At 40.9% G+C, this 60,948-nt stretch overlaps 2 protein-coding genes and 1 non-coding gene across 7 annotated transcripts; 2 read left to right on the forward strand and 1 right to left on the reverse strand.

Annotated features, from left to right (window-relative positions):
• Positions 1 to 22,043: 22,043 nt before the first annotated feature.
• On the forward strand, positions 22,044 to 22,117 carry trnaa-ugc. The gene has a single exon. It is a non-coding gene; the product is annotated as a tRNA-Ala (tRNA).
• A 5,390-nt stretch (positions 22,118 to 27,507) lies between these two features.
• LOC110499311 (polycomb group RING finger protein 5-B) lies at positions 27,508 to 36,309 on the reverse strand. 5 transcript variants are annotated; one of them, XM_036956133.1, is made up of 9 exons: positions 35,997 to 36,309; positions 34,175 to 34,303; positions 33,730 to 33,826; positions 33,253 to 33,308; positions 33,031 to 33,090; positions 32,707 to 32,852; positions 31,873 to 31,971; positions 31,619 to 31,708; positions 27,508 to 29,653 (listed from the first exon to the last, which is right to left on the reverse strand). In XM_036956133.1, the coding sequence occupies exons 1-9, from the start codon at positions 36,100 to 36,102 to the stop codon at positions 29,606 to 29,608; spliced, it is 831 nt and encodes a 276-aa protein (XP_036812028.1). In that variant the 5' UTR covers positions 36,103 to 36,309; the 3' UTR covers positions 27,508 to 29,605. The 5 variants fall into 5 exon arrangements, with proteins under 5 accessions (XP_036812028.1, XP_021432055.1, XP_036812030.1 ...); XM_021576380.2 differs by having other exon boundaries at positions 35,312 to 36,309; XM_036956135.1 differs by having other exon boundaries at positions 34,175 to 34,454; positions 35,997 to 36,305.
• A 19,108-nt stretch (positions 36,310 to 55,417) lies between these two features.
• Positions 55,418 to 60,583, forward strand: ankrd1a (ankyrin repeat domain 1a (cardiac muscle)). Its single transcript, XM_021576384.2, has 9 exons — positions 55,418 to 55,597; positions 56,812 to 56,994; positions 57,102 to 57,224; positions 57,392 to 57,499; positions 57,714 to 57,812; positions 58,008 to 58,106; positions 58,288 to 58,386; positions 59,798 to 59,896; positions 60,121 to 60,583. Exons 1-9 carry the CDS (start codon positions 55,571 to 55,573, stop codon positions 60,211 to 60,213), a joined length of 930 nt encoding a protein of 309 aa, XP_021432059.2. The 5' UTR covers positions 55,418 to 55,570; the 3' UTR covers positions 60,214 to 60,583.
• Positions 60,584 to 60,948: the final 365 nt, after the last annotated feature.

The following is a 60,948-nucleotide window of genomic DNA, read 5'->3' on the forward strand; positions in this document are numbered from 1 at the left end:
CAAATCAGACTGCAACTCTTTGTTAATGGTTTCATTAGCTGTGGTTGCTGATGTGTATATGGATGAATCATCAGCATACATGGACACACATGCTTTGTTTAATGCCAGTGGCAGGTCATTGGTAAAAATAGAAAAGAGTAGGGGGCCTAGAGATCTGCCCTGCGGTACACCACGCTTTACATGTTTGACATTAGAGAAACTTCCATTAAAGAAAACCCTTCGAGTTCTATTAGATAGCTCTGAATCCACGATATGGCAGAGGTTGAAAAGCCATAACACATATGTTTTTTGAACAACAGGTTATGGTCAATAATATCAAAGGCTGCACTGAAATCTAACAGTACAGCTCTCACAATCTAATTATTTATTTCAACCGTCAGTGCAGTGCATGTTGAGTGCCCTTCTCTATGAGCATGCTGAAAGTCTGTTGTTAATTTGTTTACAGAGAAATAGTATTGTATATGGTCAAACACAATTTGTTCCAATAGTTTGCTAAGAGCTGGCAGCAAGCTTATAGGTCTGCTGTTAGAACCAGTAAAGGCCGCTTTACCACTCTTGGGTAACGGAATTACTTTGGCTTCCCTCCAGGCCTGAGGACAAAGACTTACCTCTAGGCTCAGATAAAAAAATATGACAGATAGGAGCTCATTAGAATAATACACAGCATGCTTTGCAAGAGATATTATTTACATTTACATTTTGGTCATTTAGCTGACTCAAATATCCAAAACAACTACTGCTACGACTAAGGTAAATAAGCAACTACCTATCACAGTCTAAGCAAGAAAATGTTATATGTAACCATTACTTAGAATGTTATTGTAGTTGAAGCTTCTATTGGTCTTCCTGTTGTCAGAAAACAGTGAACATGATCACTGACAGTTTAAAGCTTCTGTAAAAGCTAACATAAGTGCATGTGACAGATGAGAACTATAATAAATGTTCAACACTGCAATCTTCAGTTGGTATCATTTTTCTATTTTGATTGGAATTTAAAAATAATTAAGTGGAATAGTGTTTCCTTCAATGACATGTATATATATATATATATAAGTTCATTAATATGTGATTGAAATTCATCTGTAGAAACAATGACAAAAAACTACGTACAGTATTTTCAGCATCCGGAAAAAACACATTTTCAGCTTCGTTCAGAACCGGAAATAAAACTTCTGGAAAAGACAACTTTGGGTTGTGTAGAGTAATTCAGGATGACATAGCCAGGCATACAATTTAGGAAATGGGCCAAAACAGTTTGATGAGAACAAGCCACTTCATAGTTTGTATTTATCCTGGAACCAAACACAGGCAGGAAAGGAAAACATTGGAGGGGTAATTATCTAAAAAAAATGATATAAAACAAACCAAAACAGTTTAGCGATGAAAAGCCTATTCTTCCTTCCCAGTTTCCCCCTGGGGTATTATTGTAGCTGTCCTACACATTGATGCCACTGTTGCAAGCTCTTACAGCAAGCCCAAGCTGGTCCTTCTGGAGCACCTCAACCCAAACACAGCCCAACTCTTTGTGTGCCTCTTCCTTCCCTTATGAAACAGATTGGAAACAAAACTTTGTCCAGACTTCCATTCTTCTCCAGCTACAACAATTTATCCTTTGTTTCAGTAGACTCAAACAGTTCTTGTCCTTTCTTTTAAGGAAAAAGAAAACAGAGGGAGGTAAAATGGGAGGAACCGACGATTCAAGCTCATCAACTTCCTCCGGATTCGTGTTTCCAGAGGAGTATTTAGGCAGGAGTGGTATCAAACAATTCATGTGGGCAGAAACCCTTTCAAAGGACTCCCAAAGTCTATGTTGCTTTATTTTTTACTCTCAGAACCAATCTTCCACAAAGGCTGACACTTCCAGTACAATATCTGTAAAAAAAACAAACATGCTTGAACACCTTTGTTAAGTATCCTTTAAAAAAGGTGTACCCAACAACCTTTCAACTAAAAGGCTGTAAAACATTAACAAAAGCATGGTGCCCCTAATTCAGTCATCTGAGCACGGTGACCTATAATTAAGTGTGTGTACATAGTGCAGTCATTAGTCAGTCAGATTTCCTTTCTCCTGGCTTTCTCTGGATAGTTGTAATAATCAGTAGTAGCCAGACTGCACCAGGCCTCTGTGTTCATTTGTCATTCATTATAATGAGTTTGGATTTCTTTGCTTCAGAAAAAAATATATTTATTGCCGGCCCCTCATCATTACCATCGGCTGTATCTTAACTCACATTGAAAACACTGTGTTAGATCAGTCTGTGTGCCATTTAGGGGAAAACAGGGCTCCAATCATAGACACTGCCTCATGGATAATTACTTTAATAGTCCCTGCACAAGACTGAGATTGTCTGAGTAGAGCTCCCCGCCTTCCTCTGCCAAAATGTTTACGATTATATATTTTTTAAAATGGCACTGGCATGCTTTTTCTGGGCTAGGGTGGTCTGTTCCCACCGAGGGTAAGGACAGTTCATAAGGACAATTCAACAGAGGCTGTGTCAGCAATTGCACAGACAGCTATGAGTTACGATCCCCAAAAATAGTCTTGTCAGCTAAATGAAGGGCAACTTTTGTCTCAGTTGTATCTATTGAAGCTTGTGGTTGACCGTTCTGCAGCTGAACAATGATGATCATGATGATGATATCTGTTGTAACGTCGTGGAAAGATACTCCATGCTAAGAAGGGAGAACACATTTTAGTGTGGTGCTAAAATACTACCTCAATTGAAATAGTACCTGAATATATCCAATAAGAACACAGATTTTTGGTTTCTGTTGCAAAACATTTCGCTGCAACGTAGCCTCCTGAACATGACCCAGGAAGCACTAATGTGGGTGGTCCCATTAATTAGACTAAACAAACTGATATCTGGATTCTACAGCATGCTGAGTTAAACTCCCGAGTGGCGCAGCGGTTTAAGGCACTGCTTCTCAGTGCTAGAGATGTCACTACAGACCCTGGTTCAGCGCTGTATCACAACCAGGCCGTGATCAGGTGTCCCATAGGGCGGTGCAAAATTGTCTGAGTTAGGGGAGAGTTTGGCCGGGGTAGGCTGTCATTTTAAAATAAGAATTTGTTCTTATCTGACTTGCCTAGTTAAATAAAGGTTAAATAATTTTAAAAAATAAGCTCTGACCATTCCACTGTTCTCTCTCTACTTCCCAGACAACTATTAACATCCCTGAATGAAGGCATCTGGTTCTGGATGATGCTGCACGCTACCCCATCCTGAGCCTGTCTCAAATTGAGTTGAGCTATCAGAGAACCCATTGTGTAGGGGAGAGAGGAATGCTAGGTGTGAGAAGGAACCTGCTGACTAAGGATAAGAGGCTGAGGCATAGAGGAATAAAGCAGGCTAGGTAACCCTTTATTTTAAAGCCTGGTATTAACAAAGTACTTACTTAGAAATTACCACCTTAAACTGGGCTGTAAAATAAAAGCACTACCGCAGGCGATATAGACACAAAGACTGGATAAAGATGTCTATCAAATACTGGAGCCCCCGCCCTAAAAAAAACATCAATCTGCGATTTCTGCATATATTTAAGGACTGATATTATGTATACCCATTGATTATTGAAGAATATAATGTATAAATGCCTCAGTTGAGCTTAGTTCGACTGTCATACCCAATCAGAACCCAAAATATGAGTTGTTTTTACTCCATTGTTTGTAAACAATGTAAGTGTAAACAACCTTGTTGAAACTATAATTTTTATATCATGGATGGTAAGTCCTTGCATCCATAGCTATGTCTATGAATTTGAGAGTTGTAAAATGTATCCAGCCCCATCGCACAGCTGTTTATCAAATCAGTGGCAGGGTTCCCGCTTTTTTGTTTGAACTACAGATTGTCCCTTTAACTATGAACCTGTAATGTACTTTCAGTCATATCCAAGTCTGTAGCCTACCTACACAACATGACATTTGAATAAACAGTGACATGAGCATGGCTATACATACTACATGACCAAAAGTATGTGGGCACCTGCTATAACAGTCTCCACTCTTCTGGGAAGGCTTTCCACTAGATGTTGGAACATTGCTGCGGGAACTTAATTCCATTCTGCCAAAAAAGCTTTAGTGAGGTTGGGCACTGATGTTGGGCGATTAGGCCCGGCTCAGTCGGCGTTCCAAATCCTCCCAAAGATGTTCGATGGGGTTGAAGTTAGGGCTCTGTGCAGGCCAGTCAAGTTTTTCCACACCGATCTTGACAAACCATTTCTGTATGGACCTTGCTTTGTGCAAGGGGGCATTGTCATGCTGAAACAGGAAAGGGCCTTCCCCAAACTGTTGCCACAGAGTTGGAAGCACAGAATTGTCTAGAATGCTGTAGAGCAGGTATTCCAAAACTGGGTACCCCCAGGGGTAGGCCCAAAACCGTCGGGGGTGCGCTAAATAAAAATGTGATTGACATTTGAAATAGGTATTCCAAAATATTTTGTTCACATTTTCAAACAGTCCATTTAGATTTTAAAACAGGACTATACATTTGGGTGTGTTTTTTTATTGCCTGAGTAGCCTTGTTTCACTGCCAAAAAATGTAATTAAACCATCTAGTGTTCAGCAAAATAACAACCCAATGTCAAATACAGGTAGCCTAGTCAAATATTTAATGTCCAATCACATTAACCGTTGCTCTCTTGTGGGAATTCCACTAACAGTCCGTATGTAGCCAAACGTAGCTTCTGCTCATTCCGTTTGCTCGAAAATGGATTAATGGTTACTACCAGCAGTACTACACCTGCACCTGTTGACGACACAAGTTTTTCTGCTTCCACGAGCACATCCAATGCTAGCATTAGTAATTCTACATTTGTTGTTAGCCCTGCTAGCAAAAACACTGACAGTTTTAAGTTTGATGCAGCCGAAGAGCTACTGCCCCCTCACCCGGGAAAGCACCGAACAACAGACAGGGATGTTGGACCATCGAAGAGGTGCAAATATGATGAGAACTACATTGATTTGGGGTTCACTTATATTGGGAGTAGTGCCTTTCCTCAGCCACAGTGTGTTATACAGTATGTGCAAAAGTACTATCTCACAACTCAATGAAACCTTCACTCTGACCCAGACATTTAGAAACAAAACATGCCAATTTGAAAAATAAGCTATGAGTTTTTAGAGTGAGAATTAAGACAACTTTCGAGTAGTAAGACATGTATAGAAGCAACAGATACCATTAATAAGAAGGGGCTAGAGGCGTCTTATGTGGTGAGCTACCAAGTGGCTAGGACAGGCAAGCCCCATACTATTGTGGAGGACCTAATTCTTCCTGCTGACGTTGAAATGGCTGGGACAATGCTGGGGTAAAAGGCCCCAAAAAACTATACAGACAATTCCATCATCAAACAACACCATTTCACAATGCATCAGTGACAATACAACCCAACATTGCAGAGTTATGTGCATCCTTTCAAGCACACCCTTCTCATTAACCTGTGGGGAGTTATTCACAATTTTCGATGAACAAATAAGGTATAATATGTAAGATGGCTAAATCAAGAGCAAAAATATTATTATTACATTATTATTTGTGCCCTGGTCCTATAAGAGCTCTTTGTCACTTCCCGAGAGCCAGGTTGTGAAAAAAACTCACTCATTCTTATGTTTAATAAATGTGTCGTATAGTGTATGTGTGGCAGGCTTACAATAACAGCAAAAAACAACATTTGAGAGTGCGCTGACCCTGGTGCTAGAGGGAGTACGCAGCTGGAGGATGAATGTTTAAAAGGGTACGGGACTATAAAAAGTTAGCATGTCCTTGTATCATTGATTTCCCTTCACTGGAACTAAGGGGTCTAGTCCGAACCATGAAAAACAGCCCCAAACCATCATTGCTCCCCCACCAAACTTTACAGTTGGCATTATGTGTTCTCCTGGCATCCTTCAAACCCAGATTTGTCTGTCGGACTGCCAGATGGTGAAGCAAGATTCATCACTCCAGATAAAGTGTTTCCACTGCTCCAGAGTCCAATGGTGGCTAGCTTTACGCCTCTCCAGCCGACGCTTGGCATTGTGCATGGTGATCTTAGCCTTGTGTACTGCTGCTCAGCAATGGAAACCTATTTCATGAAGCTCCCGACGAACCGTCCTTGTGCTGATGTTGCTTCCAGTGGTAGTTTGGAACTTGGTAGTGAGTGTTGCGACTGAGGACAGACGATTTTTAAGGGCTACGCACTAAAGCACTCATTCTGTGAGCTTGTGTGGCCTACTACTTCGTGGCTGAGCCGTTGTTGCTCCTAGACGTTTCCACTTCACAATAACGGCACTCACAGTTGACCGGAGCAGCTCTAGCAGGGCAGAAATTTGACAAACTGACTTGTTGGAAAGGTGGTATCCTATAACGGTGCCACATTGAAAGTTAATGAGCTCTTTAGTAAGGCCATTCTACTGCCAATGTTTGTCTATTGAGATTGCATGGCTGTGTGCTCGATTTTATACATCTGTCAGCAATGGGTGTGGCTTAAATAGCCGGTTCCACTAATTTGAAGGGGTGTCCACATACTTTTGTATTAATAGTGCATCTCCACTAGACACTCCTGAACCCTGTCAAATTAACCAGGAGATTAACTCTTGACGGTGTGAGTTCCACTATGGTGCTAGCCCAACAGGGTGCCATGTCGCTGCCCAGCCACTGACTCTGTTGGGGAGGGCAGTGGAGCGGCAGGCATAATGATTCCTCCCAACCCATCAGAGGGCACACTGTCCTGGGAAAGAGTGTTCAATGTCCCAGCTAATGTGGCCAACCCAATGCCAGTCGGGTCTCTAATGGGGGGGGGGGGGGGGGGGGTAATGTTCCATCACTGCAGTTGATTCTATGCAAGCCTAGCGGCAGTAATCCAATATGAATTGAACAATGTCGTTAAGGGGCATGGATGACATGGTGGGAGCAAAGACATGAAGGTTGTTAACCCCTGTGATGTCACAAGTCCCTCAGCACTGCTAGAACACAGGGAAGGCACAAGGCTGAGGAGAATCTACCTGCTCCTCATATTCCAATGCTCCTCTCTATTTCCTATCACTCCTCTCCTCTTCTATTCTGGACTATTTGTTCACTAATATAATATATGCCATTTAGCAGACACTTTTATGCAAAGCAATTTACAGTCACGTGTACAAACATTTCACATATGGGTCCATGCGGAATTGAACCCATAACCCTGACATTGCAAGCAACATGCGCTCCCAATTGAGCCACACAGTACCACTGAAAGTGAAGTGGACAAAATAGCTGAATTATGACTGTGACTGAACAGCCAGCTTGTACTGTATGTTCAGTATTATTCAGAACACTGGCTAAATCAAAAAGAGGACTGTAAAGGATCTGTTTTCAATCTTATGTGTTGACCCCTGACTTTCCTGTGGGACTCTGCCTAATCCCAGGGCAGTTGCCTGATGGTCTGACGGTCTGATCCAAAGGCAGTTTGTTTGTGTTAGACTCTAATCCCAGGGCAGAATGGTATTCTGATAGCCAGATCCCAGGGCAGCTTCTATCTCACTGTAAACAAAACCCCTCTTTCTCATGATAGCTGCAGTGGATTATTGCCAATAATTAATATGTAGCCATTCAGATCCTTCAAATTCTTTTCCTTCTTTCCACATTTATGTATGCCATGATATAAACTCCTCGTTAGTTACACACAACTAACAATAAAAGATAAGACTAACCCGTGTGGAAAACAGAAAGGTCTGAAAAATCCCCCAGAAAAGGGTCCTGCAAAGAGCGTTTAGGCCTCTGTTTGTCAGAGAGTAGCAAACAAAATGTCAAAGGATATAAGAGCGAGAGAAAGCAGTTTTATTCAAAGAAGAAAAATATTTCATGGTCCTGAAGAGAAGTACCCATCCAATCGATTCGAATTTCACAAAGAAACAAAAAATAGACAGCAAGTGATTTTATATTCTGTCAATATAGAAACATAAATACAACTCAAGGAGACAGGATATCCTTTACAGTACAAATGAAAAACAAACTAATTCATTCAAATAATGTGTCAGGCAGGAATCATTTTCAGGATGTGTTAATAGATAGATAAAAAGGTTGCCTCTCCTGGGTTTTCTCTCTAACTTTTGTGTTACAATGTTAGGAGTGAAGAGTGTGGGATAGAGCAGATATCACTCGTAAAATCTTCTATTTCAGACACATGTTAAACTGTCTGCAGTTTCCATCCATAAACAATTGCAGTCTCTACCCAAGATGTATCTTTACTCCTAGAGTAAAGGATTTGTAGTTTGTTCTGGGGTTGTTGATGTTAGTTTTTTTTAGGGGGAGCTGCAGAGGTTGCTTCTTTGTATCATTATTTTTCAAGAAAGAAAATCACATAGAAGAAGTCCCTTAGATAGGGATATACAGCACCTTGGGCAGGACATATCATCTCGCTGAGCTGCTTTCTCTCTCTATATATATTTTCATGTCAATAAAGTTTTTTTATTCATTCATCAACATGATATTACATAACACTAATAACAACAAAAACACAACACTCAACAAGACAGCAAACAAGACAGCACCTTTCAACCATATATCAGTGGTTGGAATATTAAACAGCAAATAAAAATAAAATTAAAATAATTACGCAAAAAACCCCACCCATTACATATATATTTGTATATTTATATATATTAATTTATGCCCTAGCTTCTCACCTGCACGTCCCTTATATAATTCAAAAAGTGTTCCCATATCTTGGGCATACATTTAAAAAAAGTGTTCCCGTAATTTTGCTATTATTGATTCATAAGATGCCATCTCTACCATGAGTTTGAAAATCATAAAATAAACCTTCCCCCCTCTGTAGGTTTGTCAACAACAAAAAAGCAACACTCTTCTTCAATAGTCTAGTCATAAACAGATTAAAGTGAAAACTTTCTTGCTGATTTGAGTCAGACATAGACTGTTCGTGAGAACAGATCACAACATTATGCAGAATTTGACATGCCGCCGATTTTAAAGGTGGAAGAAAATAGAGAGGCTGTCATTCTCATCAGTCTAATCTCATTATATATCTAATCTCCAGGCAATAACAGACATGCAGCTGAATTCAGACAGATCGATCAATCTCGCAAATCGATCTGACCATCACATCTGGTAGTCTGCAGTACAGTTGGTAGAGCATGGCTCTTGCAACGTCCGGATAGTGGGTCTGATTCCCAAGACCACTCAAATGTAAAACATTTAGGCACACAAGACTGTAAATTGGTTTAGATAAAAGCGTCTGCTAACTGGCATAGATTATTATATATATTACATCTCAAAATAATGCATTTTGGGACAATGTCTCAAACAATGGTTTCAGCTACATCTATGAGTTATTTGTCTTGAATATCTGTCTTTTGAGTAACCTTGTGACCCAGCCAGTTGGCTACCTAACCCTTTGACGACCTGTTCAACCCAGGGTTTGAAGGTTTCCTGTGGGGGCTGACAAGGCACTCAGAGCGCATACAAGAGAGCACCCAACTGCAGCGAAACCACAGCTTCCGGGTTGGTATCACAAGGACTGAGCTTTCTCATGAGAACCTTCTCAACTCCTTACCTCCTAACACTTAACTCACAGACAGACTGTACACACTTGTCTGTCTGCGTCTATAATTGTCTTTGTGTGTGTGTGTGTGTGTGTGATTAAGTATGTGTTTTATTCAGACAAATCTTACTATCTGAATGATTTTCTGGCATATTTTAACAAATGTTTGTTATTATCAAACTTTTTCCCTTACTATTCTGCAGAGGACTGAAGAAAGACAGAAACGTTAGTGTCTGAAACAATGTAATTTAGCAGGATGCGGTGTTGCATAGAGTGCTTGTTCACAGTGACAGTGTCTAGACTGTTTTCCACCATGATTCACTTCTTTGCACACAGACAGATCCTCTTCCGGTTGGGTGTGTATATAGAACCCACTGTGAACATTTAACCTGCCTTCATTAAGAATCACAAACTGACTACAGCGTCAGTGTCACAATCCCTCTCTTAGAGCAGCACCATTTTCTGATGTCTACTGTATCCCATCTGGTGGTATAAGTGAATCACTGCATGAGTTTATACTATTTAGCAGATACTTTTATCCAAAGTGACTTACAGTAATGCCTGCATACATTATATGTATGGGTGACCCCAGCGGGAATCCAACCCCCGACACTTTGCGTAGCAAGTGCCATGCTTTACCAACTGAGACACACAGGACCACATTCTGATGCCTTTTCCCCTTTAAGAATAATGGAAAGATAGACTAGTATTACAGAGATATTAGGTGGCCTATTATTAATTTGTTTTTGGCAAGTCCTAGGAAACCAGTACTAATAAAGTGTATTTTCTAAATCAATCAATGGCATATTTTGAGTTTAATTATGTTACTAGTCTGTAGGTTACAGCATGCACATGAAATCAATATTGGGTGATTTATGTGTCTTGTTTTGTCTAGGGGTTTTGTAGTCTATGGGGTTGTGTTCAGTTGAGTGTTCTAGGTAAGTCTATGGTTGCCTGGAGTGGTTCTCAATCAGAGGCAGGTGTTTATCGTTGTCTCTGATTGGGAACCATATTTAGGCAGCCATATGCTTTAGGTATCGTGTGGGTGATTGTTCCTGTCTCTGTGTTTTGCACCAGTTAGGACTGTTTTGTTTTTTCCCCACGTTTTCTTATTTTGTATAGTGTTCACGTTTTCATCTTTCATTAAAGATGTTTATAAATAACCACGCTGCATTTTGGTCCTCCTCTCCTTCCCAGGAAGAAAACCGTTACACAATGTCAACAGGGAAGAGGCGACTCCGGGATGCTGGCCTTCTATGCAGAGTTGCAAAGAAAAAGCCATATCTCAGACTGGCCAATAAAAAGAGAAGATTTAAGATGGGCAAAAGAACACAGACACCGGACAGAGGAACTCTGCCTAGAAGGCCAGCATCCCAGAGTATTCTCTTCACTGTTGACGTTGAGACTGGTGTTTTACGGTTACTATTTAATGAAGCTGCCAGTTGAGGACTTGAGGCGTCTGTTTCTCAAACTAGACACTCTAATGTACTTGTCCTCTTGCTCAGTTGTGCACCGGAGCCTCCCACTCTTTCTATTCTGGTTAGACCCCGTTTGTGCTGCTCTGTGAAGGGAGTAGTACACAGTGTTGTACGAGATCTTAAGTTTCTTGGCAATTTCTCACATGGAATAGCCTTCATTTCTCAGAACAAGAATAGACTGACGAGTTTCAGAAGAAAGTCCTTTGTTTCTGGCCCTTTTGAGCCTGTCATCGAACCCACAAATGCTGATGCTCCAGATACTCAACTAGTCTAAAGGACAGTTTTGTTGCTTCTCTAAACAGTTTTCAGCTGTGCTAACATAATTGCAAAAGGGTTTTCTAATGATCAATTAGCCATTTAAAATGATGAACTTGGATTAGCTAACATAACGTGCCATTGGAACACAGGAGTGATGGTTGCTGATAATGGGTCTCTGTACGCCTATGTAGATATTCCATAAAAAATCTGCCGTTTCCTGCTACAATTGTCATTTACAACATTAACAATGTCTACACTGTATTTCTGATCAATCTGATTGTCACGGCTGTTTGAAGGAAAGGACCAAGGTGCAGCGTGGTGAGCGTACATTTTCTATAATTAATCAAAATTATGCAGACAAAACAAACAATATAAAACAAACCGTGAAGCTTAAGGCTCTGTGCCATCAAACAAAGTTAACTTCCCACCAAGACAGGTGGGAAAAAAGGCACCTAAGTATGGTTCCCAATCAGAGACAACGATAGACAGCTGTCCCTGATTGAGAACGATACCTGGCCAAAACATAGAGATAGATAAATCATAGAAACACAACTCATAGAAATGCCCACCTCAACTCACGCCCTGACCAAACCAAAATAGAGAAATATTTGTGTGGACTCTGGCCGCAAAATCTAAACCTATAGGGGAGGGTCTGGGTGGGCATCTATCCGCGGTGGCGGTTCTGGTGCGGGACGTAGACCCCGCTCCACCTCTGGCTTGGGGACCCTCAAAACGGGCCCCGGACTGGAGACCCTCGTAGCGGGCCCCAGACGGAGGACCCTCGTTGTGGGCTCCGGACTGAAGGGCGCCTCTGAAAGCCTCGGACTGAAGGGCGCCTCTGGAAGCCCCGGACTGAAGGGCGCCTCTGGAAGCTCCGGACTGGACGCAGGCACAGGACTCACCAGGTTGGAGAGAAACACAGGAGACCTGGTTCTGGGAACAGGCACAGAACTCACCAGGCTGGGGAGACATACAGGAGGCCTCTTCCTTGGCCGAGGCACCGGATACACTGGGCCGTGGAGGCGCACTGGCGGTCTCAAGCGTAGAGCTGGCACCACCCGTTCCGGGTGGATGCCCACTTCCACCTGGCAAATGTGGGACGCTGACACAGAGTACACCGGCCTGTGAATGCTCCGCCTTGACACAGTGCGCATCACCCCATAGCACGGGGCCTGACCAGTCCCATGCTCGCCACGGTAAGCACGGGGAGTGGGCTCAGGTCTCCAACCTGACTCCGCCACACTCCCTGTGTGCCCCTCGGGCTTCCTTGCCAGCCGTGTTCCCTCATAACGATGCCTCTCTGCCTCTACCTGCTCCCATGGCAGGCGATCCTTTCCGGCCAGGATCTCCTCCCACGTGTAGGATTGCCGTCCAGGATGTCCTCCCATGCCCATTCCTCCTTACCACGCTGTTTGGTCCCTTGTTGGTGGTAATTTCTGTTTGGTGTTTTGCACCTTTCAGGACTGTTTCGGTTATTCCCTTTGCTATTTTGTTATAGTGTTCAGTTTTAATAAATGAGCACTTACCACGCTGCGCTTTGGTCCGATGATTCCTCTTCTTCAGACGACGAATACCTTTACACTGATGTTATTTTCATGGACAAAAAGTTGTTTTTCTTTCAAAAACAAGGACATTTCTAAGTGACCCCAAACGTTTGAATGGTAGCGTGTGTATATATATATATATATATATATATATATATATATATATATATATATATTATGGCAGAAAAAACAGTATACATACAAGAGGTATACAAAGAGACAATGATTTCATATGGTTGGGGGTACAACAAATTATAGATTATACAAATACCTTAAAAGATACACACGTATTGATTGTTTTATCAGCTTTCTTAGTAGAAGAATGTATAATGGTCTTAATGTACTGCTCAAATTCCTTCTAGAAAACACGGAACAGTGTTATTGTTATTAGTGAATTTACATTCATGAATATTACATTTTCCATTAGCACAATTAGATTTATGAGGTAAAAAACAATATTTAGCGTTATTATAGTTAAGGAAACCCAGTAGCACATTCTCCCATAACAAACTCAAGTCATCAAGCATATTAACAATTATAAAACTATAAATATCTTTACATCATTTCTTTACATGTAGACAATGCCAAAATAAATGCAAAACTGTTCCTGGATGGTCAACACAAAACGTACAGCTAATGGTAATGTCTTTTTTGAGTTTCTTCAGGTAATGAGTTACAGGGTAATACTCATGGATCATTCTGAAAGATACCTCTTTGATCTTGTTAACAAGGTATTTGTGTGGTAATAACCAGGCTTTTTTCCAACAGATATTATTGACAAATGTATTCCAGTAAGTTGTGACATAAGGAATGGATACAATGTCCCTTTGAAATAAAGCAGGGATGGATCTGTTGTTCTAAGGGAGCAAGGAGAAACACATTTTTCCTATTGGAGAGTCAACTGGATTAAGTAAGGGTAGGTCAAGAAGGTGAGGTCTGGTTACACACCTAAACAACATGAGAGTTCCAGATGTAATAGCATCAAAGACAATGGGCAACTCTCTAGGTGTAACAGGGATATTGTAAAGAGATTAAAACATATATCATAATTGAGTAACAATCCTTCTGCATTAAAAAGTTGACTCACCAGCAGGATATGATTATTATACCAGTTCTTAAAAAATAAATACTTTTTCTTTATTTTTACAAAACATCATTATTGTTCCAAATTACATACTTATGCGTGGAAAAATGATGTTTATATATTAATGACCATGCTAAGAATACTTGTCTATAAAAAGCAGATAATTCTGTAAGAATTTTATCAACGTTATAGTTACAAAGTAACATAATATTAAAGCCACCAAATTGGAGAAGATGTAATGAGGGATGAAATTCCAAATTGAAGTTGGATTCTTTAAGAAATGTTTTGCCCAATTTATCTTGAAAGTATCATTCAAAGTAGGAAAATCAAAAAAATTGAGACCACCATATTCATGTGTGTTCATAACGATTTCCTAATATAATGTGTACAATTTTTCCAGATGAAGTTGAAAAGCATCTGGTCAACACCTTTACCTATTTTGTTGTCAAGATGGAGGGACTGGGCTGCATAAGTAAGTCTGTCGATACCTTCAGTTTTAGAAAGCAATACTCGCCTTTCAAGGATAAATCCCTCTGCAACCAATGGTTCAACTTCTTTTTGTCTTTTTCAATAATAGATATGAAATTTAGTGAGCATCTTTCCTATTGATCCTTAGATATGATAATCTCAAGGTATGTTACTTTTTCCTTGACTGGAATATTGCATATAAAGGGTATTACACAGTCTTTAACAGCAAATAATTCACACTTATTAAGGTTTAGGCAAAGACCAGATGTTTTTGAAAAAATATTCATCACATCGACTGCTCTAGGAATCTGGTCAGCATCTTTCAAAAGGTGGGTGGTGTCATCTGCAAGCTGACTTATGATAATATCTCTGTCAGCAATAGAGATCCCTTTTATATCGCTGGATTTAACAAAACTTGTAAGAAGTTGGGTTGCAAGCAGGAAGTGGTAAGGTGAAATTGGGCAACCTTGCGTAATTCCTCTTTTCAAATCAAATTTAGGAGAAGTGCCATGCTTTAATTTAATGGAACTGTTCCCATTCATATAAAGAGTTTTAATATTACTACAAATTAATTCTCAAAAACCACATTTCTCAAGGGAGAGAAATAGACACTCATGTCACTGTATCGAAGGCTTTATAAAAGTCTAAGAAGACAATAAAACCATATTCGAAGATTAGATCAGAGTAGTCAATAAGGTCTAACACCAGTTGAATATAATTTGATATATGTCTATTCCTCATGAATCCAGATTAGGTCTCTTCTATAATTGAGTCCAATACTTTTTGCAAATATAGAGGTTATCATTTGGTTGTCATTATTGCGCAGACAGATTGGATGCCAATCATCAAGGAAAAGCAAGTATTTCTTGGGTTTAGGTATTCATGTAATCAGACCTTGAGTCAAACTGGGAGGTAGGGCATTATTTGCAAAGCTTTCAGAAAAGACCTCCAACAGAAATGGGGCTAACTGTTGAGAAAAAGTTTTCTAAAACTCAGCAGACTTATTATTTTTTCTTCAACTATAATAGGTTCAACACACTGTTCCCGCTCAGCCTCCCCAATTGATTTCACATCCACCAGAGAGTCAAAGAAAAGAGTTGAGGAAACCTCACAATACTTAGAACTATATATCAATTCCTGTAGAAGTTGCAACTAAAGATAGAGGTTCATTTGGGATCCTCTGTGAAGAGACCATTAATATTTAATTGTTGAATTGTATTATTTTTAAAGTGGTATTTTTCTAACTTGAAAAAATAAGATGAATTTAATTCACCCTCTTCTAGACACTGACAAAGGCTCCCTCTGCTTTCTGTTCATACATATCATCCAACTTGTGTTGTAGCTCAAATAGAACAGATTTGTTCTCTCTGAGAGACTTTGAACAGGCTTTTGAACAAGAGAGGTGATCTTTGAAATTACACTTTCTTCTTCAGCTCTCCTCGTCTTGGCAAGAATTCTCCCATTATTTCTTAAATATTTTCTAACCTCATATTTAAAAAGCTCTCAGTTATTACTGTATTAATTGTCATTTGTAGCTTTATCCAGAAGTGTGTAATTAAATTGTTTATCTCCATCTTGACCTACTCATATTTAAATATTGAGCTATTAAGATTCCAGTAGGATGCTCTGCCAAGGCCATTATCAGAGATAAAAAGTTTAAAGTCAATTTGAAAAGCTCTATGATCAGTAAGGGGAGTGGCTTGGATGTTAACAGAAATACCCTGTTTATCAAAACACTTAGACACCAGCCAAAAATCTATGCGTGATTGTCTGGAGCCTGCCTTATTACACCAAGCGAATATCAATATCAGACCTTTCCATAAACTGCCTTAAACTTGTATTCATAGAAGTGGACTGTCCCGGAGGCCATCTATCAATTGAATTATTCAGATAAATATTAATATCCCCACCTGTTATGAGTAAAGCATCAGGGAATAGAAAATGGAGAATATGCTTTTCCAAAGATTCAAGTAAACATTACGCCTGATTTTGGCACGTAAACCGACGCTATAGGCTCAGACCACCATTCACCCACACGAGCCTACTCACCCCTAGAGTGCATGCACCATTCACACCTATTCACGGCTGTTCCAGCGCAATTCACAAGTCTATTTACTAGCAACCAGTCAGTATCTGGTGTGCCAACCATTTGCCTTGTGCAGCATGACACATCTCCTTTGCATAGAGTTGATCAGGCTGTTGATTGTGGCCTGTGGAATGTTGTCCCACTCCCCACTCCTGTGTGAAGTTGCTGGTAATTGGCGGGAACTTGAACACGCCGTCGTAGACGTCAATCCAGAGCATCCCAAACATGCTCAGTGGGTGACATGTCTGGTGAGTATGCAGGCCATGGAAGAACTGGGACATTTTCAGCTTCCTGGAATTGTGTACAAATCCTTGCAACATGGGGCTGTGCATTATCATACTGAAACATGAGGTGATAGCGGCGAATGAATGGCACAACAATGGGCCTTAAGATCTCGTCATGGTATCTTTGGGCATTCAAATTTCCATCGATAAAATGCACTTGTGTTCGTTGTCTGTAGCTCATGCCTGCCCATACCATAACCCCACTGCCACCATGGGGCACATCGGCAAACTGCTCGCACAAACAACGTCATACACATGGTCTGCGGTTGTGAAGCTGGTTGGACGTACTGACAAATTCTCTAAAACTATGTTGGTAGAGAAATTAACATTCACTTCTCTGGCAACAGCTCAGGTGGACATTCCTGCAGTCAGCGTCCCAATTGCATGCTCCCTCAACACTTGAGACATCTGTGGCATTGTGTTGTGTGACAAAACTGCACATTTTAGAGTTATCTTTTTTTGTCCTCAGCACAAGGTGCACCTGTGTAATGATCATGCTGTTTAACCAGATTCTTAATATGCCACATCTGTCAGGTGGATGAATTATGTTGGCAAAGGAGAAATGGTCACTAACAGGGTTGTAAACAAATTTGTGCACAACATTTTTGAAATATAAACTTTTTATTCATCTGGAAAATTATGTGATCTTTTATTTCAGCTCATCAAACATAGGACCAACACTATAAATATTGCGTATATATTTGTGTTCAATATACATAGCCTTCCTGTATTTTGTTTAAATCAAAGCAGATTCTGTATAGTGGCGTGCGCTATTGAGTTTTGGCCGCTTTATATTGTTTTTTTTACTATTCAGTTACTAATCAGCTACCATCCGAATTCTAATTTTTGGCGTAACAGTAACGTTATACTATTATATTTGGTACTGTTATGTAGAATGCTAATGAATCATTATGTAAACTTCCAAGACATTGATTCAGCTTTTATCTAACTTTACCAAACAAGCACCATTGTGCGAAGTGGCGGAGCACGTCGCTTCTGCACCCCTGCAGCCCGCGCACCGAAGGAGCATTTGAAGCACACCTATCCTACTCTTTTGCCTGCGAAAAATGTAGTGACACAGAAACGAGAGACCACATCATCAGAGTTCTGGGAATGTTCGACTAATGAAACATTTCTGGTTGGTCTCAGTGAATGTTAAACAGTTAGGAAATGAGACGTTTAAAACGGGATTGAGTGACGTTTCAGAAAATATGTTGAATGAGAAACTAATGAGCATGGAGAGCCATCGGTGAAATACTTACTGTATTTGTAAGTAGTTAGGCCTAACCGGGCTCTCCAAGTGTATATGGAATCAAGGCCTTCAAGGATTTGAGAAATATGATTGGTTGATGATAGGCCTATGACATTGGCCTAAATTTCGTTGTGCGCTGCGCAGAAGAATATCAGTTCTCAACAATTATTGGAGGGTTTAACATCAGCAGTTGGCTTACGTTTTCATAAACCCAACGTGACTTTAACATGTCTGACAGCAATACTGGACAAGTTTACATTTAATTTCTAAATTCGCGGGCCTTACATTTGTTGATGAAATGCCGGGCTTGATTATTTGGTTGCGGGATAAAGGGACAAAATGTGGTACTCTCCTGCACTATCAGGGACATGTGGTCACCCTTGGCTCGACGTAGGCTTATTTCAACTTGGAATGTAATGCTGGGGCTAGAGGTTGTTACATTACAAACGTGTGAAATAAATAGCTAATCAATCATGAAACTTGTTTATCAATATTTTGTGTCAGAGGGAAAACCAATACGTAGAACTACTGTCACCTGGTGGCGAGAGAGATGATAGGAGATCTATGATGATGTGTTATGGTGTGAAGCGTTTCAGCTGACGTTAGTGGAGTGCAATGATTATTGAGATATTTAAGCGACATTACTATCTCCAAATTTCACATAATGTTAAATTCCCCCAAACACATGTATTTGATGGGTTATCTTTTTCCAACTTTGCTGTAAATCGGAATTGAAGTCACAAACGCTTTCTCTCGTTTCTGATTGGACAACGGATTACGACGCGACTATGGAACCTACTACTTTTGTACTTTATTACTGTTAAAGTGGTTCTTTCCGATGTTTATAAACATTAAAACTACGAAATCATTGTTTGTTAAAGGTTCCCATTGTAATTAGTTAGAACGCATACAGAGCATATTTTTATGTACCCGTTATCAGAACTGTCGTTCCTGAGAAGTAGAAGTAGAAGTCGTTCCTAAGTAGTAGGAGCTGGCTCTGAAGTAAATTATATCGCTAAATATGGTTTTATGTCTGATGCATGATGATTTTCCCGTCCAGATTCACGTCGAATCAGTTAGTGCTAAATTTACTTTATCACTACAATAGTAAACATGAACAGTGAACTGTTTGAACATAATACATTTTGTGATATAAGTAATTTATTATGTAATCCCCAATTTCACATGACTCAAATGGCCTATATTAGCATGGTCCCATATCTGCTGTGCTCTTGCTGTCATTCTCATTGTTCTAAATTTACATGCAGTGTCGTGAATGATGATGACTTGAAATATAATTGTATTCAGTATTACATTTTCTCATCTATGAAACTCAGTGTCATCCTGAAAAGTCTATACATTCCACACTCCCCATCATCTGTGAAGACCATTTCTTCATGGCAGATTTTATTTGTCAATGAAGGTATTACAGTAATGTGGGGAAAGCCACTAAATATATTTGTATGTTTGTCTCAATATGTAATGCGATCATGTTGTAACAGGTAGAGTTCTTGAAGTTCACAGCCCTCATGGCTGAGGCAAGAAGGATATGTTCGAGTACTCCACCTGTTACCAAATATTCCAAGCACTAATATACTACATGACCAAAAATATGTGGACACCTGCTCTTCAAACATCTCATTCCAAAATCATGGACATTAATATGGAGTTGGTCCCCAGTTTGCTACATTAACAGCCTCCCCTATTCTGGGAAGGTTTTCCAGTAGATGTTGGAACAATGCTGTGGGAACTTTTTTCCATTCAGCCACAAGAGCATTAGTGAGGTGGGGCACTGATGTTGGGCGATTAGGCCTGGCTTGCAGTCGGCGTTCCAATTCATCCCAAAGGTGTACGGTGGGGTTGAGGTCAGGGCTCTGTGCAGACCAGTTAAGATCTTCCACACCGATCTCGACAAACCATTTCTGTATGGACCTTGCTTTGTGCAAGGGGGCATTGTCATGTGGAAACAGGAAAGGGCCTTCCCCAAACTGTTGCCACAGAGTTGGAAGCACAGAATCGTCTAGAATGCTGTAGAGCAGGTATTCCAAAACTGGGGTACGCATGTTTTTTATCTTTAAAAAATATAGAATAATTATTCACATTTTCAAACAGTCTATTTACATTTTCCAACGGGGCTATACATTTGGGTGAGGTGTTTTTCTCGCCTGAGTTGCCTCGTTCCACTGCCAAAAATTAAATTAAATAATCTAGTGTTCAGCGAAATAACAACACAATGTCAAATACATGTGTCCTAGTCAAATAATTAACATCCAATCACATCAACCGTTACTCTCTCGTGGGAATTCCACTAACAGTCCATATGTAGCCAAACAGTAGCTGCTGCTCATATCGTTATCTGTACTGATGGCGCAAAAGCCATGACAGGGAGATATAGTGGAGTGGTAACGTGCGTGCAAGCAGTTGCTCCCGACACCACTTGGGTACACTGCAGCATCCACTGAGAGGCTCTTGCTGCCAAGGGAATGCCTGACCGCTTGAATGACGTTTTGAACACTAATGTGAAAATGGTTAAGGCCCCTGAACTCTCGTGTATTTTCTGCACGATGCAATGATATGGGCAGCGACCATGTAACGTTTTTACAACATACTTAGAAGTGCGCTGGTTATCAAGGAGCAAAGTATTGACACTTTTTGAATTGAGAGATGTCTGACCACTTGTACGATGACGAGTTTCTCACACGACTGGTCTATCTGGGTGAGTTTTTTTCTCACCGGAATGATCTGAATCTAGGATTACAGGGACTCTCCGCAACTATATTCAATGTGTGTGACAAAATTGAGGCTATGATTAAGAAGTTGGAGCTCTTCTCTGTCTGCGTAAACAAGGACAACACACAGGTCTTTCCATCATTGTATGATTGTTTTTGTGCAAATGAACTCAAGATTACAGACAATGTCAAATGTGATATAGCGAAGCACCTGAGTGAGTTGGATGCCCAGGTACTTTCCTGAAACGGATGACACAAACAACTTGATTTGTTATCCCTTTCATGCCCTGCCTCCAGTCCACTTACCGATATCTGAACAAGAGAGCCTCATCGAAATTGTAACAAGCGGTTCTGTGAAAATGTAATTCAATCAGAAGCCACTCCCAGATTTCTGGATTGGACTGCGTTCAGAGTGTCCTGCCTTGGCAAATCGTCTGTTAAGACACTGATGCCCTTTGCAACCATGTACCTATGTGATAGTGGATTCTCGGCCCTCACTAGCATGAAAACTAAATACAGGCACAGACTGTGTTGAAAATGATTTAAGACTGAGACTCTCTCCAATTCAACCCAACATTGTAGAGTTACATGTATGTGAATCCTTTCAAGCACACCCTTCTCATTAACCTGTGGTGAGTTACTCACATTTTTCGATTAACAAATAAGGTTTTATATGTAAGATGGTTAAATAAAGAGCAAAGTTATTTATTTATTATTATTATATTATTATTTGTGCCCTGGTGCTATAAGAGCCCTTTGTCACTTCCCACAACTCATTCTTATGTTAAATAAATGTATCGTATAGTGTGTGTGTGTGGCAGGCTTACAATGACGGCAAAAAACAATATTTGAGAGTGCACTGACCCTGGTGCTAGAGGGGTACGCAGCTGGAGGTTGAATGTTTAAAAGGGTACGGGACTATAAAAAGTTTGAGAACCACTGCTGTTGAGTTAAGATTTCCCTTCATTGGAACTAAAGGGCCCAGCTCGAACCATGAAAAACTGCGTCAGACCATTATTCCTCATCCACCAAACTTTAAAGCTGGCACTATGCATTGGGGCAGATAGCGTTCTCCTGGCATCCGCTAAACCCAGATTTGTCCATCGGACTGCCAGAGAACGCGTTTCCACTGCTCCAGAGTCCTTTACACCACTCCAGCTGACGCTTGGCATTGTGAATGGCGATCTTAGGCTTGTCTGCGGCTGCTCAGCCAAAGAAACCCTTTTAATTTTGCTCCAGACGAACAGTTCTTGTGCTCACGTTGCGCTGACATTGCCTCCAGAGGCATGTAGTGAGTGTTGCAACTGAGGACAGAACACTTTTATGCAGTTCAGCACTCAAGTCCCACGTGGCTCAGTTGGTAGAGCATGGCGCTTGCAACGCCAGAGTTGTGGGTTCGATTCCCATGGGGAACGAGTATGAGAAAAAAGTATGAAATTGTATGGACCTGCTAAATTACTCAACTGTAGCACTTGGTGGTCCCTTTCTGTGAGTTCGTGTGCCCTACCGCTGTGTTGATGCTTACAGTTGACATGGGCAAAAAGATCATTAACAGACTTGTTGGAAAGGTGACATCCTATGATGGTGCCACGCTGAATGTCACTGAGCTCTTCAGTTAGGCCAATGTTTGTCTATGGAGTTTGCATGGCTGTGTGCTTGATTTTATACACCTGTCAGCAATGGGTGTGCCTGAAATAGTGTCCACATACTTTTGTACATATAGTGTATTTGCAATTGCTTTTAACACCCAGAAAAATAATTCACAAATTTGAGAATGAAGAGGACACTGATATGCAACTACATTCCTGTCTACACTTGAATCAAGTCTACTTCTGAGTTTTGTTTTTTAATGCAGTGAGTATGGAATGATGTTTGCATTTTACGGGAACAGTCTTGTTGATGTACATTTCTGTCAATTAAAAGCTTGACGTTTGATTTGTATAGAGTATTTTAGTAAAGGTTTTGCAACGTAACTGAGGACATTGTAAATAACTGAGGACATTTAAGTTGTTCTAATGACTACATAGCTCTAACAACATGTTAGTGTTATTTTCCCATTTTTGTCCAGCAGAGAGCAGTAGCTAGCTTATATAATTGGGATAAGTGTAATATTTATTGACAGTATATTATGCCATTTGAGTAAATTAACCTTGCTTGTGGTGGCTGGCTTCCCTCTGATCTGGGAAAATAGTTTTTTATGTGCTGTTGGCCAATGATGGTGCTGGATCTTGCGTTACCGGTATCTGTGTCCTTCTGAATTGAGACAGTTTTCCGTAGGATCTGTAGATGCTGAGCTTTATATGCCTTCAATACACTTGCCTGGAAACCCAACAGTGAATTACATAGAATTCTACGTCGGGTGGAAATGAACGTTTGAATCAGGAAAGTTTCCTCTCACCATCTCTAAAAGCCATAATGTTGAATAAAATGATATTTTAACATACTGGTTGCAGTTGGTCCTTTTGGCGGTAGGAATGTGAGACAATATATCCACAGGAAAGTATAATTACATCAACTTTTCAATGCCCTGGTAGTGCATTCACATTTCTATCACCTGAAGCATGTGCACAAGATACAAATACATGCACCAGACAGACACATGCATACTTGCTGAGATTGTGCACGTGTTTACATGGTTCTACACATTTAACATGTTTTGCTCTATGACATTCACAAGTCACGCAAGAGTCTTTAGAAAATATTCTATTCTTCATAGAAGATCATAGGAAATCCAAGGACACAGGGTCTATAATACTGTAATACATTCACACAAAGTTGCTGTCACAAACTCCAAACTCCATAGAAGTTGTCACTGACTAGTTGGATAATAATAATAATTTCCCACAGAGAAAACATTTCTGTACTTACACATTCATATAAATTCATTTTTTTCTGTATTTTGCTTTGGCAGACCTTTTTGATTGACATTTGTCAATAAAACTCATGAATATAACTGTTTATGTCAAATCTAGTTCTGTTCTACTTGTAGCCCTAGGTGACTTGAAAATAAAATGGTGAAACACTTCACTCTGAAGCTAAATCTGAGGGTTGTAGATGCAGATAAATTGAAGGGTTAAGGAAGGTCGTAAATAAACCAACCTCCCAGTCCCACATCAACCAAGAAAATGACCTCATGCCAGGCGTCAGACGTCCGAGCCAAAGATATCCATACTCAGGCCTTATGCACTAGCCCCTCCTCACAGGAACATACAGCCACATAGACTCACATGTCTGTACATACAGTATGTGTATGTACAACACGCACTCTAGACAAATCAAATCAAACTTTATTCGTCATAGGCTCGAATACAACAAGTGTAGACCTTACCATGAAATGCTTACTTACAAGCCCTTAACCAACAGTGCAGTTCAAGAAGTGTTAAGAAAATATTTACCAAATAAATGAAAGTAAAAAATAATAAAAAGTAACACAATAACGAGGCTGTATACAGTCGGTGCCGGTACCGAGTCAGTGTGCGGGGGTACAGGTTACTTGAGGTAATTTGTACATGTAGGTAGGGGTGACGTGACTATGCATAGATAATAAACAGCGAGTAGCAGCAGTTTATCAAAACAAATGGAGGGGTGGGATCAATGTAAATAGTCTGGTGGCCATTTGATTAATTGTTCAGCAGCCTTATGGCTTGGGGGTAGAAGCTGTTAAGGAGCCTTTTGGTCCTAGACTTGGCACCCTGGTACTGCTTGCCGTGCGGTAGCAGAGAAAACAGTCTATGACTTGGGTGACTAGAGTCATAGACATAGATGAACACACATTCATCTTTTCTCACACTCAACATACCCAAGTCCTACCCAAACCCACACACACTACCATTACCATGTCGACATGTTGTACCCCGGCTCTGCCTCTCAGAGCCTTACGTCACCCATCTATTTCAGAGACACACCTGTCTGTCTCTTGCATATAAACACACACAGTCACACACACACACCTGCTTGTGGTGGCTTAAAGCTGAGGAGGAGTCAAGGTGAGAAAGGGACTTTAGGATTAGATTTGTGCAACATCTACATTACAGACTCATCTAGTCTACCTCAGAGAAAAGTAATTTCTGTCACTGTGTCTGTCTCCCTACGAGTGGCTTGACTTATGAAGGCATTGGAGATGGCCCCAGATGGCCCCAGAAGGTCCCAGTAGTGATAGTACATCCTTGTAAGCGGAGAGTACTCTTTCAGCTGTTTGCCTACATCAGCTGGCATATGTCATCGATGTCACACAATAGGCACTGAGACGTGTCATAACTGGCTCTGGGCTGGTGAGCGATAGGGTGAAACTATCATCTTACGGGCGACATCATCTTGGAAGCGTCTTTGCCTCGCCAGGCCCGTACTGACCGTCAGCTGTCACTGATGGCCTTGCGCCATGTACCCTAAGCGATGTGTGTTTGAACTTTGATCTATATCATACTGTACAACATGTCAGGGGGGCTCTCTACCATTATTTTGAAGCCCATGAAGGGTGATGACATCCCCTAAGGCATATAAATGAAGTACTTTCTCCACAGGGTGATGTCATCCTCAGGCGAGGTCAGCAATCAAAGTGTGAATGACAGTCAGTGCTGTTATTAGTTCCATATTTAGAGTTCCTATGAGTACTGTCTGCCATCTTGGTCTCCTAATAATATACTATTACTCTTGGCTGATGATGTGTCAGGATGGTAACCGAACATATGACCTTATGATCACAGGCAAATTGAGATCATAGGTAATTTAACTAACGTTAACTTTGTTTATATATGGCTAGCTTAAGGATAGCATGACAACATGTCATTGGTAGTCATGATCCATCAGAAGCAGCCACAGACAGTGGCTATATAAGTATTCACCTTTTTATTCACCTTTATATTCACATTTTATTGTGTTACAAAGAGGGAATAAAATAAATTAGGTGTAATTTTTTTTGTCAATGATCTACACAAAATACTCAAATGAAAATCGGGAGGAAAAATCCTTACATTTCTTAAAAAGTTGAGAAAAATTATAACTTGATTAGATATTGTAAGTATTCACCCCCCATGAGTCAATACATGTTAGAAACACCTTTGGCAGTGATTACAGCTGTGAGGGTTCTTCGGTTAGTCTCTAAGAGCTTTGCCAACTGGCTTGTGCAATATTTGATACCTCCTTTGTCCCACCTCCCACACATGCGGTGACCTCACCCATTACAACCAGCATGTCCAGAGATACAACCTCTCTTATCATCACCCAGTGCCTGGGCTTACCTCCGCTGTACCCGCACCCCACCATACCCCTGTCTGCACACTATGCCCTAAATATATTCTACCATGCCCAGAAATCTGCTTCTTTTATTCTTTGTCCCCAACGCTCTAGGAGACTAGTTTTGATAGCCTTTAGCCGCACTCTCATACTACTCCTCCTTTGTTCTGCGGGTGATGTGGAGGTAAACCAATGTCAAGCATACCCATAACATGATGCATCCACCACCATGCTTGAAAATAAGGAGGCAGTTACTCAGTGATGTGTTGGATTTGCCCCTAACATTGGGCTTTGCATTTAGGCCAAAAAGTTTAACATTACTATGCTTAAAGAGATATTCAATGTCTGATTTGTTATTGTTACTCATCTACCAATCATTGCCCTTCTTTATGAGGCTTTCAAAAAGCTCCCTGGTCTTTGTAGTTGAATCTGTGCTAGAAATGCAATACTTGACAGAGACCTTACAGATGGTGTATGTATGGGGGACAGTGAAAGGGGTAGTCATTTCAAAATCATGTCAATCCCTATTATTTCCATATAAGTCCATGTAACTTGTGATTTATTAAGCCAAAATGTACTTGCCTAAACATAAGGGGTGAATACTTTTGCAAAACAACTATATTTTAGTTATGTATTTTTGTTTTGTCAATATTTAAACATTTGTAGAATTCTATTTTCCCTTTGACATTATGGAGTATTTGATCAATGACAAAAATTGTTTTTTTAAATAATCACAATTAAATACATTTGAATCCCACTTAGTAACACAAAATCTCTGTTTTGGCTAATACTGTATATTACCTTTACATACACAGGCCACAATCAGTCTGACAAAAGAATCAAGCAGCAGCAGACGGGGAGGATGATGCAACACAGAGCAATCCACTCAATAAGAAGTTGTGTGAGCAGCCAGGATAACAACAAGGCAACCCAACTAGACATCCAGCCCCTGTCCAACCCTCCATACCAGTCCAATTATAACTAAGCCTCCTTAAAGTGGCGGGTACTAATTTGCCCCTCTGTGCTACTCCAACAGTTTTAGTGACAGGCGTATTCAACGACTCATTCTGATATTTAGTCATTCTCAAACTGTTGACCCACCAACATACCTGCAAGTTTCTTCTCTCACCTGTTATTACACTATATAGCAACAGATGAGTGTGAATGTATTGTTCTCAAATACAATCATTTCCCTTCATGTTAACATGATCAATATCAACATCTCTGCAAAAAAACAAAAACAAAATGAAGAACTGTAATGAGAGTTCTCGTTTCATGTCAGTTCTTCACAGAACATGATGCGTGTTTGTGAGAGACGGAACATCCTGAGACAGAAGGGATATTGTTGCATCTGTCAGTGTTTACTCAGTACATAAGCCCCACGAAACTCCTTCCCTAAAATGTACCAACTCTCCAGAGCCCCATGTGAACTTTGGGAGCCAGTCAGTCTGCTGCAAACAGTATAAAAATATCATAGACCCCTCGAAGCACAGGACTTCACAGCATCACTCTATTTTTCATCCAAATGATGAGCTCAGATGTCATCAGGTTGTCAGTTAAATCACAGAACTCATGAGATCTCAATTATGTTTAATATATTAAAGGTCATTTTTTAGTTTCGTAACACCAAAATAAAAACAAAGTTACAAAAGACATTGTATAGAGGGTTTTCAGGACTCTTGAGACATCTTACAGTCAATGTACCCTAAATCCTTCAGACCCAAATGCTGGTATGAGTGAGTGAATGTACGTACAGTATGAAGCCTGTAGGGAACTCTGGCCTACATACATGTATACAGTATCTGACCTTAAAAGCTCCCAGATAAGCATACAGGGAAAGCAGAAAGGACAAACAAAGAGAGAGAAGCAGCCGTGTGTGCATTCCTACCCTGTTTTTCTCTCCAGTTGAAGTTGGGCAGATGTATGTCACATACTGTCCGCTTTTCACATCTAGAAACACTTTTCCTCCTGCCTGTCCAGTCAGATAAACATATCAGGGAATTTATCATCGTTACAACTGGTCTGACCAGTTTGGGCAGGAGGCAGGATCACTTTGTAATGAACCTATAAAACAAAGTTCATAAGAGCTAACAGAATACGGGCTAGGGAAAAAAAAGTTGCTAATTTGACAAAAAGGAGTATTGGTTAAAGCTTTAGGCCTTTGTCCTGACTCCTGACTTAGAGGCCCAAAGCCCAAGCAAACCAAAAAAACGGTGTCATCAATGGCAGTCAAGTCAATAGACAGTAAGTAAAATAAAAACATTTAATTTATTCATGAATAATTATTATAAATCAAGTACAGTTATGAACAATATTTCTACAGCTCTAATATCTCAAGAATGATTCTCAGGCATGGGTACATTTAAAAATATAATATATTACTCTAAGCAGCATAAAACTTTAACCATAATAATATGTACATGTTTCCTTTTCTGTCTTAAAAAAAATTAATCCTTGTCAGCACAAGGACAGGTTGGCTTCACTGCAAGGAACACACCTCAAATGGTTTTCACATATAAACCACATCAACATAGATTACAGTTTAAAAGGCTAAACTTGAGATGACTGGGTAATGAAGCAGACACTGTATACTCTCTATACCGAATCACTGTGAGTCAGCTTCAGTACACTACACTTCAACGCTAATACAATAAGCCTTATGCCAACCAGTTCTTACAGTGCCCAATACTATTCTGTGATCAAAGATCCATAATTCATATCTCGTACTACCATGTTGTAATGTCATGTACTTCAAAAAACACATTTATAGCGCAAAGGTCTAGTAACAATATGAAATGTACACACCACTGGTTTCCCTTCAAAACATGTAAGATAGTATCTCTCTAGCCTAAAAAGATACAAAGATTAATCTGAAAAACTAAAATGTAATACCTGGTCACTCAGACTGGTGCCAAAAAAAGCTATTAGTGCAGGTCTGAGATTGGCAGGAGCCACGGCAATCACACTGCAGTTTGGGTTGAGTGAGTGTGTGTGTGTTTGTTTGTTAAAAAGAGGCTTAACGTTTCTCTTCCCATCACGCAGGCTCCCGAGCCTCTGCCAGAGAGTGTTTGTTGATTTCAGCAACATGTCAGACTGGTTATAATAACTGAGCATGGGACAGAATGAAGACGAATGAGCTTCGGTTTAGACTCTGAAACCTTTTGGCAACATTAAGGTGCTCGGTCAATTGATTGATTGTGGGCAAATCTGTGGATATGTTATGTGCATTTTATAAAATGAAAAAAAAAAATGGCTTAATTTTTAAAAACTTTTCTTGTTGAAACAGTCAGGCATCCGTTGTAAGGCCTTGGAGTTGCTTGACTCCTCCCTATTACTCTTTCCATTTCATTTTCTGTACACACCAACTTGTATTCATCATGTCGATGCAGGTCAATCCTTGTCATTGGCTGGGTTACCAGGATACCAGAGGACCTGGCTAATAAATACCATTTGGATACATTCATACATCTATGTTTCAGCTAAGCTTGTCTCGCTAGTTACTCGTCTTGAAGATCACTTTGGCCACAAGCACGGAATGTTCAACAACGAAGGACACAACAAAATTAAACAGAAGTTCAAAATGTTGGGAAGGATTTGAGTCCCTGGCCTCAGTTTGATGCACATCCAGTCATTGCTTTTATTTGTCGATGAAGGCTTCTCAAGGGCTTTGTTCAGCCGAAGTCTATCCGTGGCCTGTACTCCAGGACCATGGGATATGTCTGAGGAGAGTGTAGAAAGACAGTGCTGTTTATTCTCAGTTTCCTGGAAGTTTATACAAAGACAACTTGCAAAGTAAATAGCCTAGCAGATGCTGGCACGTTCTGACGAGTGTATTTAACTAATGAGCTTTGCAATTCCATCTCAAATGGCCCATATTTCACAGGAATGGATGCATTGAGACAGAATTGCCCCTTTCAACTGACTTCAAGCCAAAGTTTTCATGCATGGTGTTTTAAGGAGAACATACTATCCTGTGAACCATCCCAGATCCCTATGGCTGACAGCTGAAAGAAGACAGTGGGCAGTATTGGACATTCAGATTAGAGCCCTGCACAGGCATGACATTTAAGACCAAACCCTGCGACATCCCGGCGACATTCAGGCCCTACCCGGGCCCAATTTAAGCTGCGAAATTTAAGGCCTGGCCCGAACCTGAAATCAGAAATAACATTCTCTGTTAGCTGCTCATCTCTGTCTGTCCCTGCTCTGCATCTGCTCCATGCGCTCTCTGCGTGTGTGAGTATCCATAGAAACAGCTAGGCTTGGATGTTGAGGAGAGAGAGCTGTTAACTAGCTACTTTTTAATCATTCTAAACTGTGACAAAACTCACTATTATTATTTTCTGTGAAGTAATCTCTCCTGTCGACTCGGATGATGTTCTGGTCTTATTTTATAAAAATGTTCTGGTCTAATATTTGACAATGTTCTGGTCTAATATTTGACGAGGTTATAGCACTTCTAACACCATGTTATGACAGTAAGATATGACTGTAGAGACACTGAGCAGCAGCGCAGAAGGGAGCAAATGGCTCCGCTTCAAAATGTTAGTGATCAATTTAATCATTCTATAAAATGATACCCAAGCCTGGCTCGTACCCAAGTTATTGAAAAAAAAAAATATATATAAAAAATTTAAAAAAAACAGGCCCTACCCAGCGCTAACCTAATGTATAATGTCAGGGCCAGGTAGCAGAGCTCCAAGGCATTAAGTTATGCTTTTGGGATGTCTCAATTAACTATCTGCAGTCAGTCCAAACTTTACTGCTACTGATGATTTCTAGGGGTTTGCTGGATATCCATCTATAAAACACTGTGTAGCGTTACAAATCAATCTAGACACACACACACACACACACACACACACCCCTTCACACTTATATCTCTATTGTTGTATTCTACTAGGCTTAGTCTGGCCTAGTTTGGTGTGGCACAAGGTCAGGGCCTGAGTCTGGTATAATGGGTAAAAAGCCCCCGCCCTCTTTTTGAGGGGGAGACATATAGTTTAAGGTAATCTTTATTTATTTTTCATAGGCTGATGAGCACAATATCATTCAACTTTCGATGCTTCTTTCCATCCACTTGGCTCTGTTTAACATGAGCGAGTTGTTCAGGATGTGGCAACATGACAAGGCTTAATACTCAGCCCCTTTAATAGGTCTAATGCCTGACCGTGGTACTAGTGACAGTTGGGCAAGAAGACGGAACTACTAAAGCTGAACTGCTAAAGTAAAGACAGCTGGTCAGAGGGCAGGGACAGGCATTCTGTCTTCAACAAGGTCCAGGGGACCGCATAGAAACTGTGGTATATTTCCTCACCATCAACATTTGGCAGAAATAGTCCTCTATCCATCGTTTCTGGAATTGTCTATGCTCTGACTGTCTAGCTTTCATTTGGGTGATTATTAGCGAGCTGGACAGACAAGAAAGTGTATGAATGTAGGTAAAAAACATGTTTTTTAAGTGTATCGAGTTCGTTCGTTCCCCCCCAAAATCAAATCAAATTTACTCAAATTGGAACCCCTCGCGGAATGTTTGACAAGCCGTGATCTACGGTGTATTGGCTATTAGGGCGGGTATGGAAGATTTCTGGGCATGCCAGAGAGAACATGATATCTAAGAACCGGATGAGACAGGGGAAGTGTGGAGGAAAGGACAGAAACAGGACATGATATAAGAGACTCACGTTGTCACCGTGCAGCCTCCAGCGGGTCATGTAGATGAACTCCAGAGTGTGGTCCTTACCCATGATCTCCCCGTTACACAGCACATCCAGCTAGCGAGAGAGGACAGACACACACAGAGAGACAAAGAGAGAGACAGATAAACACGTGCTCGCTCGGCCCATAAACAAAGGCACGTTATAGACATTTTCTATACCCATCAGCAGTATAATGTCAAGTTATGTACATTATAAAATCATAACAGTAGTAATCTTACCTCACAAGAGCTTGAAAGCTTTAACTTTAGACTGAGAAACTTCTTGATGGTTCCCACCGTGACTCGACTAGAGCAGCGAAGGAACTTCTTCATTAAACACTGGGTAAAGAACAGGAGCATGTTTACTGTACATTCATATAGCACACAGAGTACATGCAAAGAATACCTGAACTGGCCCTGAGCATGTTGAAAGAAACACTCACACAGAACACTCCCATCGGAAGAGGAAAAAGTTCAAACACACATACCCAAAAAATCTGAGTGGGCACAAAATATGTGAGGGGTTGTAGAATTTAGCATTTTTTAAACACTGCAAAACAGCTTTTTCCTGCAATCTAGAGCCATAATCATTTTGCTTAATTCTATGTAAAAAATCAGTTTATTTTTCTGCATATCTGTCTGTCTCCTCCTGACTGGTGGTTCTTATTTTAAAGAAACTAAATATGCTTCTCTGCATCTCTGATTTAAAAAAATATATATATATTGAAATTAAATGTGTCTTATTCAGTAGATTTAGCAATTGCTTGCTTTTCTAAAGTCTACGAACCTTGCCAGCAGGCATGCCAGCTAAGATAGATAGACAAGCTAGCTACTCTAACTTGATTGACATCCTGAAATGGCTTCTTGGTAGCTAGTTATGAGGTTGGGAGATTGGGAACCAATCTGGGCTGGCTAAAGACAACTTCATAAAATTGCTAGCTGGCTAGTAGCATTACAGAGAAACAACAACAACAAAATGATGTTTTTGTATTATTATTATTTTTAAACAGGACAAATCTGAGGGGGCACGTGCCCATGTTGCTTCCTATGGGCATGAAACTGCTACACACACACCTTTACTGTGTTGTCTGCAGCATGTCCATTGTTGTGGAGACAGTCCAGGCAGATGGCTATCTGGGGGTCACTCCTGTGATAATCCTGACCATCTTCATCACCATCCTCATCATCACTGAGCCCAAGCCTAGACCCAAGGCAGTCTCCTGTGGGATAGCAGAGCATATGTGATTTTAGGAGATAATACTAGCAAGCCTGGCTGAAAAAGGTTGTCCAATATCAGTGCTTTACTCTATTCATGTGTAATGACATACTTATTACATTTTATAGTAACAAACAGTACAATTTGTGAGAGTGACTTAGTTACTGAGATTTATTCTGTACCTTGTCCATTTTCTTTGGATTTATTCTTCCTCCAGAAATCAATCTCCTGCTGTTCCTCTTCTGGTCAACACACACAGTCATAAAGAATACAGAAGAAGTACAAGGTACTTTCATGAGTCTCATTACATCTAATGACAAGTCTCCTCTAAAGAGTGACTGAAAGTATTGACTGACAGATCATTTAGAAATATGTCTGTTTTTTCCTAGATGACAAGAACTCACTGTCTCGTAATCCAGGTACAAGCTTGAAAATGATTTCCTCAAGAGTATTGTCCAACCTGAGAAGAGAGAGGACCAGGGAAGATGAGGACGTGACACAGGTAAGAGAAAGAGGAGGCTGTGGTTTGTGCTGACAGTGCACTTGCAGTATTCAAAGCAAAGTGAAGGCCAAGTGTTTCTTGTTAGCTTCACTCAGAAAAAGAGTTTCAAAAGGGTTGGTCGGCTGTCCCCATAGGAGAACACTTTTTGGTTCCAGGTAGAACCCTTTTAGTTTCTATGTAGAAGCCTCTGCGATAAGGGTTCTACATGGGACCCAAAAAGTTCTACCTGGAAACAAAAAGGGTTCTTCAAAGGGCTTTCCAATGGGGACAACCGAAGAACCTTCTTTTGTTCTAGATAGCAGCTTTTTTTCTAAGAGAGTGTTGTTGTCTGTCAGGAATGGTCAAAGCTAGTGGAGGACTATGTTTGTATATGTCATACCTTAGCATCTCTAGAGGGTTGGTTTCATGGACTTGAATGCCACATTTGGGACAGTCATTACTGTCTTCAAAGTGCTGGATGATACAGCTCTTACAAACTGGAAAACAAGAAAAATCACATTACTATTATATTGTGTAAGATGCTTCGAGTGTGTGTGGGAGAAGATGGGAGTGAGGGGACATATAGAGATGAATACGTAATATCTTAATTTAACCAGTTTTTCACAGCAGGAAAATAATCCTGTAGCAACTGGACAATTATGTGGATTATAATTACTGGACATTTTTGTTGGGATTGAAACTTTTTTCGTAAGGGAAGTCTGACATTTAAGTGGAAATTAAAACTTTAGAAGCCTTTTTAAAACTTGAACACACTACAATGTTGCATTACCTGGTGCACAGGAATTGTGTGATTGTGTGTGTGTACATGTGTGTGTGTTACTTACATGTGTGCAGGCACTCAGTGACCGTGGTGGGTTTGATCAGGTAACCTCTGCACAGGTAGCAGGTAATGAAGTGGTTAAAGTCTTTGACCAGGGGTGTCCTCTGAGTGGCCATGGTCAGCCAATGCAGAGCTGAGGAAGTCAGAGATGAGGTCAGCAATCACAGAGGTCCCTGCAGCCCCTGACACTGCTGCGGTGACCCCTGTATCTTCTTCGTCTTCATCATCCTCAGCCAGTACTCATCGGCTGGGAAAGCCATTCTTCTAAAGACCATCTCAGATTACTTGTCAGACAGAACGTAAGGCAGAACAGACAAGAAAGTAGATGATTATGCCATGTGCTGCACGCAGGTGAGGTAACAACGTCCCAGGATGACATTTAAATCAAATGTGCAAAATTAAATTTAAAAAACAATTTACCACATTTCGGAATACACGACTTGCCTACATGCTTGTCAAAATCATACTTAAAAAATGACACGTCACGCTGCCACTAGAGCCTGCACCTGCTTCATCTATCCCCATCATAAACCATGCATTGACAACCAGATAGCACTGTTTAAACACATCCTACTGACAAAACACGTGTAAATTAACTATAAATAGTAGTCTAGGAAGACCGAAAAAGTCGGTACATGGAGGGGCACATAAAGGTGTTAGCGTCATACAAATGCCCTCGGTTTACTAGAACAATCCTTGACACGCAGTTAAGAAATACAAAAGGACCACACGCTTCATTGTGAAAATCCGTAAGCTACACACTAAGCTATCTCATCGTAGAGAACGTCACGGTTAGTGTCACCTGTATCATAACAACATTGAAGCCCCACACATATGGCTGCTGTCTGTAGCCACTACGACATTCGCGACACACCACATACTTTAAATAAAGTTGCGACTCGCAAGGAGATAACGGAATGAAGTAAAGTCGAGCTAAATAAACCTGTTCTATAAACGTTTTTTTAAAAGCACTAGCATTAGCAACCTACATACAGTTATGTCACACACGACAGACGAAACATAAGCCATCATCCCACCCCCAAAGTTTGACTGTAGGCTATAACCGGGATGATAAACCGATTCTTTTTAGGCTATTTTCTGTCTGAAATGTTTGAACAACATAGGCTACATTTTTTCTTACCTCGTAACATCTCTACCTTTTCCATTAGGATTTATTATAGCTGGTCGAATGAGAAGAATTGGCTGTCCGTGACACTGCGTTCTCTAGGTGGTATCAACTACGTAGGCTAGTATGAAACTAGTGGCAAGAATACGGAATTGATGGTGCGTTCATGACAACTGGGAACTCGGAAAAAACGAGCTCATAATGGGAAAAATCGTGACGTCAGTGATCTTCAGGTCGGAAAAGTCGTAACACTAGGATGCCGCGTTCGAAGCAACTGGGGACTCGGAACTCGGAAATATCCGGCTTTTAGACTTCAGTGCGTTCATGACAACTGGGATCTCGAAATAAACGAGCTCCGATGGTCTTCTAACTCAGGCATCTTTCTAGAGTTCGGACTTTCCGACCTGAAAAATCACTGACGTCAGGATTTGACCTTGTGTTTTTGCGAGTTCCCAGTTGTCTTGAAAGCACCACGATGCCCGAGTTTCCGATTTTAAATTCAGAGTTGGATGACTGTCAAAGATTTTCCCAGTAGGAGCTCGTTTTTTTCCCCGAGTTCCCAGTTCTCTTGAATTCACTGAAGTCGGAGGTCGGAGGTTTCCTAGTTCGGAGTTCATGCCTGATCATATCGATAGTGTCATTACACAAAATGGTACGCAGCATCATCTGGATATCTGTGCAAGAAAAGTTCAGCGTTCACCTTCTGCTACCATTTCTGTCAAGCCATGTACGCATCGATAAATCCAACGTATGCACCACACAGAACGCACTACAACTGTTTCTGCAATGCAAGCACAGCGTTCCATTGGAAATTAATGTACTTCTGGTGTACCAAAATACACAATTGTTGTCGGTGTGATCAAGGCGTCAGAGTTGTCTTGAGCGCACCATTGTTGCGTTCATGTGCTATTGGAAACTTGGGACCTCAGAGTTCAAATGAACGTAAGCTATATGCGTAGTGCTTCCTACTGGTTGATTCTGATACCTCCCAAGTGGGACACATGGGAAAAACCCGGGATCCGACTCTGTCACCTGGGTTAGCAAGTCGGACATTTGAGTTTCCTAGTTCCGACTAACATTCGAACGCGGCATTACCACAGCCACGCAGATCTTAAAAGTGGGCTGGAGATTTTCCAGCGCTTGTGATGCTGCCAATTCACACGCTATGTGAACACAGGTTATTGCTGTATGGTACGTTTGACTTAAGTCTGTATATAAAAAAACGGAATCACGCTACACATTCACTAATTCTGTGGTTTATGCAGCGCTCACTTCCTTTCGGGAACTAGGATACTCAGACATTTCCTACTTGCTAACTCACATGTGTCAAACTCATTCCAAGGAGGGAGGAGTGTATGCAGGTTTTTGCTCCACCCTGCTTGATTGACGAATTAAGATCACTAATTAATAAGGAACTCCCCTCACCTGGTTGTGTAGGTCTTAATTGGAAGGAAAAAAACAAAAACTTGCAGAAACGCGGCCCTCTGTTGAATTAGTTTGACACCCCTGTGCTAACTGGTTGAACGTGGCACGTGTATAACTACAACAAGTTAGAACGTTTGACATTTCTGCGTTTTCTAGAACCAACTATCAAGTGAATGCGCCATTACTACTGGTAGCCTACCGCATTGCAAAGCAACACATTGAAAAAATCCAATGCTTGCAACACACGCAGTGTCACGCACCCGCAACCTGGTCCGGCAGATGAGTTGCAGCGGTGTGTATTGCCAATTAAAAGAATGGCCTTCTGCCAGAACACATACAGTTTGCACAAGGTTATAGGTCTACTACAACCCAAATAAGTAATATTTATAGGGTAAAACAAGTCCTATCCATATAATATCCATACAAATGTGTTCATCGCAAGTAGGAATTCAGGGTCATAATCAATACAAAAACGATGTTTTAATTGACATATTTAGTGTTGGCAATGGCCAAGAAAAACAGGAAATCCAAATTTAGACACACATTAAACATATACACGAAGGTTGTACAGCAAATTCAGCTTATTACGCCTGCTACTGCATCACTGTAAAAACAATTGAAGTTGCATCAACTTAAAAAAAAATATATATATATATATATCACACAAACGTTTAAGGCAACCAGCTGCAACACGATTTCTAGTTTCCTCAACTTTGGCATAGGCCTATATCAGTAATGCAGCCTATGCATGCAGCTTTCCTGTCCCAAAGTTGAGTAAACTAGATATTGTGTTGCAGCTGGCTGGTTGTTTTGATTTGTATGTGTTTCTTTTTGTGATATAAGATAGGTTGTTTACCATAGGTTGAAGGCCTACAGTAGGTCCGATAATCACGGTCCGCCACTGGTCACCACTATAATAAGGGACAAAAAGAATGGAGTGCAATTAAACACAAATAATAGTGCTCATTTATGATGAGACATCTGTGCTCATGATAGATGCAATTTGAATTGTATCTCTTTCTTTCTCTTTCTCTGACTGAGGCAGAGATTTATTAACTTGGTGATCATGTTGAGAATGTTTTTATAGGAGATCAATCAAAGTTCCTATCAGTGGATTAACATGTGAGAGGGACCAATATTTCCTTGCTCCTTAGGATAAACTGCATAAAACATGATCATTCATATTATAATGCACTGCGTTATATAAACCCTGTAGGCTACTGTATACAACTAGGTCTCAGTCTTACGTCAGAATTAGACGTTCATCCATGTTTCTCTCACAATACATTCCAAAGTTGTTGCAAACGTCAAATTTCAAAGTGTTTAAGGTTAAGTGTAGGCATTAAGTCTGAAAGGTAAGGGTTAAGGTTTGGGAAAGGTTTAAAACAAAAATCTCAAAAACAGCATTCTACAGCTGGATTCAAACTTGTAACCTTTGGAATCAGAAGCAGGTGCTTATGCCCACCCACAACCGAAACCTACTTGAAGGTAACATCGCTCAATGTTGCCCCTAGTGGCCGGTTTCCACGTCATCTCCTGATGTCCTCAGACATGGATGGACGTTGAAATCTGACTTGTATCACGGGTGACCTGGCTGTCTGTATAACAGTGGTCATGTTAATCAGTCATCACAAATATTTGAATAGGCTGAGAGTACATCTCTGTGGATTTTCAAAGGCTCAAATACAATCTTTCTGTTCTCAGTCTATTTTTGAACTTGTATTATTCTCATTGTTTCACTTTAAAAGCAGCCTGAGAGAAAGAAAGAGGGAAGGAGAGAGTGAGAGATAAGGCTTTCTCCAGCCCTGAGATCCTGCATGTCTATTCTCCCAGTCTGCTATGGCCAAGATAAGACTGGCATCATTTGAATAATACAAAGTGGGTAGACTCAGTGAGCCAAGGGAAATGCTGTGTCAGTCATTCACTCTGACTGGTTTATTATTAAAGGAAAGTTATTCTGATACTGGACTATGGGCATGCTAATTCTACACACAGTGCTTAAGCCCACTTATGGTCAAACCCTGCAGATATTGCAGATTTAAACAAAACCGTGTGTACACTGGGAAGGGGTTACTGTGAATTTGACGGTAGCTTACGGGCAGCTCAGTGGCAAGTACAACTCTATATTTCATGTTACAGCACACTTATTGTAATATAAACATGGTATCAAAGCAAATACTCTGTAATGACACAGTACAATACTGTAAAATGTACTGGATTATACTGTAATCACAATTAATGGATTAAATTAATTGAGGGGAGGGGTTTGTATTTCACAGTATTTTATTGTAATTCAAAGGGATTGGTGCAAGCAAGTTGGCTACTAGATAAAGTGTTTACGCATGAGTACATTAATTAATATTTGGTGTCGGATACAGTATATTCGGAAAGTATTCAGACCCCTTGACTTTTTCCACATTTTGTTAAGTTACAGCCTTATTGTAAAATGTATTAAATTGTTGTTTCCCCTCATCAAGCTACACACAGTGCCCCATAATGAAAAAGCAAAAACTGTTTTTTATACATTTTTGCTAATGTATTAAAAATTAAAAACGTAAATATCAGATTTACATAAGTATTCAGACCGTTTACTCAGTACTTTGTTGAAGCACCTTTGGCAGCGATTACAGCCTCGAGTCTTCTTGGGTATAATGCTACAAGCTTGGCACAACTGAATTTGGGGAGTTTCTCCCATTCTTTTCTGCAGATCCTCTCAAGCTCTGTCAGGTTGGATGGGGAGCGTCGCTGCACAGCTATTTTCAGGTCTCCAGAGAAGTTAGATTGGGTTCAAGTCCGGGCTCTGGCTGGGCCACTCAAGGACAGGCCACTCCTGCGTTGTCTTGACTGTGTGCTTAGGGTCGTTGTCCTGTTGGAAGGTTAACCGTTGCCCCAGTCTGAAGTCTTGAGCGCTCTGAAGCATGTTTTCATTAAGGACCTCTCTGTGCTTTGCTCCATTCATCTTTCCCTCGATCCTGACTAGTTTCCTAGTCCCTGCCGCTGAAAAACATCCCCACAGCATGATGCTGCCACCGTCATGCTTCACTGTAGGGAAGGTGCCAGGTTCCTTGTGGTAGCAGGATTACAGGATTATGTTATATATATGCACCAAATGGTTGTTTTATTTAATAGAGTAAGGTTCTTAGGACTCTCTCTCTCCTTTCTGAGTTAACTGAGAGGAGTCTTTATGGAGCTTGGGCTGGCAACTGATTAAGTGATGGCTTGGTGATAAAAACCTACAGCTGGCATTCCATAGATCAGATGTAGTGGGTGTCACCGAGATAGAGATAGCCTGGAGGAACAGAACAAAGACCTCAGTATTGACGCTTGGTATTAAGGTCTGAGAGTCCTTTGGGTGCCATTTGGGAAAACTCCAAGTGGGCTGTCGTGTGCCTTTTACTAAGGAGTGGCTTCCGTCTGGCCACTCTACCATAAAGGCTCGATTGGTGAAGTGCTGCAGAGATGGTTGTCCTCCTCCACAGAGGAGCTCTGGCAGACTGACCATCGGGTTCTTGCTCACCTCCCTGACCAAGGCCCTTCTCCCCCGATTGCTCAGTTTGGCCAGATCTAGGAAGAGTCTTGATGGTTCCCAACTTCTTCCATTTAAGAATGATGGAGGCTACTGTGTTGTCTTGGACTTCAATGCTGCAGACATTTCTTGTTACCCTTCCCCAGATCTGTGCCTCGACACAATCCTGTCTCGGAGCTCTACAAACAATTCCTTCAAGGTCCTTATACGGACAGGTGTGTGCCTTTCCAAATCATGTCCAATCAATTTAATTTACCACAGGTGGACTCCAATCAAGTTGTAGAAACATCACAAGGATGATCAATGGAAACAGGAACAAACTGAGCTCAATATCGAAACTCATATCAAAAGGTCTGAATGCAAATAAGGTATTTCTGTTTTGTATTTTTATACATTTCCTAAATGTTCTAAAAACCTGTTTTTGCTTTGTCATTATGGGGTATTATGTGTTGATTGATGAGAGAAAACTACTACTTCTGAGACCTTGAAGTAGTAGTTCCCCTTGCTCTGCAAGGGCTGCGGCTTTTGTGGCGCGATGGGTAACGATGCTTCGAGGGTGACTGTTGATGTGTGCAGAAGGTCCCTGGTTCGCGCCCGGGTATGGGCGAGGGGACGGTTTAAATTTGTACTGTTACACATAGCAGAATGTGGAAAAAGTCAAGCGGTCTGAATGCTTTCTGAATGCACTGTATCACTTGTAGTTCTAGAAGCCTTAACAAAGGCTTCCAAACTGACTACAGGGCAAACGGGACCAAAAGGAGGTGGCAAAATGCTCAACAATTTAAGGTTTAAGATTTGCTGCCACTCCAATATATCCCCTATACATGTTGATGAGGCACTATAACCACATAAGAGTTCAATTGATACAGCATTCTCACTCGTGTGCAACAAATATAGTGTCTTTGAGGTATGCCTCAAAATATGTTAATGAGACGGAAATAACAATACCACGCATCAACAGGTTTTTGGCACTCTGAAGATACGGTACAGTACTGTATTCTGTGGGGTGGAATTACAGTACCATTCAAAATACAGCAAGTGTTTCCCTGTTCACAACATTTTCAAACAACACACCATAATTTACAGTATGCTGCAGTAACATGTTTCAGAGTATTTTTACTTTTGATAATATCCCAAATTACTCTATTATTTAAAATGTTCTATTACTGTGGGCTATTTTACTTATTAGACCACATGCACATGTTTTACAAAGGATAGGATTGAAGTAATATGTTTTTGATGCTCCACTTTGCCTGAAACATATATGAAAGTTGTGTGATGATCAAAACTGAAGAGAAGAAACTGCTGTGTCTATCTGTATTCCCTTCATCCAGAGACATCACAGATCCATTCCTGAAATAGGCTAGGTGAGATCACAGCAGAAATGCTTTTATCAACAGCTGAGCGGTAGATAGGCCTATATTTACTCCATCATGACTGTTAGAGCAGGCTCAGTATAAATAGAAACACTACTGGTTCTATGGGCTGCATCTATTGAGTAGCATCTGAGAACATACAGTACAGTATGTTTATGAAAGCACATGTTCACGCCTGTCACACAGCAAAATCGTCAGTGTCCATATCCTGGTGTAAGCAGTTGTTGGTTTTGATGTGGTGTTACTATGAATGGACTGAGTGCCAGCTGGTGTTGGTTTTTAAAAAAGAAATGTTCTTCAATCACGGTGTCAAATTGTCCAGTGTTACTTAATGTTGATCTTTCAGTGAAGTTAGATTTTAGAATTGTTTGTTTCAATATCTATATTTTTGCATGTACATTGCTTGATTAATTAATGTTATGCTACTCAAATAGAAAAAAATATATAATATTCTAAACTAATCCAATCTGTTATATGTAATTATTGCATCTGTTACTGAAATGGTTGTTCCAGTTCAGATGCTTAAGTTAGCCTCATATCTTAATCTTCCCAACTATGCAGTCGTTCTGAATGCAGGTTGTGGGTGAATAAAAATTGACTTTGGCTGGATTCCAATAGCAATTACACATCACTTTGCAAGCCAGCATAATGTGACTTGCAGGCCTGATTTTGCCTGTAAACCATGAGTTTACAGTCCTCTGTATTAGGGTTAAGCTAGGCCCTGAAAATAAGGCCTTATGAATAATGTATTGTGTTAATGAATAAAATGTTTACGATAACTAACTTGCTTGCTTAGGATCCCACTTAAAGAAGGCCACAATACTGAAAATGGATGACTGCAACAACCATGCCTCTGTCACTAACAAATACAGTCATGGGTGGTAATGCTACAATTCACTCGAAAAGCAAGGCAATCTGGGAAATATGCTAATTCGGTTTTGACCTAAGCAGTGTGTTAATTTAACACTGAAAAGTTTGGACCCATATAGACACTGGATCAGTGTTGATTTAACACTGGATAATTTGCTGTGAAAGTATCAGTCATCAGCGTAACAGTGTACATTTAACACGGAGTGGAACATTTTAATGCTGCTGGTGTTGGAAAGTATCTTTATTAAAAGGGCAACACTTTGAAAAGTGTAAATCCAACACTTTCTGGTGGTTCTCATATAAACACTTCAAAAGTGTGAAATTAAATACTCACAGTGTTCAATTTACAAATTGAATTTAGGTATGCATGCTCTGTTTATTTTGTAACACAGAGAGAGAGGCATGTACTGGGTCGTTCCATCAATTTGGTGCGTTGAGAAGTGTCATTTTGGAAGGAATTTCAACAAATTTTAACATTCTGTCATAAAGAGCACATGTTCAACTTCAGAAAAAACAATTTTTTCTATAGTATGTGCCTATTAAGTGCCAAATAAAAGGGTTGACCATGACAGAGGTTGACGATTTGATCTTAAATCAGCCCTAAATCCCCTTGTGACAAGGGTAATGGAAGCTTGTTGTGTGCAACATGGAATGGCAATTGAAAGCAAGCTCCACAAAAAAAATGAAATTGTGAAAAAAATTCTTGCCTGCCTATCAATGGGTGAAAAAAATTCTTGCCTGCCTATCAATGGGTGAAAAAATTATTGCCTGCCTATCAATGGGTGAAAAAAATTATTGCCTGCCTATCAATGGGTGAAAAAAATTATTGCCTGCCTATCAATGGGTGAAAAAAATGATTGCCTGCCTATCAATGGGTTGAACAGGGTTGACGTGTTCTGCTCGACCCATTCAGTTTTCCACCACAAAACACCAGAAAATGTCCAAAAACAGTAGAACCAGCTCACCTGCTTTTACACTATGATTAGACTATTAGATGTTAATGTATCATTTGGAAAATTATATTTTAAAAGTTTCACCATATTAAAACAAGAGTTCAGTTCAAGTAACATGGTTGACCTTAAGATGAAGAACATTAATCACTAATCATGAAATAAATAATGATGTTCTGAAATGACTTCGTCAAAGCAGCAAAATACAATACAATATTACAATGATGGTGAAACTTAGAGAAATGTGGGTGTTAAGTGGGTAAAAATATTCCTAGAAGTGATATAGGGTTGACAGAGGGACATGTCATAATGCTGAATATTGAATTCTCCATGTGGTCTATACCATTTAATATAACCGGTTTTAAAATTTAAATATTGGTGCACAATTTCTACTTTAAATATCAAAGGTATGCAAATGACCCTCTTTTCATGGCCAGACCCTACTGTATATTAACTGTCACTAATACTTGGACCCTTCTGTTCAACAAAAAAACAAAAACATCTGTTGAGTCTTTGAAAATATTAGAATAAATATTTTGAAGCAGCTGTAGAAAACGTTGTCCCAATGATCTCTTTGTTCCACAAATAGAAGAAAGATCACATACTTGTCACATATGTGCTACTCCCTGCTGCTCTTTAGACTGAGCGGTATGTTTTACAACACATCAATGTCCTGTCTGACAACCGGACATGTGAACTCCTTGGGGGAAACAACCTTGTCCCTAATCCTTCACACCCATCCTGCACGAGATCTGGGTTTGGGTGGGTCTATTTCTGTGCCTCACATATCACAATGACACCAACTACTCTACTCCCCCTATTATGATTTATCCCCTAACTACTACACTTCCTCGAGTCCCCTCTCTAGCCTTGGGTCTGGGGATCAGGTTTTATCCCGTGCCTGGTGTTAGGTCGGTCTTCCACACCACAGGGTCTCTCTTGTCCAGCCCCACCCATTACACCTGTCCTTGGGCTGGAATGTTTATCCAACATTCTGACCATGCCATTGGGTTAACCCGTCTCTCTTCGCTGTGTGTGGCATGAAGTGTGCCATATCTTTAAGATGTTAAGATGAGAGTATAAAAAAGAGCGCAGGTCAACAGTGTTTATTCTTTCTTTTGGAAAAGTTTTATTGTTGCACTTCCTTTTAAAACAGCTCATGTATTTTTGCACAATTTTATACACATAAAAACGGCATAAAAGCATAAAACACAGCATTTGAATGTTACATTTAAATTAGTTTAAAAGTACATGTTGTTAAAACCAATAGAAACATCCATGAATAAAATTAATTTTTCTTGTAAAAAACATCAAATTCTGTAAAAAGCCATTTAAAATGTGTACAAATGATTTAATGAAGGTAACACATTTTTAAGACATGAAAAACATTTTAAAAAGTTACTGTTAAAAGGCTTTCTTCTGTCTTTTGTACAGGAACGGTGTGAGTCCTTATCAAACTCGCCTCCTCCTGCTCCTCCGAATCAATTACCGTCCTGTCCGTCGGGGCCCAGAGGAGATCCCTCCCCTAGGCGCCACAGCGCTGTCAGGCCGTGACCGCCGGGACCTTGGGTGTTGTGGGGGACCCTTCGCCTGGGGTCGAGGCCCCCTTTCTTCTGTACCACCCCAGGGCTTCCGTGACTACCATGGCCACTGCCTGGGGGGTGGTCTCTACTCGTTTCACTACCAGCAGGTTGCGGGAGGACCACTGTGCATCCTTCAGACACGAGCTGGGCCGTTAGGTCCTCCCCTGCTGGCAGACACAGGGAAATCAGGGAGCCTGCTTCCTTCTACAGGTCCCTGGTGGCTCTGCACTCCCAGAGCAAGTGCCTCACCGACCCCTCTTGGCCGCAGCCTGGTAGGGGCACGCGGATATCCTCGCCATGTCCCGGGAGGGCATAACGGCCCTGACCGGGAGGAACTCGTGGGCAACCATCCAGGACAGGTCCCAGTGCCGAATCAGAAGAGCAGGATGGGTACACGTTATGCCAAACCGTTATGGGCTCGCCTATAGCAAGCCTGCGCACTGGACACACTGGTTCCTGCTCCTGCACAAGAGAGAGAAGAGAGCGAGGTTTAGTTACAACCGTGACTGCTTCTTTCTCCAGTTTAAAATATCTTAAAAACGTCTGGAGCTGGACGTAGTGTGTGGGGAGCAGGAAAGAGACTGGGGCTCGCAGGTCGACTGGGATCAGCCTCAGGGTCCTGAGGTAACATCCCAGCCAGAACCGTGCGAGGGCCTGGGTCTTGTTGTTGACCGGGGAGGTGGCAAGAGTGAGATGTAACGCTGTGTAGCGGCTGCCCAGGAACAAGTAGAGGTCAGGCAAGCCTTTCCCCCCCCCCTTGGACCTGGGCCTCTTGACCACCTCCCTCCTCAGCCTCTCCCACTTGCTTCCCCACAGGAAGTAAAACAGCATCAACAGTGAGTTTATGGAGGAGGAGTGTGTAACTGAGGGTAGGGTGGGTTTAAGGGGGACGAGTGTGTAACCGTGATGGTGGGGGCGGGTTTAAGGGGGAGGAGTGTGTAACTGTGGGTGGGTTTATGTGGGAGGAGTGTGTAACTGTGAGGGTGGGTTTATGTGGGAGGAGTGTGTAACCGTGATGGTGGAGATGGGTTTATGGAGGAGGAGTGTGTAACTGTGAGGGTGGGGTGGGTTTATGGGGGAGGAGTGTGTAACTGTAAGGGTGGGAGTGGGTTAGGGTTACAGTGATACACACTCCTCAGTGATACAGTGAATTATAAGTGAAATAATCTGTCTGTAAACAATTGTTGGAAAAATTACTTGTGTCATGCACAACGTAGATGTCCTAACCGACTTGTCAAAACTATAGTTTGTTAACAAAATTTGTGGAGTGGTTAAAAAATGAGTTTTAATGACTCCAACTTAAGTGTATGTAAACTTCCGACTTGAACTGTACATGATGGTGTTCTCTTCAGCTGAGGGCTGGTGCCAACTTATTTAGGTTCCAACACAACAAATGCAGAGCTAAATACTGTGTATCATCAGTCACCCCTCCAGCATGTTAGAGAAACAGAGGGAATGCTGCTTCTCTTTGCCATGCCGACGATAAAGCACTCAATCAGTAAACAGGGAACAGTCCACTCTAAATATGGACTGTTTTTACAAGTTATGTGCGACGTATGTGAGGTTGTACAGGTGTGTGTTTATGACTGAAATCAGATTCATGAGTGAGACGTATTTTGGCACGAGACCCCAAAACCCTTCTGTGGGCTGAAGAGTAGACTGAGCGGGAGGGCCATGATTATTAATAGCCCCTGGAGCCAGAGGTGTTACTAATGAGGGGGGTTTTGGGGGGTGCATATGTGTTGATGCCCCACTAGAGATTAGGGGTGTCAGAATGATCCTCCTTGCCCGGTAACCCACTGACCTTGGGCAATGATTAACTCAGCATGACAGAGTTTATAATGAGTATTACAAGTGGTCATGACTCGTGTGTGTGTGTGTGTGTGTGTGTGTGTGTGTGTAATTATTTTTTGCACTCTTGAGACCAAGGTCAAAGACACACTGCCAGAAGCTATTCTGGGTGCCATAGCTACAGAGACGCTATTATAATAATAATAATGACTATGACAATTATAAAAGAGTAACCAGAAGTCACTTTGCTTAGCAATACAGCAGCTGCTGGTATGAAATTAAGAATATACATATTCTACTGAGCCATTCACTTAATGTTTGTATTCTTATCTTGTATTATTTCTTATTGTTGTTGCATTGTCGAAGGACCCTACAAGTAAGAATTGAATTGGATGGTGTATACCATGTGTATCCCGTACATACACACACAGTGACGGATCTCGTTTGTATGTGTCCCTGGGCAATCCCCCCCCCTTCAGCCCAGCACTCCAAACTTCTCTCTCACATTTACCAATGTGGAAAATCTTTCCTGAAGGGCTGAGGTTGCAGCATCAACAACAACATTGAAAAATGTCCCCTCCAGCTTCTTCAGGACATCACTCAAAGGCTCAACAAATGCTTCGTATGAAAAGTGCCGCTTTGTGGACCTCAGTCTTTTTTGTTGTAGAACGGCCTCTACATTCACACCCTCACAAATATCCTTGGCTGATGTTTGTGCAGTCATAAAGCCTGTTGACCTGTAGAGACCTCTCTCTGTCTTTCTGAGAAGACTGACTGCAACATCCACATGCATCTTGGGAGACTGCATCAGCTTTCTCACATGTTGGATCTGGCTCAAGCTGTCACACCACACCACTGTACAGATGCTGAAGCGATATGATCCCACCTCCTCTGACAAGGACTGGGCCTCAATCTTTATCACAGGGTCTTTGGTTTGATCCCTCACCTCAATCAGTGCCTCTCTCACCGCTGCTGCCTGATACATCAGTGGCTCGACGCTCTTAACTTTACGCTCCCACCTTGTCTCAGTCCACATCTTCAAAGTGATATCCACATGTTTTTTCAGGATGGCCCATCGTTGTATGGAGGCTGAGAACAAGGTGTACAGTTTGTATAAGATGCCAAAGTAGCCTGTGGCATTGACAGAACTTTTAGCAGCATCAGTCACGACCAGGTTCAATGTGTTTAAAAAAAACATATATATATATATATATATATAGTGGGGCAAAAAAGTATTTAGTCAGCCACCAACTGTGCAAGTTCTCCTACTTAAAAAGATGAGAGGCCTGTAATTTTCATCATACCTACACTTCAACTATGACAGACAAAATGAGAAGAAAAATTAAATTTGGTGGCACATAAGTATTTGGTCAATAACAAAAGTTTCTCAATACTTTGTTATATACCCTTTGTTGGCAATGAAAGAGGTCAAACGTTTTCTGTAAGTCTTCACAAGGTTTTCACACACTGTTGCTGGTATTTTGGCCCATTCCTACATTCAGATCTCCTCTAGAGCAGAGATGTTTTGGGGCTGTTGCTGGGTAACACGGACTTTCAACTCCCTCCAAAGATTTTCTATGAGGTTGAGATCTGGAGACTGGCTAGGCCACTCCAATACCTTGAAATGCTTCTTACGAAGCCACTCCTTCGTTGCCTGGGCGGTGTGTTTGGGATCATTGTCATGCTGAAAGACCCAGCCACGTTTCATCTTCAATGCCCTGCTGATGGAAGGAAGTTTTCACTCAAAATATCACGATACATGGTCCCATTCATTCTTTCCTTTACACGGATCAGTCGTCCTGGTCCCTTTGCAGAAAAACAGCCCCAAAGCATGATGTTTTCACCCCCATACTTCACAGTAGGTATGGTGTTCTTTGGATGCAACTCAGCATTCTTTGTCATCCAAACACGACGAGTTGAGTTTTTACCAAAAAGTTATATTTTGGTTTCATCTGACCATATGACATTCTCCCAATCTTCTTCTGGATCATCCAAATGCTCTCTAGCAAACTTCAGACGGGCCTGGACATGTACTGGCTTAAGCAGGGGGACACGTCTGGCACTGCAGGATTTGAGTCCCTGGCGGCGTAGTATGTTACTGATGGTAGGCTTTGTTACTTTGGTCCCAGCTCTCTGCAGGTCATTCACTAGGTCCCCCCGTGTGGTTCTGGGATTTTTGCTCACCGTTCTTGTGATCATTTTGACCCCATGGGGTGAGATCTTGCGTGGAGCCCCAGATCGAGGGAGATTATCAGTGGTCTTGTATGTCTTCCATTTCCTAATAATTGCTCCCACAGTTGATTTCTTCAAACCAAGCTGCTTACCTATTGCAGATTCAGTCTTTCCAGCCTGGTCTTTCCAGCCTACAATTTTGTTTCTGGTGTTCTTTGACAGCTCTTTGGTCTTGGCCATAGTGGAGTTTGGAGTGTGACTGTTTGAGGTTGTGGACAGGTGTCTTTTATACTGATAACAAGTTCAAACAGGTGCCATTAATACAGGTAACGAGTGGAGGCTCTCTGTGAGAGCCAGAAATCTTGCCTGTTTGTAGGTGACCAAATACTTATTTTCCACCATAATTAGCAAATAAATTAATTAAAAATCTTACAATGTGATTTTCTGGATTTTTTTCTCTCATTTTGTCTGTCATAGTTGAAGTGTACCTATGATGAAAATTACAGGCCTCTCTCATATTTTTAAGTGGGAGAACTTGCACAATTGGTGGTTGACCTAATACTTTTTTGCCCCACTGTATATATATGTATAATCATCCACTTACATGAGGAGTGAAGAAGCCCTATGCACCATTAACACATCTACTCCTGGAGTAACTCCCTATCAAAGAGACTCATTAGATGGTTTGGCAGGAGGCCCTGGGCCAATGGGAGGTCAAAGTTGAGGGCTTAGGGAGAGTGAGAGCGAAGTTACAGACATGAAGATAGAACTTGAACCACTGACTAAGGTTGCCTTCAATCACAAAGGTTGAAACGGATGTCCAACACACCTGTTTGCTCGGGGGAAAACGTTGTTTTACATTTTGAATTGGTTTTCTGACAGACAGGACAGCACAACCCTCTCCCCCAACACACTCCTCCCTTTGAAAGCCATTGGGATGCTGTGTCTTTTACGCATCCATTTGTCTGATTGGAAGGTACCCTTAGAGTCCTCATGTAATAATCAACAATGTAAATGTTAACTCTCTTGCTCTCTCTGTCAATTGCATTCAGTACCTCTATCCATCTCTTTACAGGTGGCACAGAAAATATTCCAAAGATCTCCAGAGCCTTCTGACCTGTGATCTCTCCAGAGCCTTCTGACCTGTGATCTCTCCAGAGCCTTCTGACCTGTGATCTCTCCAGAGCCTTCTGACCTGTGATCTCTCCAGAGCCTTCTGACCTGTGATCTCTCCAGAGCCTTCTGACCTGTGATCTCTCCAGAGCCTTCTGACCTGTGATCTCTCCAGAGCCTTCTGACCTGTGATCTCTCCAGAGCAGAGAAGTAAACACCGCTGGTGGTAATATACTTTATGCACTATGCAAATCTCCATCACAATTGCTGTCTTTCTAAGTGATGAGCGTATTATAGCATATTATCCATTTACTGTACTCACTCCAAAACTCATGCGTGTCAATCCCCCTGTCCCCAGGTGAGTCTGCTGGGCCATGGAAGTTAAGAGCAGCACATCAAAAGAACCTGCCACTCTGTTGTCAGTTATCAGCAAATATCAAGGCTTTCAAAGGCCAAATTTGGGGGATGATCACCAAACTCAATAAAGTTTGGTATAAACTAATCATGTTCAAGTTGTTACAAAACAGTACATTTTTAATAGTCTGTTCTAAACATTTTTACTAACTACTTTGGTAACTTAAACATCATACAACATGCAGACTTTCTCCAACAAGACAGCACTTGGTGCTTACCTAAAGGTCTAAAATCAATGCAAGTGTCATGTCCAGGGTGTATACATTTTTATTAATGTACAGTACATTCAGACCCCTTGACTTTTTCCACATTTTGTTACGTTACAGCCTTATTCTGAAATTGACTAAATAGTTTTTTTCCTCATCAATATACACATAATACCCCATAATGACAAGGCAAAAACAGGTTTAGAAATGTTTGCAAATCTATTTAAAATAAAACGTAAATAGCACATTCACATAAGTATTCAGACCCTTAACGCAGTACTTTGATGAAGCACTTTTGGCAGTGATTACAGCCTCGAGTCTTCTTGGGTATGACGCTACAAGCTTTGCACACCTGTGTTTGGGGAGTTTCTCCCATTCTTCTCTGCAGATCCTCTCAAGCTCTGTCAGCTTGGATGGGGAGCGTCGTTGCACAGCTATTTTTAGGTCTCCAGAGATGTTAGATCGGGTTCAAGTCCTGGCTCTGGTTGGGCACACTCAAGGTCATTCAGAGACTTGTCTCGAAGCCAATCCTGTGTTGTCTTGGCTGTGTGCTTAGGGTAATTGTCCTGTTGGAAGGTGAACCTTCACCCCAGTCTGAGGTCCTGAGTGCTCTGTATCTCTCTGTACTTTGCTTCGTTCATCTTTCCCTCCATCCTGACCAGTCCCCCAGTCCCTGCTGCTGAAAAACATCCCCACAACATGATGCTGCCACCACCATGCTTCACCATAGGGATGGTGCCAGGTTTCCTTCAGACGTGCCACTTGGCATTCAATCTTGGTTTCATCAGACCATAGAATCTTGTTTCTCATGGTCTGAGAGTCCTTTAGGTACCTTTTGACAAACTCCAAGTGGGCTGTCATGTGCCTTTTACTGAGGAGTGGCTTCCGTCTGGCTACTCTACCCTAAAGGCCTGATTGGTGGAGTGCTGCAGAGATGGTTGTCTTTCTGGAAAGTTTTCCCATCTCCACAGACGAACTCTGGTATTTTGCCAAAGTGACCATTGGGTTCTTGGTCACCTCCCTGACCAAGGCTGTTCCAAGAAATCGCTTCTAATAATATTACTGACTGTTATACCTCTATGGCCCTGTGGTTGTCTGGCAGCATTCTGGTTTCTAATAATATTACTGACTGTTATACCTCTATGGCCCTGCGGTTGTCTGGCAGCATTCTGGTTTCTAATAATATTACTGACTGTTATACTTCTATGGCCCTGTGGTTGTCTGGCAGCATTCTGGTTTCTAATAATATTACTGACTGTTATACCTCTATGGCCCTGTGGTTGTCTGGCAGCATTCTGGTTTCTAATAATATTCCTCCCTGTCCAGCTGAAATGCAATAACAACAAAAACATGAATAACAATAAGCCTAGTCAGGTAGTCATTTGGCTAACTAGGCTAATTAAGCATGCATGTATATGTGTTTAAGCCTATTCAGCTAAATGTTACCAATACAGCCTATTTAATCAATAAACAGGCAGTGGAATGAAGTAGTTTGACAAAAAGTGTTCAAAAGTCAGTAACAATTCTTTAAAATATATTGTTTTTATTTTCCAGTAACATAACATTATTAGCTACTGTTTCCCCCCCAGCAGTTTCAATTTAGCTAACGTTCGCTAGCTACATGTTATCAACCAGATGTTTAACTAGCAAATATATGTGCTTTCTACTCACATCTAAAGCTGCCTGATGAAGCCAGTCAGTTGATAGTGAAATGAGGATGAATATCAGAAGCCAGTTTAGCTGACATGAGCTGCTGTCAATTTCAAATGAAATGTACCATTATATCAAAGATTTGTATAACTAACCCAAGATAGACCAGAGCCTGTAATTTCCAATGGGAGCAAATTAAGCATAATGGGCAGAACAAGCAAGGAGGTGACAGAGCCTAGCACAAGTTAGTAAGATCCTATTGGCATGTTCTAGCATTTATTTGTGCATTTCCCATTAGGGAACGCCTACTCTGTGACGTGCATGTATGCAATAACTAAATTCATCCTCGCACTCCTTTAAACAACGCAACTTTGGCAAAGGGTAAAGTCTACAAAATGCAGTCCACTATGTTTGTTACAGTTTCTAGTTTTGGAAACAGAAAACTGTATGGAGATCAAATGTTTCAATCATGAGAAAAGTTGCAGAATGTTGGCCAAAATCCATCTCTTCTCTCACTGCCGGCTACTGAGCTTCCTCTCATCACCATATTTGGTAGTAAGTGGAAACGCCAAACGGATGCTTCACATTTATACATAGGTGAAATATCTGTGATTATATTTCACATGTTAACTGTGCAATATGTAGAAATCGCTCCACCATTTCTTGGTTGCAAAAAAATATAATAGTTTTCCTAATTTCAGTTTATGTGACAAAACAAGCAATGTAGAGAATCATTGTACCAATCAAACCGCTGTGAAATATCTTTTCAGACGCAAAAACAAAACGTAAGAACAGGAAGCATAGAAACGGCGCACATAAAACAGATCTACCGCTTCTTAGACTTGCTTTCAATGACAGATCTGTAAATCATATTTCTATGTGGTTTTGGCTGATCAAAAGTTCCTGCCAGCAAAGCTGCTCAAAACAGTTTTTTTTACTTGCAAATCTCTTTCTACAAACTTACAAAACATTCTACAAGTTTACGAATCCAACGTGACAATAGGGACAGATTTTTGAGTATGCACAGATAAAAAATAAAAAAAATCTCCAAGTGTATTTTATATTCACAGCAGAATATGAATTGTTGTAAATGGACTTGTAATAATTCTGTAAAAAATTATGCTTGCAAATCTTATTGAATGTATTCAAATGTCAAGTTACAAGTTTGTGACTGTTGTAAAAAAAATCACACCTCATGATACAGCTTGCATAATTAAATCATACTTGCAACCACAAATCTCAATGTGCGACCACGGAAGAGTTCTGTCATCATTATTATACCATACAAACTGGTTGAATCAATGTTGTTTACGCGTCATTTCAATAAAAAACTTTTAAAAAATCTATGTTGAATCAATGGAAAGCTGATTGGATTTGTGAAAAGTCATTAACTTCAAGGAATTTAGTTGATTTTCTGTTTTTCAGCTAACCTTTAAACTAAATCCAATGGCATGGTTGAATTTGTTCTTGATTTGACTTTGAATTCATGTTAGTTGCCAAAACTAGATGCTGAACTTGTGTAAGCATGGCATCAATGCTCACAGAAATATGATACAATAATATACTAACGACAATACAATGTCCAACTGCACCTTATCATAAAAACTGATAAATACAGCTGCAGGATTTACACTGCTATTTTTAGAATCAACAAGATATATTTCAAGAACAGGAATCTCACACAGGCCTATTTTTAATTCAGAAATACTCCTATATCCCTCAGGACTTGACACTGTGACCTGCAGGCTACTGGAGCAGAGTCTTATCAAGTACAAAGGACATGGTGCAAACAACTACAGCTGCTCAGTGGTCATCCATTGAAACTCATTGTACCTTGTAGATAGAGGCACAAAGACAAGGGTGATGAAACAAAAGAGGTTGTCTTGGTCATACCAATAGTTTGAAAGGCAATTAATACAGTACAATACAGTGATTTTCCTTGTCAGCATCATAATCATTTTCATGATCTTGTTTGTGGTAGTGATACTACTAGACTTAACCTGTGACACACACAACCAGCCTCTTCTGTGGCCTTTTAAGGACAGGTAAAATGAGTGATGTTGGTAGCCTACTAAATGGATGTCTGAATGTCAGATCTAGCCTACAGTTCAAGCTGTGTTCTCTAAAAAAGGCAGCTGCTGACCATGCACATGCCTCCACATGCTTGCCATAACAGACCGACATTTATAGGGGCACCATTCAAATTAGTTTACCAGCAATAATGTTTTAATGAGTTACTCTGTAGTTATGAACATGTACTTTGACATGAGTGATCCAAAAAATTCATAACTGACAGGCCTACTATGGAATTGACTTTTTTGGTAACATTTTGCATTAATTAAGCCACAGTCTACATAGTTTATATTTATAAAACAGTTATAACACAATTTAAAATTGCAAAATTGTTATATTGGTTCATGCCAAATAGTGACCTTATGACTGCACTGCTATTGATTATACCTATTGTAATTATTAATATTACTAGCTAGTAAGCCTATATACAGAATTATGTGAAGTGTTAAACAACCCCCCCCCCCCCCCCCCCCCCCCCCCCCCAAAAGAACCATGCATCTATTAGGCATATTATATAGTAGCCTCGTCAAATTGTAAGTTCAATGATATATTTTTTCGTGGCACTTTTCGTTGTCTTTAAATAGCAGCATATATGAGGTAAGGACCTCTCATCATGTACCTTTTTACCGTATGACCTTGTACGTGTCGAACTCAAGCTGCATGTGTCAGTCAGCTGTGTATGGCAAGTGCGAGTGGGTATCATGAACGGAAGCGCATAGTTGAGCAGTTTTGTCACCGTCCGCGCAATAAATCAGCTCTGACTGACTAGCCATTAGGCAGGCATTCTGCGATGTCACCTTATCTATGAGTAGAGTGCAAATGATTGAAGGTGTCTAGCGGTTTAGGAATTACATTTTTACAAGCCAGCAATGGTGACATCAGCGCATACCACGGACGCATGCCAGGCGTGACCACTGACGAGACACCTTGGCTGGGGCTGCGCGAGATGGTAAAGGGTGAATAGCGGGAAACATGACCTCATTTCAGTTTTTTTTGGTTCCTAATCACAAACTCGTAGGCTATATAAGAGATGATGGATCTCATCCTCACCCAGAACAGAATTGACACTGGCCACTTCGGGAGTTGAGACACCGGAATACTTTTTATCACACAGACAGACTAGACATGGGACTGCACAGCGTTGAAGAGCTGGTAGGTTGTTTTTTGTATGTGTGATCGGGATTCACTCTGCCTAATCCATTATTTCCTCTGGGTTTGGGCATTCTAGATGTTGCTGACAATATTAGTCTCTGATAGGTAGACAGGGCCGGCTCCAGGCATAAACGCTTAGGGCCTCTGTCTTGCTCTCAATTTACTGTTGAGAGTTAGACTCGTAGAATATATATAAGGTGCAAGTTCGAAATTTGGTTCTGCATCAGCAATTTTTATCTTGTTATGCCAATCACTGACAGTCACTCAATTAGCAATGTCAACTAACAATTTGTATATTGGTAAATTAGTCTAGCCAGCTATCTAAACTTGTAGTAATCATGGCTGAATAGCAATCGGGCATGCAGGGCACATGCCTAGAGGCCCTGTCCTCCAGGGGGCCCCCATAAATGTTTTAAGTCACTCTCACTATGATATTACTAAAATGGTATAAATCATGGCAAAATGTATAGAATTGCAGGAAATGTCTTAGAAAATTGCTGTGTAGAACTGCAGAGCACTAGCTTTACCACGGCAACATTTTCTCTACACCCCATGGCAAAATATGTAGAATTGCAGGAAATGTACTTTAAAACAAAAAAATCTCTCTGCTGTCAAGAGGGGAGCCACTAAAATGTTTTGCCTGCAAGGGGAGGGGGGGCAACCAAATCTAGTTTAGGGCCCCCAAAAGGCTAGAGCCGGCTCTGTAGGAGATTTTTCCGTTTGGTAATCTCCATTTTTCAATCTTTCCACACATTTCAGACTTGATTTTCCCTCATGAAAACTGTATCAATCTCCTACAAAAATGTCCATTAATTATAATCCACATAATAATTCACATTTCCTGTGCTGCAGGATTATTTTTCTGCTGTAGCAAACATGCTCAAATTAAGATCCTACATCTATCTGTACATACAATTAACAAAACATTATGGTTTTCATTTGGTCCAAAATAATCCAGCAGTTGGTTGTCTGCCCAGTCATCTAAAAGGGTTGGCTTTGATCAGTCTGTAAATGAGTTGGACATTAGACAGCACACATTTCTCTATTAGCACCCCAATACTTCCTTCTTTGGTCCTTTATTAGGACAGAAAAATCTCACAGAGGGAAGGCTTTGTTGTGAAAGCCTGTCCTCCATTCTGTTTTTTCCTTTCTTGGAATAGAAAGTACTGCGTAGGTGGATGGCCAGCTCATCTCCAATCTGTTTTCTCTCCCAGGTCACTGGTAAAAGGTGTGAGGGAAAGGAGGCAGGCCAGCACCTATCGGGGGCGTGTTCAGAGAGTGTGTACGAGGCAGCCGTCAACCAGGAGAAACAGGATGGCCGGAGGTCACACAAAGACCTCATCCCAGAGGAGAATGAGAACAGCACTCAGGAGGAGATCACAGTTGTCAATCTCAATGTGAGTTTTTGGCTCCTCATATGCTTAGTACTCAATTAGAAACACTGAACATTCTACTTGCCTTTCAAAATGTGGCCCAACATTCTGTATACCTTATTCCTTTTCAGACCGACAAATCAGGCCGGCTGAAACTAGAGACCGTGGATGACCTTTTCAACATCCTGAAACTGAGGAAGAGGAGGAGGGAGAGGAAGGTGCAGAACAGGAAAGAACCTGAGCCAGAGATCATTGTACGTCCCGCCACTATTCACTCTACACAATCTTTCTCTCCTTCTTTCTTTAAAATCCCTCACCATAATCAAGGAGAGGGAATTCAATGTAGAAAGGCCAGCAACGGATTAAAACAAGTCAAACGGCACTAAGCTAATGCAACATGTCTCTTTTCATTGTCACACAGCCCGACACAGTCGATGAAGACACGTTCCTGAAAGCAGCTATGGAAAATAAACTGCATGTGATTGAGAAGTACCTGTCAGATGGAGGTGACCCCAACGTCGGTGATCATGTGAGTACCGCATCATGTCTCTCTTATGATGACACATGGACAGCCATCTTAAGTCAGTCTTTTGACATGCCAGAAGCTACATTGATTGAAATACAACATCTTGAGTTACAGACAGCCGAAGGCCAATATAGCACTAGTCTCACAATGCCACAGGACAAGTAACAGGAAGCCAAACAAATCTCACTTAACTCTGTCTGCCCTCCCTCTCTTACAGTTCCTAAGGACAGCACTACACAAAGCCTCATCCAAGGGCCATGTGGAGATTGTGAAGAGACTGCTGGAGGCTGGGGCTTCCATTGAGAAGAAAGACAGAGTAAGTTCTCTCTCTCTTTCTCTTAGTCACAAACTCAGATACTCACGCAGTCATGCAAGCATACACGCACTCTCACTCACTTGCTCACTCAATCACTCATCAGAGCTCTAATTACATACAGTACATGGGAAATGGTTCAGAATGGCTGGGAACTGTCATCATCCTAACACTGTTTGTTTTGCCCACTCCCTCCAGTTGGATGCCACTTCAGTACACTGGGCCTGCAGGGGAGGCAGCTTGACTACTCTGGAGCTGCTTCTCAATGAAGGAGGGAAGTTCAACTCCAGAGACAAGGTACAACACTGAGACAGAGAGCCCTTAAACCCAATTTGTGATGCCCAACATCAAAAACATATAGGGTTTTACTTAGGGATATATACAGAACAGAGCCATATATAGAGCATATTAAATGGTATATGGAGAGTTGAGCAGTCTGTGTTTGTGGTCTGACCCCCCCCTCTCTGTTTTCTCTCAGCTGCGCAGCACTCCTCTCCATGTGGCAGTGAGGACGGGACACAATGAATGTGCTGAGCACCTCATCCACTGTGGAGCAGACGTCAACGCTAAAGACAGAGTAAGACATACAAACCCTAATATGACAAATGCAAGCATGGGGCAAATCACAGAGAGGCTTCACAAACCCACCAATTATACTCCATGCTATAATTTGTACTCCCGCTATCATCCAGAAGGTGAGGTCAGTACAGGTGCACCAAAGCTGGGACCGAGAGACTGAAAAATAGCTTCTATCTCAAGGCCATCAGACTGTTAAATAGCCATCACTTGCCGGCTACCACCCAGTTACTCTTAGAGGCTGCTGCCCTATATACAGTACATGGACATGGAATCACTAGCCACTTTAATAATGGAACACTAGCCACTTTAATAATGTTTACATACTGCTTTACTCATTTATATACTGTATTCTGTTCTACTGTATTTTAGTCAATGCCACTCCGACATTGCTCTTCCTAATATTTACATTACCGATCAAAAGTGTGGGGTCACTTAGAAATGTCCTTGTTTTTGAAAAAAAAGCTTCTTTTTTTTGTCCATTAAAATAACATAAAATTTATCAGAAATACAGTGTCGACATTGTTAATGTTGGAAATAACTATTGTAGCTGGAAATTGCTGATGTTTAATGGAATATCTACATAGGCGTACAGAGGCCCATTATCAGCAAACATCACTCCTGTGTTCAAATGGCACGTTGTGTTAGCTAATACAAGTTTATCATTTTAAAAGGCAAATTGATCATTAGAAAACCATTTTGCAATTATGTTAGCACAGCTGAAAACTGTTGTCCTGATTAAAGAAGCAATAAAACTGGCCTTCTTTAGACTAGTTGAGTATCTGGAGTATCAGCATTTGTGGGTTCGATTACAGGCTCAAAATGGACAGAAACAAATACATTTCTTCTGAAACTCGTCAGTCTATTCTTGTTCTGAGAAATGAAGGCTATTCCATGTGAGAAAATTGCCAAGAAACTAAAGATATCGAGTCTAAACAGAATAGAAAGAGGAGTGGGAGGCCCCGGTGCACAACTGAGCAAGAGGACATTAGAGTGTCTAGTTAGAGAAACAGACGTCTCACAAGTCCTCAACTGGCAGCTTCATTAAATAGTACCCACAAAACACCAGTCTCAACGTCAACGGTAAAGAGGCGACTCCGGGATGCTGGACTTCTAGGCAGAGTTCCTCTGTCCAGTGTCTGTGTTCTTATGCCTATCTTAATCTTTTATTTTTATTGGCCAGTCTGAGATATGGCTTTTTCTTTGCAACTCTGCATAGAAGGCCAGCATCCCGGAGTCGCCTCTTCACTGTTGACGTTGAGACTGGTGTTTTGTGGGTACTATTTAATTTAGATTTAATGAGGCTGCTAAATATGTGTATGTGACCAATACATTTGGATTTGATTTGATTTGCACTATTGTATAGTATGGTTGTGTATTGCGTTTTTAATAGTTACTTTGTTTATGACCAGGATGGAGACACACCCATGCACGATGCTGTGAGGATAAACCGATTCAAAATGATCAGGCTGCTGCTGATGTATGGAGCCAGTCTTAAAACTAAGAACAGTGTAAGTACTCCATAATCATCCAACATGTCTGTCCTCATACAATTTTGGCTCATCTTTTCACATTCATTGAGTATATTCCAGTGATGTCGGTATGTTTGTTACTGGCTATTGTGTGAGCATAGCGCCATTTACAGTCCATTTGAATATTGATGTGTGATACAGTAAGGTGATCCATTTTACAAATGCTTAGTTCATTTGAATGTTTGTGTTTTTTCCCCTTGCAGGAAGGCAAGTCCCCTAGTGAGAATCTTCTGGCATGGCAGAGTGGTGCTAAAAACCTCCTGTGTAACATCAACAATGACAAATCTGTTAAATAGAACAATGACTTCTCAAGGTCTTGGGGAGATCTATGGCTATTGAAATCCATCCATTCATTCAGATTGTCATTGATAACTGATACTGATAGAATTGTTGAATGCCGATATTGCTGGCCAATGTTAGGGCTGTAGCTTCCATGCATTTTGATGTTGTGTTGAAGTTGGCTATTGAGATTCTGGGGATATTTATGTGATTGTTGGTTTTATTTTTATTTCACCTTTATTTAACCAGGTAGGGCAGTTGAGAACAAGTTCTCATTTACAACTGCGACCTGGCCAAGATAAAGCAAAGCAAAGCAAAAACAACAACACAGAGTTACACATAAAGAAACGTACAGTCAATAACACAATAGAAAAATATATGTACAGTGTGTGCAAATGTAGAAGAGTAGGGAGGTAAGGCAATAAATAGGCCATAGAGGCAAAATAAATGACAATTTAGCGTTAACACTGGAGTGATAGATGATGTGCAAGTAGAGATACTGGGGTGCAAAAGAGCAAGAAGATAAGTAACAATATGGGGATGAGGTAGTTGGGTGTGCTATTTCCAGATTGGCTGTGTAAGCTGCTCTGACAGCTGATGCTTAAAGTTAGAGAGGGAGATATATAAGACTCCAGCTTCATGGATTTTTGCAATTCGTTCCAATCATTGGCAGCAGAGAACTGGAAGGAAAGGTGGCCAAAGGAAGTGTTGGCTTTGGGGATAACCAGTGAAATATACCTGCTGGAGCGCGT

The sequence above is a fragment of the Oncorhynchus mykiss genome, chromosome 20 (genome assembly GCF_013265735.2).
Source record: "Oncorhynchus mykiss isolate Arlee chromosome 20, USDA_OmykA_1.1, whole genome shotgun sequence".
Classification (NCBI taxonomy): Eukaryota; Metazoa; Chordata; class Actinopteri; order Salmoniformes; family Salmonidae; genus Oncorhynchus; species Oncorhynchus mykiss.

Excerpts from the sequence above, each read along its gene's own strand:
- ankrd1a (XM_021576384.2), top strand. The coding sequence starts at position 55,571 with ATGGGACTGCACAGCGTTGAAGAGCTG. Across the intron at positions 57,500-57,713 it reads ACCCCAACGTCGGTGATCAT|TTCCTAAGGACAGCACTACA; the intron begins GTGAGTACCGCA and ends CCTCTCTTACAG. Across the intron at positions 59,897-60,120 it reads GTCTTAAAACTAAGAACAGT|GAAGGCAAGTCCCCTAGTGA; the intron begins GTAAGTACTCCA and ends TTCCCCTTGCAG.
- LOC110499311 (XM_036956133.1), bottom strand. The coding sequence starts at position 36,102 with ATGGAACGCTGTGCTTGCATTGCAGAAACAGTTGTAGTGCGTTCTGTG. Across the intron at positions 33,309-33,729 it reads AACCCTCTAGAGATGCTAAG|GTTGGACAATACTCTTGAGG; the intron begins GTATGACATATA and ends CTCTCTTCTCAG. Across the intron at positions 31,972-32,706 it reads CTGCAGACAACACAGTAAAG|TGTTTAATGAAGAAGTTCCT; the intron begins GTGTGTGTGTAG and ends TTCTTTACCCAG.